The following is a 72,089-nucleotide window of genomic DNA, read 5'->3' on the forward strand; positions in this document are numbered from 1 at the left end:
AACCAGGACTTTTATGGGATCCCATGGAGAATAAAGCCTGTTTTATCTCAGTCCCAGTAATGGGAGCAGTGAGCATGACATGATCCTCAACACAAGGCCCATTAGCAATGATAGACTGGTCAATAGGTGAAGTCTGCACAGAAGACCCTAGGAGCTGCTCATAATACTGAACAAAGGCCTGCCCCGCATCCTGAGGACCACGGTGTAGGGTCCCATCTAAACTCTGAATGTCCCCAATCATGTGACATTGCTGCCTTTCCTTGATTTTGGCAAAGAAATAAGTAGAACAAGTGTCATTATGCTGGATATCATGGAGCTTAGCTCTTTGAGTCAAAATGCTATGTTCAATCTCCTTGAGTTTGAGGAAATCAGCAGAAACCTCTTTTTCTTTAGCAATAAAAGAAGCAGATAGAGGCTAACTTTGGAGATCCTCAAAACACTGAGTTAATTCTTTCCTCTTATCAAGAATCCTCTGACCAATGTTAGAATAATGGGCAGTATGCAACTTTATAAGGCCAGCCCTAACCTTCTTAAGCTTACCCATTAGTCGAAACATAGAGTTACCAGAAACAGAACCAGCCCAAGCTTCAGAAATAATGGGGGTAAAATCAGGATGGGAAGACCAGCAGTTCAGAAATCGAAACTGTTTTTGAGGCAAAAGATCATCATGAAAGGTCAAGATAACAGGACAGTGATCAGAGATCCCAGGTGGCACAAATTTAGCAGAGGTTTGAGTAAAGCACTGAATCCAGTCAGAGTTTACTAAAATCCTATCAAGTTTAGAATAAACTCTAGAAGAGACATCATGCTTATTGAACCATCTAAACTCAGCACCAGTACCAGGAAGATCATCAAGACCACAATTCAAGATGCAGGAGTTAAAGTCATTCAATTCAGAAAGGACGGGAGGGGTGTTGCTAATTTTCTCATGAAAATGCCTAACAACATTAAAATCCTCCTCACTAGACCATTGAGTCTTAGCTTTTTGGCTAAGGAAACTCACCCTAGCTTTGTCCAACTCTCGATAAGCTTCTGTAACCACCTTCTCATTTTGTTGTAACAGCACATTGGAAGGGTCCAACTGTAGCTTAGACTGAATATCATGGAGGTGGATCAGAGCCACATTGGCAGCAACGCTACCTTATGTTATTCTCTCCTCTCTATAATCTTATCAAATTTCACATGGACGTAGGTCACACAACTGAAGAATGCATAGGGCTTCGAGAACAAGTAGCATACCTGTTAAAGAAGGGCTATCTGAAAGATCTAATGTAGCTAAGAGGCAGAAATGATAATTCAAACAAGAGGGAGATCAAGAGCAAAAGCTAGAACATGTCCTTCCTCGTCCACCACCAATCTATGAAGCCAATTTCATGAACGGAGGATCAGGGATCTGTGGCCTGACAAGCTCTGAAACAAAGAAGGTGACTAGGGAAACAAAGATGAAATCACATTTAGGCCAAGAAACTTGCCCCAGATCACCTTTGATGATAGTGATGTGCAAGGAGTCCTTGATCTACACCATGATGGCCTAGTAATAACTAGACCTGGCAAAAACAACCTGACCTGATTGACCCGATCCGAAAAGGCTGGTCCGAGACCCTAAGTGACCCGAACTACATCACCCGAATGTGACCCGAAAACCGAATTGACCTAACCCGGCCCGAACATGACCCGAGCTTTCTTGACCCGAACTGGCCTGACCCGAAAATGACCCGATCCGAAACCACCAAACCCGAAAATGACCTGACAAAATATAACTCTAATTGAACCGAAAAGACTTGAAATGGCAATTTATCTATTATTCATTGACCCGAAAATGACCCGACCCGAAACAACCCGACCCGCTTGACCCGAAACTGACTCGACCAACAAACCCGAAACAGACCCGAAACCTGAAATGACCCGTCCCGACCCGGGTTAACACGAAATCAATGAGAAACCCGAACTGACCCAACCCGAATCGACCCAACCCGAACCCGACTTGTTGATCCGTTTTGCCAGGTCCAGTAACAACCATGCAGATTGGAACTGCTCGAGTATTTAGGATCCTCATTGATGGAGGAAACTCTGTGAACCTGATAATGTTAGATGTTCTGAAGCAATGAAAATCAGTGAAGACCAGATCACTAAGAAATCCAATGTCCTGGTAGGGTTTAGTGGTGAAACCAAAAACACCCTGGGAGAGATCTATCTGCCAACATATATTGAAGGTGTTGCATCTTATGAAAGATTTGGAGTCCTGGATCGACTGTCTTTCCTATAATGCAATCATGGGAAGACCATGGATCCATAACGTGAAGGCTATTCCCTCAACAAATCATCAATTTATCAAGATACCAACTGACTGGGAGATAACAACAATCAGAGGTGAGCAGAAAGCGGCCCAGGAGTGTTATTCAGAGGCATAACTCTCTAGTGATAGAGTAAGAAACTTCCTAAATTGCACCTAGGACGGTCTAAGTCAATGCACATTCTCATTTGTGACAGGCTTTTTTTTGTCACAACATGTAACTAACCCAAATTTGCCCATTTTAATGAGAAAACTAGTTTTGTACCCGCGAAAATCACGGACTTGTTCTATTTATCCCATTTATTTGCTTTTGATGACGTCCATCTTTAACTAAAATATAAAATAAAAAAGCTATAAACCAAACATTTGTAAATATTTACTTCTTTTACATTATTTTTCATGATCATAGTAATATAGATAGAAGTTTTAATTTGAATTTTATTTCCATATATTTTAATACATGTTAATATTATTCATGAATATTTTGTAGTCAACCATTTAATGTAGCTAATTTTATAACTATAAATGTTTGTTTAATTTTTTACAAATTTGTTATTTTTATGTATTTATGATGTACGTCATAAATAATTAAGCTAAAAATGGCTGCGTCGTTAGGTCGATAAACAAAGCACTCCAAGATCGCGGTTACATATCTGATAGGTTTTTTTAAGAAAGTTAAATAAATACTATTAATTTAACTTTTCCTCAAAATCTATATTTTTTATCAAAAATATACATGTAAAATAGAGAATCTCGCCGATGATGAATGGTGATGCTTTGTAAGCCAACTAAAAGAGTAAAAAATATGTTTTCGTTTTTCACATTTAGATCCAAACATGTAATCTTCAATTTTTAATAGCCTCCTCACAATCAATAATCTGCAAATTGAGATAGTTAAAGTTAAAATTAAAATTAAAATTAAATAAGCATCATCTTAATTACAAAACTAACTATACAACTTATTAAATGTTTAAAATTTTAAAATCTTAAAAGATAGAAATATGGAGTACTTTTAAGAAGACTATGAACGTTTGAATCACAAGCACATATACACCTTATTTTTCACTTTTTCGCAAGTGTGCTAATTACAATATTTAAGATGGTTTTGAAATAAATCAAAAGTAACAATATGAGAAATTGTGAAGCTTTATAATCCAAGTTATTGGATTTTTCATTTACCACATATAAGACCTTTTAGCTACTATCTTTATTACTAATGAGGAATTATATGGATAAATTTTACGATTTAAAATTTTAAATAATGAGAGTAAATTCTTAATTTGTTTTTGTAATTTAGTACATGATCTTATGGTTTCCACTAAAAAATATTATTAGTAGCTTTATAATCCAAATTATTAGACTTTTTATTTACTAAATATAAGACCTTTTAACTACTATCTCTATGGTTAATGAAGAGTTAGATGGACAAATTGTACGATTTAAATGATAAGAGTAAATTGTTATTTAATTTTTATAATTTAAATCATGATCGGTATTATGATTTCCATCAAAAAATATTAGTAAACCTTATGAAGAATTTTTATAAATAAGTCTGATGTAGCCTTAATATTAACCAATATAAAAATGGCATGTGAATTAAAATTAGATGTTTTAAGTAGCATTTTAACTATATTGTGCTTTTTTTTTTTTTTTTTTTTTTTTTTACAAAAACAGAGTTATAAAAAAACAATTTACTAAGATCCTCTAAATTCGAATTAAAAACTAAAAATGTTTTGTTTTTATATCAAGTGAGACAATTACGTACCAAATAAGTTTTAATATAATTAGAACATAGTTCAAGGACGGATATCAAGTTTTTGTTCAACTAAATCCTTCTGTTGCCTACACATTTCCCATGTAGTTTTTTTTAACACACTATGTTAATATTATGAGAAGATAAAGGAAGCATCACCTACAAAAATAGAATAAGAAACAAACATACATTTAACGATAATTCATTAATCTTGTAAGAGGGTTTACATCAAGATAGTATAAAATAAATCTACCACAAAGCGATATTAGTGGGTAAATTACAAAAAAACTGTGCATTTTACAATAAGCTTATATAAATTACACAAACAAAACTCGTAGAAAATACCTTATGTATAACGTAATTAACTGCACAATCCAACTTTGCAATAATAAGAAAATTGTACCATTCCATCTGCAAAAATAAATCAAGGTGAGAAATACAAATTGACATCAATAAAAGTTATTTCAACAATACCAAATAAAACACAAATCTTATGTATGATATAACTTTATTTTTTTCACAAATGCAAATGATTAATAAAAATTATATGCAATGGAAAGTTTCAATAACATATGAATATGCCAAAAGGTTAGAAAAAGAGGGTAAAAAATAAAAGTGCTTATTTTAAAGACTTTACTTATATTAACTTAGCATTAAATAAGGAGTTAAATTTTAGGGGGAGAAAGGAATCATCAAAAAGGAAAAGGAAGAGCTAAAGAGAAAATGAAGAGTTAGAGATGAATAAGGGGTCATAAACGAGATAATAAGTATTATATCTTAATTTTATGAATGAATATTATTAATTAGTCACATATTATCAAATGAAAGTTTCTTAGTGATTCTACGCTGTCGCATGTCTTATACATATGCTCAAGGTAGCCTTTTTATATTATTGTATAGATATGACATGTAGATTATGATAGGTAATTTAGCATGCCTTTAAGTTAGATATATAGATTTTGTATTTAGATTATAGAGTTATTGATTTTACATACATAAATATGGAGGAAGGAGAAATGTAATGTAAAAGGTTTGCATGAGAGTGGTTTATAAATTATCTTATGAAATTAAAATAAGACATATAGTTGATGGTTGATAGTTTAGCTTACTTTTTATTTATATTTATAGATTATTATTAGGGTTTTTTTGTCAGAAACTACCTTTTATTTAGGGTCATTTATGAACAACTACCTTTCATTTTATTTTTGGCTTTCAACTACCTTTCATTTCTTCATTTTGCGAAAAACTACCAAAAATCCACTTCCGGCAAAAAAAAGTCAACTTTGGCATTGACTTACCATTTCATGTTGAATCTAACTCTTTACTTCATAACCCTAATAATCGATAATAAAGATTGATTAAACCCAACATTAATCACCTCAATTTGTCTATCTCTTATCCTAAGCAAAGTCCTAATCACTGAAACAAAATCATCATTGATATTAATCTTAACATTGTAAATAATTCTTCAACAATAATGATCTATTATGACCTTGTTGGCAAAATTAACTCCTAGTGTTAACTATTCGGAAAAAAAAACATTGATTCATTCTTAGGATCACTTGTGTGCTACTATCTCATTAGTTTTTTTAAAGGCATCTTGGGATATGTCCTTGAATTGCTTCTTGTGTGCGTGCAAAGACTCGCCAACTATGTTTAAGGTGATGCGTTCTAAGGCTCGCCAGCCATGTTGATGGTCAAATGATCGACTGTGGGAAATAGCCTGAAATATCGGGCTTATTTCGAGATATTTTCTGGTAATGACTTCCAACCAGGTTGACGTTGATAGGTTCGGCTAGGGAGCAACCAACTCCAACTTGATGGGGTCCTAAATGAACTCCGTGGGGATAAATCATTTGAGTAAGGCTCTCTGGAAAACCATTTAGGGAGAGCGCTGCATCGGGATCATGAACGACGTTGTAAGGATCTTTGAAAGACATGCGTGACTTCTATTTGAAAATCGGCACTCGCTGGGGAGTTAGAAACTTCTCAGGACTTGCCGGAGATATGAGTTGCCGCTCATCGGGAGGTAGCGTATGCAATGTAATTGATGCGGTTGAAGCCCTTGGACTTGACGGGTCGCCGTTTCTTGGGAAGAACCCAATACTTAGCTGGAGTGTGTTTGTCTTTTCAAGATTACCTGCATGGTTAGTGACCACACAAATCCGTAATCGCATAGACAAGCACGTAGCACATAAGCATATAAGCACGTAAGCACATAAACATGTAAGTAATTAGCACGTAATATCTCGTGTAAGGGGAGATAAGAGTTTCGGAAGTTGTGAAGCTTAAAAGCTGTTAAGAGTTGGAATTTGTTTATCATAGATTTGTGATTTGATATATTGGAGACACGTGACCATTACGACATTGACGCACACGGACGCATACTGACAAACTGACAAATAGGCGGTCGTGGATGCGACACAACCTCAGTAGCGACACGACACGGGGGTCACTTTGACAGACTTTGCCAATGTAAGTGCAACTCCTTAGCTAAAAGAGGGGGACAACACGCATCAGATTCTTGGGGTAGAAGGTCCGCTCGGCTGGGGAACGCGAATTGATTATCTTCTACAGACATCTTTGCCACCGTTTGCTTGTTTGAGATCCTTCTCTGAGGCATGATGATTCGGAGAGCGGAACCAAGACTTTGTCCTCGTCCGAACCGAGCACTAGACTATGGGCAGTTTATTTGGACTGTAGTTGAGACTCAAAAGATGTGGGATGAGTAGCTTCTCGGAAGAGAAGCCCCCAGAGTGAGAAGGTGGGATTTTGACAAAGTAAGGAATGGGCGACGTTTTAAGGAAGAAGCCCCCAGTAAAGAGGTATAAGATTAATTTTTACAGTTGGGTAGGCTACTTTTGAGGATCGATGTTGATGGTTTAGATTTAAATGGGTGTGCGGTTGTGTCCTTGTTGGGGGACTGCCTACGTATTCGCGTGTGTGCGAAAGCAAACAAGATTGTAGTTCTGAGCTGGTTATTGAGGATTTAAAATTGGAAATGTTGTGAAAGGAGTATGCGGTTGTGCCCTTGTAATAGGACTGCCTACGTATTCGCGTGTGTGCGGAATCAAACCAGATCGTAGTTCTGAGCAGTGTGTGCAATGGGTTGCAAATTGAAAGTTTGAAAGTTGAATGTGTGTGGGGGTGTTGTTGTGCCCTCGTAATAGGACTGCCTACGTATTCGCGTGTTTACGAAATCAAACCAGATCGTAGTTCTGCGTGTGTGTTGATAATTGATTTTGAGGTGTATGGTTGTGTCCATGAAGGACTGCCTACGTATTCATTGGTGTGTAATCAAACCAGATCGTAGTTCTGAACGTGTGCCTAAGCGAGATGTTAGGACCTTAAAGTGTGAGGGTCACGGCGGTAAATTCCATTTAGTGACTCGTCTGAATGTGTGCCTAAGCGAGTTGTTAGGACCTTAAAGTGTGAGGGTCACGACGGTAAACTCCGTCTGGTGACTCGAGAAATTGACTTGAGATAATTCCTCATTGATCAAGAATCGAAGAGGTGTAATATGTGAAAAAGTTCCCTATCATGTGAGCACACTAAAAAGTGGACCCTAAGGGTACACTAGGTATGTCCCGTTCCCGGTAGCAAAGCATTCGAGGACTCCGTATCTGGGTCAGGGTGAAAAAGAGCTTCGACATTATGGAATGTGGAGCTTGGTAATATAGGTTTTTTTTTACAGATAAATATATGGAGTTGAGGGTCACGACGGTGAATTCCGTTTGGTGACTCGAAGGTTGATTGGAGAGAAATCCCTCTTGGTGATGAATCGAAGAGGCATAGTTTGAAAAGAGTTTCTTGTTAAATGAGCACACTAAAAAGTGGTCTCTAAGAATGAAATGTGCATGTCCCGTTCCAGGGAGCAATGTTTTTTGAAGACTCTGTATCTGAGTCACGGTGAAAATGGCTTCGGCATTTTGGAATGTGATGTTAGTTATTTAGACCAAATTAATACTCATCTTATGATATTAAAATTACAAATTAATTTAAAGTGGTCTAAATCTACATGCATGCAAATAAAAGTATAAAAGATGATATTAAACCATCTTAAGACAAAAGTTACTTACATTGTATAAGGCAAGTAAGGGCGCTACAAAAGTCTCCTACCTTTGTAGTTCTTGAGCTATATGAATGTGGATGATCCTCCAAATACACCAAAATTACCAAAATAGGTAATCTCCTAAGGTGGCACCCAAGATAAGTCCAAAATACTACTAAAATTAATAACTAGTTAATAGTAGTAGTAACTTTGTAATATGTATATTTGATGTACTAATTAATATTATTACCTTGATAATATTATTAGTTTACTTTTATATGTGTTTATTGTAAAAGGATGAACAAAATAAGAAGAAAAATATAGTCTTTTGATGGTGTATATGAACCATCCACAACAAGCACACAAAGACCAATTTGTCTTCAAATTTCCAACCTAAGAAATGATGGAATGACTTAGGTATATATAGGCATGCAAATGTATACAATTCACATACAAATGCTAGTGGGAAATGCCTATCTTTTCTACTCACAATGAGTGTATTAGTAGTGTATAAAAATCTGTCCAAATGGTTCCCTTCGGGTCCATTTTGATTTTCGACATTTGCCCCACAAATGCTTATAAGTCTTATATTTAATTATCTGACATAATTAAATATTAATTTGATTATTTAACACTTAAATAATATAAATTAACTACCAATGACTACTTAACTATTAAGTAATCATAAGACCATTTTATCAACATACAATGTGTCAATATTAACCCATTTAGCTAATTTTACAACCTCTTGTAAAATTTAATAGCTAATTAATTCCACCCCAAAACATATACACATATCAAATAAAATTAATTAATTAACAATTAATTAATAAATTCTAATAAATTTATTATTTAAATATCACATAATTAAATAACAAATCTCCTTGTCCCGAGTTCGTAACCCGTCATCAAATAATACATTTACGTGACTAATTAAAAGTCAAATAATACAAGGAATTAATTATCTCGTATCTCATACAAACAATTAATTTATTCTATTTAGGCGTCATCCTATAGGTGTGACCGAAAGGGATCAGCTGATCACCGCCGTCACACGACAGTAATGTCAAACTCTAGTCAGCCAATCATTACCGATTAACGATGAACAGCCGACAAATAAATAAATAAATCCCTGATATTCCTTTTATGAGATTTATTATGTAAACGCACTTATTGTGGAGGACACTACTCCAACATGTGAAGCTTGGTAAAAAAACATTTGTTTGACAAATAAAAATCTGGAGTTGGTATATCGTGGTGTTTAGGCCGATGGGTTACGGCTTGTAATGTGGTACGGAATGGGGTCTCCGGCTCGATGTGGCCTGACCACGAAATGGTTGGTAAACAAATATGGGATCAGAATCCCATGTCTGGACCTTAAAGGTTAGGGTGTGATATTTTGAGCTTGAGGGGAATCCTCAGAAGCCTAGATAGGTCTCCTTGTAATAGTCTCTAGAAGGACTTAGGGGTGAAGCAGTGTTGGTTGAGGCTTTGGTGTTTGGTGTTTTGGACTTATTGGCCTTGGGCTTTGGACTTGTTGGTCCTGGACTTGATGTTTTGGACTCATGGGTCCTGGGCTTTGGACTTTTTGTTCCTGGACTTGGTGCTTTGGACTCATGGGTCCCGGGCTTTTTTGGACTCATGGGTCTTGGGCTTTGGACTTGTTGGTCCTGGACTTGGTGTTTTGGACTCATGGGCCCTAGGCTTTGGACTTATTGGTCCTGGACTTGGTGTTTTGGTGTTGGACTTGTTGGTCCGAAGTTTGAAAAGTGACGGTTTTTAAATCCGCCATTTGAGTCTTTGTGAAGATAACGAATTTGAATTCTGTTATTTCATTTTCTTGAGAAGTGAGGGTTTTGAATTTTGTCATTTGAAATTGTGGGAAAATAGCGAATTTGAATTTCACTATTTCGTTTTTTGAGAAGTGACGGTTTTCAATTACGTCATTTGAAATTGTGGGAAAATAGCGAATTTGAATTTCACTATTTCGTTTTTTGATTTGAAAATGACAGTTTTAATTTCCGTTGTTTGAAATTTGTGAAAATAGTGAACTTGAATTTCACTATCTTGTTTTTTATTTGAAAATGACGGCTTTAATTTCCGTCGTTTGAAATTTCTGAAAATAGTGAATTTAAATTTCTCTATCCTGTTTTTGATTTGAAAATGACGGCTTTAATTTCCGTCGTTTGAAATTTGTGAAAATAGTGAATTTGAATCTCACTATCTTGTTTTTGATTTGAAAATGACGGTTTTAATTTCCGTAGTTTGAAGTTGGCGAAAATAGTGAATTTGGATTCCACTATTTTTTTTGTCTTTAGCCTTGGCTTTCGCTTTGGCTTGGGTTTTGCTTTGACTTTGACATTGGCTTTGGCCTTGAGTGAATTGTTTTTGGATTTGGCTTTTGCTTTGGCCTTGAGCTTTGGCTTTGGGTGAATGGATGTTGGCTAGGGCCTTTGATTTTGGCCTATTGCTTTGACTTTGGTTTTCGATTTATTGGTTCTTTGCCGCCCTTCGTTCGAGGAAGGTAAAGGTGCAGACAAGGATGTACCCAGTGATGAGAGGTCGATTCTCGGTGATGAGATGTTTTTGTGGGGAATGGGTTTGCCTTCCGGCATTGATCATGAATAAGGAGATGTTATGGTTTGTTATCTAGGTTCGTCGTAGAATCCCTTTGATAAAAGCTCGTTTTATATTGGGTTCTAATGAAAGGTTTCTATTGCCAGACATGGAATAGGTAAAGAAAATGGACACGGAGTTTCGAGTCCTTTGCTTACTCGATACGAAATATTACTCGAGTGTACTCATATTGAAATGGAACATGTTGTTTGTTTTAAATCAATTCTCAAATCAATTCTCGTTGACAACGAGAAATGGTAAAGTGGAGAATATATGATAGTTGGAAATTGTGCTTTTATTTAGATAAATAAGATGTTAGCACAGCCTCGATGAGTACATCTAAATCATGGGGATAGCCCCCAGTTTGTCACTTAGGAATAAAAGGACAAACATTAGGATAGATATGAGAAAGCCTAAGACTCGGACTCGGACTCAGACTCAATCGTAGATACGGACTCCTAATCATCACTTTCCTCCTCGAGGGTCTCCTTTGCAGCATCTAGCGGCATGAATGTCTGATATTGAGCATCGACCCACTTGAGCACTTCACTCTCGTTGTTGGGGATGATATGAGGACAATAGTCGATGAGGCTTTTATCTCCTTGCAGAAAGAGATGTTCATTAGGGTTGTCTTCATCACTTGGTTGGCTTAAGGATGACACTATCAGTCCATGGTTGTCGATCATATTTTGAATAACATGTTTCAGTTTGAAGCATGTTTCAGTGTCATGACCTTTTCCTTGATGATATTGGCAATAGGCATTGCCGTCCCAGAAACGGGTTTTCCTGCATTCAAGCGGGTCCGAAGTGAGCCCGATTGGTTGTAGGTTCCCTTCGGTCACAAGCTTTTGAAGAGTTGCGGCATAGGTTGTGTTGACTCTAGTGAATGTCCTTTGAGAACGTTCAACCTTGCTGTTTGACTTGAGACATCCGAGAAGATTGTCTTGACTGAGAGGTGCAATTATGATTTTGCCAGCTTCAATCATATCTTGAATGGCATGCTTGAGTTTGAAGCAGGCTTCGGTATCATGGCCCTTGCCTTGATGGTATTGGCAATAAGCATCTCCGTTCCATGAACGACTTCTTTTCTGTTCAGGTTTGTCCGGAGTCGGACCAATAGGTTGCAGTATTCCTTCTGAAGCAAGTATCCCCATAGAAGTGCCATATGCTATTCCCAGATCTGTGAAAACCCTTTGATGTTTTCCCATGATTCCAACATTGGCGTTTTTTTGGAGGTTTTTGTGAGTTTTGTTTTTGTTTTTGTTTTTGTCAATCCTAGGCGGAAGCAGGATTTGGTCATTGTCAATGGGAAGTTTTTGGGATGTTGCTTGATATTTTGAATGGGATTTTGGTGATGTGATTTCTTTGTTGGTAGGGTCGTGGACGTGGGAACCATCGGATGACTCCTCATTTTCAACAGCTGTTGGTTGGTGAACGGAAGGTTGGTTTTCTCCTTGGTGGTCAAGTTCATTTTCTGTAGTACCAAACCCCTTCTCCAAATTAGCTACCCGGGTGTTTCAATCATCGATAGCCACTTGCAGCTTTGAGAATATGTTGTTGATGGAGACGGAGAGCATCATTATACCGCTTTGTATGTCATCCTCATCAATTGCATGAATTTTCTCATCATCAGGGGAGATGAGGTGAGAGCAATCCAGGGAAGATTCCTCACTGTGTCCAATAGAGTTTTCAAGAGGGTTGTTGTTTGGTGAGGGAGGCAATGGTAACTCGCCCTTTTCAATCATATAAAGGATGACGCCTTTTAGAGGGAGACACATCTCGGTGTCATGTCCGCGGCCTTGGTGATATTGACAAAACAGTTTTCCGTCCTATCTATGTCCTCGCTTGTTTGGTAGGGGGTCTGGAGTTGGACCAATCGGTTTAAGCTTTCCTTTGGAGATCAGCCTTTCCAAGGCTGTGGCATAAGGCATACCTAAATCAGGGATGGACCTAAGAGGTCGTCTGGTTTTGGTTGGTGGAGCACCTAAGGAATTGGCTTCAGTGATTTTGGTTGCTTTCCAACTATGGTTGATTTGGTCATTGGCAAGTAGTCGGCTTTCAAGGAGCTTAACCCTTTGCTCAATATCAGAAGAGGGAAAATTCCCAGTTATCATTTTGTCCTCAAATTGGGAGAGACGAGTGCTCAAGTTTTCCACGGTAGCCAGGAGTCGAAGGACCATGTTGTTGGTTTCAGCAGAAGTCATGGCGGATGAAGGTTGATCAGCTTCTTGAGTTTCCGGTTGGCGATCGATGGCACCCAAGGGATTCCTATTTGACATAACGATAGGCATTATAACTTGTCTTGGCAGGGGATTGCACAAATAAACAAATTTAACCGTTTTCAGATTTCAAATCAAAACTCAATCTTTGAAAACTAATTTAACCGCTTTCAAATTTTGAACCCAATTTTAAATTCTTTGAAAACGAATTTAACCGTTTTCATGGCCATTGTGATGACGATTCCAAATTATTCGATTCTCGATTTTCAAATCCGTGATTCGGAATTTCAAAAATCGTCTTCGAAAACAACACATTGTTTTCAGAGCCGCCACAATCATAACTTAAACCGTCTTTTGAAAACAAACCTAAGACAACCCTTTCAAATGGCCGACCTTCTGAAGATCCCTACTCTTCGGAAGCCGTCTATAAAACGACAAATGTATCTTTTTGAAATTTTCTATTTTCAAAAATTTCAGTCCACCTTTCCGATTCAGCCTTGAGTCGATTAGAGTCCAGTCGATTTCAAGTCAAGTCGTCTCGATAACGTCGAGTCTTCGCTAAAGTTAGTCCTACCTTGTATTCTAGGTCGTGTTGCCTAATTGTCGAGACATCTTCAATGGCATTAGCAGTGTCAAAACCTCTCGGGTATTAAATCCGTCTTTCCCCTACATTACGGGTCAAAGGTCAAGTTTGTGTACATGTCTTGTCCAACGGCGTCACGCCAGCAACACACTTCCAAATCTCGTCAGAAGTCTTCTGTCTAGGCATCACTATGCCGAAGTCGACACTCGAGTCTAAGTTCGAAGTCATGCACCAAGAGTTCAAACACAAGAGGTCATTCACGATCTTTAATGAACTCATAACCTAGTCACACCGTCGGGTCTCCACGACATAACTGCCTTTTATACATATGTGTCGCACTTGCCTTTGAAAATTGAAAATGGATAGATTTGTATTCAAAGATTTGAAATTGGATTTGAAATTTGAAAACGGTTAAACTTGTTTTCAGAGATTTGATTTTGAATTTGAAATTTGAAAACGGTTAAATTTGTTTTCAAATGGTTTGATTTTGAATTTAAAATTTGAAAACGGTTAAATTTGTTTTCAAAGATTTGAATTTGAATTGAAATTTGAAAACGGTTAAATTTGTTTTCAAATGATTTGAATTTTGAATTGAAATTTGAAAACGGTTAAATTTGTTTTCAAAGATTTGAATTTGAATTGAAATTTGAAAACGGTCAGATTTGTTTTCAATTGATTTGAAATTGGAAATTGTGAGGATTGAATTCGGCATTATGATGGGTTAGAAAACCGTTTTAACCTTTGAAAGACGGTATACAAATCGAAAATTGTGAGAATTGAAATCGTCATTACGATGTCCTAGAAAAGCCAAATTTGATTTCGAAAACGAGATTTGAAATTTGGAAAGTTGCATGGGTTGAAATCGTCATTACGACGGTTTGAAAAACTTTTTTGTTTGAAAACTGATTTCGAATTTTGAAAGTGATTTCGAATTTTGAAAATTCGATGGTAGAATTCGTCATTATGATGGCGTAAAAAGTGATTTGGAACGGTTGTGAAAAACCAAGATTTGAAATCGTCATTATGACGGCATAAAAAGGGTGCATAACGGTCGGCGAAAGACCGAGGTTTGAAATGGCCATTATGACGGCGTGAAAAGGTGATTTTGAAATGGTTTGTGAAAACCAAGATTTGAAATCGTCATTACAACGGCATGAAAAGGTGCATTTGAAATGTTTATAAAAACCGGGTTTTGAAATGACCATAATAACGGCATAAAAAGGTGTATTTTGAAATGGTTATAGAAAACCGGGTTTGAAAATCGTCATTACGGCGGCCTAGAAAGGCGTGTTAAAATGGTTGTAGAAAACCGGGTTTGAAAATCGTCATTACGACGGCCTAGAAAGGCGAGTTGAAATGGTTGTAGAAAACCGGGTTTAAAAATCGTCATTACGACGGCCTAAAAAGGTTTGCAACGGTCGGCGAAAGACCGAGGTTTGAAACAGCCATTATAACGGCGCAAAAGGGTGTTTTTGAAAATGACACGGAAGGACTTATGATCACATAACACATAAGCACTCACAGTTCATTATATTATGCATAATGCTGACACGGGTTTTGGCTTAAAAGGGTGGGTTACACACCAAGCAATCAAACCCCGATTTGCGAGAGGGATACCGATCCAAACAAAACGTGTAAGGAGGGTGCCCTAGCCTCGTGCTCGAAGGTGATGAAAGCTCTTTGACGAAACAAAAATGTGTAACGTCAATGGCATGCTTGACTCAATCGGGATTCGAAACGCGGGGATGAGAAAACTCACGCCGACGGGACGAGCCAATTGGTCGATAAAGGTTAGGTTGTGGGCCCGGACAAGGAATCCGGCTTATGACCGTAATATCAATTAATGCACTTTAACCACGACCTCGTTCGAGTTTCACCTCTAAGGATCACAAAGTCACAAGTGTCCTAGTCATCCCCAGCGGAGTCGCCAATCTGTGGACATGGGCCACAGGACGGTCTGTGGATTTGGGCCACCTACCGTTCTGCGGTCACGGGCCACTTACATGCTAAGCCAATCTGTGGACATGCAGCGGTCTTTTGAAAGCCACGCTCGGTGGCGTAAAAATGCTTTCGACCGGATCGCTTTAGATCGGTCGATTTTGTCTCGGTAAAGGTCTTGAAACTATGCAGAGATTTTCGGAGTCGCCACCAAGCATTTGTGGGATGCTTGGAACCCGTTCAAATCCACTTTATACCTAGGTCAATCAAGGCAAAAAGCGGTGCTTGACATAGGTACTAAAGATAAGGACTCGTCCCCCTTTTAGCATTCTATGCCTAAAATGACTCTCGTACGCCCTAGATAAGGCCATCCACTATCCAAAGGTTCTGATTAAGGGGTGAGGGTACGTATTGGGAAGCCCTTTAATCGGACACCCAATCCCGCCCGCGTTAGCGGCCTCTACTGATCGATCGTGGTTGTTTAAGTGCAAGAGTTGTTAAAACGGTTTAAAATGCATGAATGCGCATCCAAAAGTCTTAACCTAACATGTGAAGATTTGCTAAGTCGGTTTGTTTATCCACATAGCATGAAATTGATGTCGAAGTTGGATTTAGATTGATTTGCATGTGAAAACGGAAATTAAACGTCCATTTACCAAGTTCGGGTTATGATGCTTAACACGATCCATTTATTTGGAAAAGAAGTATGTTTAAATGACAAAGTGTAAAAATGTAAATTTGTCAATCTGATCCGTCATGTATTCGGATTAACCGTAATCGGGATCGTCCTAGACAAGTGCTAAAAATGAGGCAGAACAGTGCCAGGCAGCCCTATTGGGGCGCGAGCCTATTGGCGAGAGAAGGGGGTCTGCCCAGGTTTTTAGACAAGAAAGCAGATGGCCTCTTGGAGCGCGAGCAATGAATCAAGTTAATCATCGTACCCGGATTAAACCGACATGGTATAAACAACCAAGGATGATTATGAATTATGACTAATATATTTACAAATGTAAACAAATGAGAAAAATGGTAAATAAAATAAAAGAGTGTTAAAATACCCTTTAAAATGTATTTAACCAAATAAAATCACCGGGTCACAGATTAAACCGTCATGGTATACGGAACCAAGGGTGATTATAATTTATGGCTAAAAAGTTTATCATAAAAATGATTTGAAACATTGAAATGGTAAAAACCGATTACAAATAAGAAATGAAATAAAGAGGAAAGACGAGAGCAAACACGTTTGAGTCTGACCCAAGACCCACAAGAGGCGCGATCCACTTTGCATAACAAAGGGCTTCTGTCTCGGGCCAAAACTCGGTTTTGGCTCGTCTAACCTATATTTGAATCGTGTTATGCATTGTTCATGCATATAAACTCATGAAAACAGTAAAGACATGAAATAAATGAGATATTTACACCCTCAAACTTATGTGTATTGATGTTTGCGAAGTAGCCGACTTTAGAGACGGTTTTCTCATTGTGACTAATCGCGATCAAAGAAGTTTAAAAGAGTGCCTTAAAAAAGGATTTGGTTTTGAAAATATGTTGAAAATATGTTAATTAAAACATGTTGATTAATGTTGAGTTGGTCGAATGGGTCGGTCGAATGCACAGCGACGGTACCAAACAAAATGTGTAAGGCTTGTGTTTACGATCGGTAGGTCGTAAACACGTGTCGATTTTGTGACTTAGGAAGTTGGGTCTAGAAGTTTAAGGGAGAAGGAGGGGGCGGACTCTCGCGTGAATATTATGGGGTGTGAAGGTTGGTATTTATAGAGAAATTTGGGATGGTAGGTCGGTTGATTTTGCTTAGAGGCTAAGCAGATGGCCTAAAGAGGCGCGAGCCACCTCGTGAAGGAAAGTGGTGTATTGTCCCTTTCAATTTGGACGTGGCCAATTCTCCATCCATTGTTGATATGTGACATTCATATAAGATATCGTGTAACAATATGGGCATCTAATAAGATGATTTTGGTGTTACTTGAGGTAGGTGTTTTGTGTGCTTGACTCGGGTTTGACCCGTGTGAGTCGGGATTTGAATTTCGAGTCGGTTTTTGGCTCGGTCTCGGTTTTGACTCTAATTAGGGTCATTTTAATGGAAATGACATGATAAAAACATTCATGGCATTATTTTTGACATTCGGGATATGGGTTGACTTGAGTTGCGGGTTTCTGAGTCGGCTTTGGGTCCGAAGACGGTTTTGACTCTAATTAGGGTCATTTTAATGGAAATGACATGATAAAGGCATTCATGGCATTATTTTTGACATTTGGGTTGACTTGGGTTAACTCAGGTTGACTCGAATTGCGGGTTTCTGAGCCGGTTTTGGGTTCGAAGACGGTTTTAACTCTAAATAGTGTTATTTTAATGCAAATGAAGTTAGAAAACTTTTGAAATCATTTTTCATATTCGAGTAGTGCATTAAACCGTCTCATATATAGCCAATCCACACACGCATATCAAAAACACGTTATAGTTCGATCATCATCGGGTGGTTTTTGGGAGGTGCAGATACTGGGTATCTACAGCTGGCTTAAGCACGATGGGGCCGTGTTTTTGAAATGAGGGCGCCTACTCACCCAAAATCTAGCGTCGACTGGGGCTCCTAACGCACATACACCAGGTTCATTTTAATTTTGACACCCAATATTCATTTGGTTCATTGGTTCAGGTTCCAAAATCGTCGGCTTTGATACCACTTTGTAACGCCCCCGCACACCAGAACGCCTTACCAAGGACCATCCCAGTGTATGAGGATGTTACCATCTCGGTCACCCGAGGTAGTAGATCAAATAGACAATAAAAGAACATTTATAATTAATTACTTTATCACTTTACAACCACGGTACAAAACTGAATACAAGTGATAACTATGACTGCTAAAGAACTCATGCGTCTGAACACCTATGCCGGTAGCGTGGTGACTCGATTCCCTCCCTGCCCTAACAGCAACAACCAACTGTACCTGCTAAGCCAACTGCTCACCATCCCCGAATGGATCACCACAGTTTTTGGAAACATAACACGGGGTCAATTACTGAATAATTAAAATAAGACAAGTACGATAAGTAACCAGTTGATCATCCTCCAACCCCGGTCTCCCGATCTCACACAATAACCGACTACACACCGAGGTGTGTAGCCCTGCCAGACTACCCATCGCAACAAGTAGCCTACGCCGCCAGTGGGGGACCGCAACCAATCCCCACCAAAATCACGGTCATCAACGAGCGATAACCCTGTCCCTTAATGTGCACATCCCCTCCCGTGACGGGTTCCACGGAGGGCGAACTAGGGCGTGAAGCCACTCCCGCAATTGACTCCACCACAACCATCATAACATTGTCACAACCACCACCACCACCAACACTCCGATGATTAGCAGAGAACAGTAAAACACAATACAATCACATTCTTAAATCAATTAACAGTAACTGAGTAGGGAAACCCTACCTTGTCGCCAACCATGAGAATGTATCCACATACAGCCAAGCAAGACTCTAAGACGTATCCTACAACGATGACCATATCCTATTATACAACTACTTCCAACAATCTACTGAAAGATACCACAAAACAGCGACTTACCTAATAACGTGGACCGACGGAGACACGAACGACGACCACGCACATATCCTTCCTACGCAAGCCCCGTCCTTCTTATGGTTGAGGTGTAGACTACATATATGAGAGTGTATGGCAGTAGGGGTGATAGGTTAGAGAGGTAGGCTAGGGTTAGAGGAAGAGGAACTGTCGAAAAATGAGAAATGAAATGAATCTTGCGAACTTGCGTTTTTATATCGACGTGTCAACAGCAGCCATACTCGGTCGAGTACTACCATACTCGGCCAAGTAGGCTCTACTCGGTCGAGTACACACAATACTCGGCCAAGTAGTCCCTGCTAGGTCGAGCAAACACTCTCGTAAAGCACATATCCTAACCTAGTCCCTCACCTATCTCTTCTTAAGGACTTTCCTGGTCAAAGGTTCGGTCAAAAGAGTCCTTAAACATCATGGGTATTACAGTCTTCCCCCCTTAAAAGGAACTTCGTCCCCGAAGTTCAGCCCACACATCTCAACAACGAGGTTAACCACCTCAACCACCGCAAGACAATACAATGTATACCACCATAAGACACTCACTTCCAACTACCACGATTACGAAACTCACGATCCTATTAGGCACACATATATGTATATATCATTCAATTCTAATTTTCTTGTCAATTATCACCAATTTTTTTTAACTCATTACACAACGTTGGAAATAGGATTCAACATGTCAAACAAGGAGGAAGTTGGAGAGATGGGGTTTGCAATTTGTTCCTCTGTCTGTTAGTATGGATGATTTAGTATGGATGCTGGGTTACTATTTTAATTTAATTTTTTCCAAATTAATGGGGGTGAGGGTTCACCCCCATCACCCCCTGTAAATATCCGCCCCTGGGATTTGGTTTGATGCATAAATTTTGTCACTTGATTTTTTGGTTTTAAAAATCAGCTCTACAAGGCTATACCTACGTTTCTTGAATGCCCCATCTAATACAGGATTGACTCCATTACATGGGATGGGACATCCATCAAATGAGGGGTTGATGTGGAGTTTGTCTACCACTCTTTGAGTTAGCTTTTGGGGTCGGTTCTCCTTTGTCCTATATCACCATCACGCCTTGGTTTGTTTAATGATAACAACGCCTACGGGCTTGTTTGGATGAAGGATTTGGAGGAAAAAGAAAGGGAGGGAAAGTAAGGGATTTTAAATCCCTTGTTTGGATAGCAAAAGGTAGGAGGGAAATTACAGGGGAGGGATTTGGAGGGATCCATTTTCCCTCCTCCAAGATAAATTAAAATCTCTCCACAATAGGAAAGATTTGGAGGGAAATTGTATCCAAACACCCATTCCCCCTTCCCTTCTCTTCCCTTCTCTCCCTTTCCCTTCCCTCCTTCCCCCTCCTATTTTGGTATCAAAATAAGGCCTTAGTGCTCTTTCATGATAACTATAGAAATGATTGGTTTGTTTACATTATTCTTGGAAGTATTAGTTTTTCTAGTTTCGACGTCTTTTGATGCTGATCTCGCGTCAATTTTTTACCTTTTAATAGTACCTTGAAGATAACTTCACTTATTCTTGGAACAGGGAGACTTGAAGCTTCAAAGGGACATCCATTAAAGCATTCTTACAGGGCACCACACAGTGGGAAGGTCTCATTTTTGTTGAACCAGAAACAACAACTAAAGAGGCTTGACAAGCTCTCATTATCGTTAACTTATAAACCACTGTTGAATCACATTACTCGTGCACGTTCTGCATCATTTGTTTGCTTATCTGCTTTGGTGAGCTTTTCTTCTTTCAATTTAAGAATATTTTTTTCGTTCAACTATGACAATCTTTTCAATTACTTTTTAAGTTGGATTAGCTCTAGAGTTGATCTAAGTGTGGGTTGGCCCGTTTGGCCCAGACCGTTCGGTCCGCTTAAATAGCGAGCTTGGACAAGAAAAATGAAATATTAAACGCGTAACGGATAAGAAAACTAGGCCCGTTATAATAAATGAACAGGCTTGGACTAAACAAAATTACCCATGGCACAAAATTGCCCATGGGTCGCTCGCTAGGCCCGCTATTAAAAGTAACCTCATAAAAGTCCTCAAACCCTTAATCCTCAGTCGTTCTCTCCTCATTTCATTTACAATTTGTACACTCTGTACCAATCAGGTGCATAAATAAATACTTATGCCTTACGTATAAGTAGGAGATTGTCGGTATTTGTAGGAAATATTGGTATACTTCCTTTAAAATTATTAGGATTATAACGAAATTATGATTATGAAAACTAGTCATAAATGAAATTCCATAAACAAAATAATAGAGATTAAGAATCAACCTTCGGTCCTAGCAATATGGCCTAAGAACAATATCGAAATCGATATTCGCCTAATCGTTGCACCCAAGATGATATGAGAAATGCCCTTGTTCTTGCTAGAATAGACCCCCAAAATGTAAATTAATTTTTAGGGTTTTTTTGTGTGAATGATGAGAGAATTAGGTCAAGTGAATTAGGTTAGAAAAATGAGTCCCCTACTCCCCTTAAAACCGTGTAAGGGAGAGTGTTAGGTGAGATTTTTCTTTCCTTTTTTTCGGTTTTAGCAACAACCAAAATAAGGATAAAATCCTATTATTTTCGGTTATTATCTAATTATATATAATGTGTATATTTATCTATTGTCAATTATGTTAACATGTATTTAATAAGTCCACAATCAACAGTTTGTAGTCGATTTATTAATACCGGTCTGTCAACATTTTATTATGACAATTCCGCATAATATACACATTAACTATAAATATAACATATTTATAATTCGCTAATTAAATATAACTGGTTACATTTAATCACGAATTAACATCTTAATTCGTTTAAGCTAACATTATATACATTAATTAAATATAACAGCTTATATTCAATTTACGAATTGATGATTAATTGTCTCAGCTAATATTATTTAATTGTATTAAATAATCGTCTCATCATCACATTGACTAACTGTTTAGTCAAATACATGGACTAACCTTTTAGTCATATAAGGCGTCAATGTGATTACATTTCCATAATCACAAATCTCAAACACATCCTTTAGGTGTGACTTTTAGGGACCAGTTGATCACCGTCATCAGTATGATAATAACGTCAAACTTTCTAGCAAGCCAACCGTTATTAGGTAATCGTTAATCAACTGATAAAATACTAAGTATACCCTTGTGAACCTATAAGAGATTTATGAATGTTATCACACTAATTGTGGAGGACACAAGCTCCAACAATCTCCCACTTGTCCTCACAAGTGTATGTCCGATAACCGATTCTCATATCCTAAAATTTCTCCCACTCAATGTAAAACAATTTGCAAAATCCGTATTCACAAAGGTCGTATTTTACAAGTAATCAATATCAAGAGTGGTTTCCCCGATTAGAGAGTAACTTAACTGATAAACGAATCATCATTCGAGCAAGGCCATGCATTTCAGTTACAACTCCTCGAGTGGCCCTGAGAAATAACTAAACCTGATAAAGGTTGGATATTTTCTTCAACTCGAATCCTGTAGATATAAGCACAGTATGAAATGACCCAGAAAAAATCTGCTTAGCCTCCTGTTACAGCAGACCATGAGAAAGAAACCAAAGTCACCCAAAAACTGCCTTAATCTCAAGAGACAGTCGATAGTCAAAAGAATCGACTCCAGGAACACAATGGACGTCCAATCCATGACCTGGCACCGAATGTTTATAAACATTTAGGAGTCCATTACGTTGTCACAATCTTTGTCCTACGAGATATCGTTATAACTCGTATATGTGATCGATCAGCCAACTGTTTGACTTATGGCTCGTTGAACCCACCATCAATCGACTGCACAATATAATAGCCAGAGTTATCAGCTCATGTAGGCGATTACGGACCAAAACAAATATAATGTAATTCAGTTCACTTTGAGGCGTTCAATGTTGTCATACAATCCACATGAAAAACAAAATATTATAATAAAACGATGAAGTTATAAATAGTATATGAAAAAAATAATGTATCGAATCCATAATCAACTACTACAACTTAGGAACACGTTTAATTCCCATGGAAATAACGTGCCCTACATGCTTATCATAATTCAACGGTTTAGTGAGAGGATCCGCGATGTTATCATCCGAAGCTATCTTGTCAATCACTATCTCCTCTTGCTCCACGTAATCACGGATCAGGTGAGCTTTCCGATGTACATGTCTAGACTTGTTGCTAGACTTTGGCTCCTTAGCCTGGAAGATGGCACCTCTATTGTCACAATAGATGGTGATCGGGTCATTCGAACTAGGAACTATGGTTAGTCCTTGTAAGAATTGACGCATCTATATAGCTTCCTTTGCTGCTTCCGAAGCGGTATAGTACTCGGATTCAGTGGTAGAATCTGCTACAACATCCTGTTTGGAACTCTTCCAGCTGACCGCGGCACCATTAAGAGTAAAGACGAATCCAGACTGAGATTTTGATTCATCTCGGTCTGTTTGGAAGCTAGCATCTGCGAAACCGATTGCACATAGCTTAGTATCACCTCCATAAGTCAATACCCAATCCTTAGTCCTCCGAAGGTACTTAAGGATGTTTTTAACAGCTATCCAGTGTGTTTCACCTGCATTCTTTTGGTACCGACTCGTCATACTCAATGCATATGCCACGTCAGGACGTGTCTATATCATGTCATACATGATTGATCCTATGGCTGATGCATAACGAACACGACTCATGCGTTCAAACCCTTCAGGTGTCGTGGGTGACTGAGACTTGCTTAAATGCATCCCAGAAGTCATTGGAAGGTTCCCCTTCTTGGAGTTGGTCATGCTAAACCTTTCAAGAATCTTTTCCAAATAAGACTCCTGACTCAATGATAACGTCCGTCGTTATCTATCTCGATAGATATGGATTCCCAATATGCGTTGTGCCTCACCCAGATCTTTCATCTGGAAATGGTTCTTCAACCATCCTTTAACCGAAGATAAGAGAGGAATGTCATTCCCAATCAAGAGTATGCCATCGACATACAATATTAAGAAAACAATCTTGCTCCCACTCGACTTGATATATAGGCATGGTTCCTCGACCGATCGAGTGAAACCATACTCTTTTATCACCTGGTCGAAACGATGATTCCAACTCCGAGAAGCTTGCTTAAGTCCATAAATGGAACGCTTAAGCTTGCACACTTTCTTAGGATTTTCAGGATCTATAAAACCTTCGGGTTACACCATGTACAACTCCTCCTCCAAATAACCGTTTAAGAAGGTGGTTTTCACATCCATTTGCCAAATTTCATAGTCATGAAAAGTGGCAATCGCTAAGATTATCCGAATGGAACGCAGCATAACTACGGGTGCAAAAATTTCATCATAATGCAATCCGTGCACTTGAGTAAAACCTTTTGCCACTAGTCGTGCCTTATAGGTATCTGGTTGCCCGTCTACAGAATGCTTTATTTTGTAAAGCGATTTGCACTGTAGAGGTTTTACCTTATTAGGTAAATCAACAAGATCTCATACGTCATTCTCATACATGGAGTCCATCTCGGATTGCATGGCTTTAAGCCATAGCTTTGAGTCGGAACAGGTCATTTCACCTTTATAGGTAGCGGATTCATTACTCTCTAGGAGCAAAACGTCACTCTCCTCGACCATACCAATGTATCTGTCTGGAGGATTAGAGACTCTACCCGACCTCCTAGGTTCCTGAGGAATGTTAACCGTATCATCAGTTGAGGGAACAACTTCCTCCATCTGTTCCTCGGTTGTTGGTTCTTGAATCTCCGACAGCTCGAAGGTTCTATTACTTGACTTGTTCTCGAGAAATTCTTTCTCTAAGAACGTCGCACTAGCCGCAACAAAAACTCGATGTTCGGTAGGCGAATAGAAGTAATGACCAAACATTCCTTTTGGATAACCAATAAAGTATGTCTTAACCGATCGCGGGCCGAGCTTATCCTCGTGTCTCCACTTGACATAAGCCTCGCAGCCCCAAACCCGAATAAAGGACAAGTTAGGTACCGTTCCCTTCCACATTTCATATGGAGTCTTGTCGACAGCTTTAGTCGGACTTCGGTTAAGTATAAGAGCAGCTGACAAAAAAGCAAAACCCCATAATGAATCAGGTACTACCGTGTGACTCATCATGGATCGAACCATATCAAGTAATGTCCGATTTTTCCGTTCGGACACACCATTTAATTGAGGTGTTCCAGGTGGAGTTAACTGTAAAACGATTCCACAGTCTTTAAGGTGTTGATCAAACTCATTTGAAAGATATTCGCCACCCCGATCTGAACGGAGTGCTTTAACCTTTCTTCCCAGTTGGTTCTCAACCTTATTCTGGTATTCCTTGAATTTTTCAAAGGACTCACTTTTATGCTTCATTAAGTAGGCATATCCGTATCTACTCAAATCGTCCGTGAAAGTGATAAAATATCTATAGCCATCTCTAGCGGTAATTGACATAGGTCCACATACATCAGTATGTATGAGTCCTAATAGGTCACTAGCGCGCATTCCAACACCTTTGAAGGAAATTCGAGTCATTTAGCCGATGAGACATGATTCACACGTGCCAAATGTAGAAAAATCGAATGCGGGAATAGTCCCATTCTCGACGAGTTTCTTTACACGTTTTTCATTTATGTGTCCCATTCGACAATGCCATAGATAAGTTTGATCTTTGTCACCAACCTTTAATTTCTTATTATTCATGTGTAATATATCCGTGGTTTGATCTAAGATGTAAATTCCATTCATGGAAATCGCTTTTGCCATAAACCATTTCATTAAAAGAGAAAATACAGCTATTATCCTTTATTGAAAATGAAAAACCGTCTTTATCAAGTACGGAAACAGAAATAATGTTCTTAGATAAACTAGGTACATAGTAACAGTTATATAAATATAACTCAAAACCACTTGGGAGTTGGATTACGTATGTTCCCTTTGAGACTGCAACAACTCTAGCTCCATTCCCGACTCACAGGTCCACATCACCCTTTCCGAGAGGTGTGATGTTTTTTAGGCCCTGCAAATGATTACACAGATGAGAACCACAACCAGTATCAAGTACCCAAGTTCCGAAACTTGCATGGTTAATCTCTATCATATGAATATAAGATGACATACCAACAGGAGTGACGCGGTCTGCTTTTATGTCCTCACGGTACACGGGACAGTTCCTCCTCCAATGTCCAGTCTTGTGACAATGGTGGCACTCAATGTCACCGCCCTTGCTCTTTACCTTGCCTTGTGAGCCACTAGTCTCACCAGGCCCACTCTTACTGTTTCCTGGCTTCTTAAACTTTGGCTTTCCTACAGTTAGGTCGCCGGGAGCTTTGCCCTTACCCTTATTCTTTTTGGAAATCATGAGAACATCTTGCTTCATGCTCCCACTCAATTTCATATCCTTCTCGGTCTGTACGAGAAGTGAGTGTAGCTCATGAGGACTTTTCTTCATGTCATTCATGTAGTAATTTGCCCTGAAGAGAGCAAAACCATCATGAAGTGAATGAAGCATACGGTCAATGAGTATGCTCTCACTGATTTTACAATCAAGTGCCTCCAATTTCTCGACATTCTCAATCATGTTAAGAATGTGTGGGCTAACCGATTGGCCCTTCTGGAGTTTTGCATCAAAGAAGCGACAGGTATGCTCATAAGTAACGATTCTCGGTGCTTTTGAGAACTCATTAGTGAGCGTGGTGAAAATCTTGTTTGCACCTTGGGCAATGAAACGTCTTTGCAAATTGGTTTCCATTGCAAAAATGAGTACGTTCTTTATCGCACCCGCTTCCATGACGAAGTCACTATAAGCAAGTGACTCGTTAACTCCTGCATTGGGGCCTGGGTTTACCGGTATTGGCTCAGTTAAGTACTTGAGCTTACCGTCGCAAATGGCAAAGATTCCGTAATGATGCCTCCCAGTCCGCAAAGTTGGACCCGTCATTTTTCAGACGTGTGAACTGATTCATGTGGTCCATGAAAGCTTTTAGCCAGGACTCGCGTCCAAGTGTGGCACTTGGCATTGAGATTTCGTTATTTCCAGCCATTTCTTGTAACAGTATTATCAAAATAAAACGTATTCTACACTGCGAAAAGAAGAAAAATATAATAAGCATTCTCATCGTTATGATTTAAGTCTAATGCACATCTTTTGTTATAACGCGAAGACTCAAGCATTTATACAATTGACCTCCCTCAAGAATTATATAAATGATCCCAAGACTCAATTATCTATAAATTGATAAGCCAACCTTTTGGCTAATTCTACTTTTAGAATTCTTGGTCGATAAATTTCTGTAAATTCTATCTGTAGTGCATCATAATCACGAGAAACTCTTCGGATTATAATGTTGAGGTAAACTAATTCAACACAAACTACTTACCCAACGTAGAAGGGGTCATATGGAGAGTAAGGTCCTATATGCCTACCGACGAAGAAGGGATTCATAGTTGTTTGCCCTTATAAAGACTAGTCTCAATTTCAGTTTTAGAGGAAGATCCCATCAACTTTATTTTAATTCATTTGAAGTGAACGAATATCTAGCATGCGTGAATGAATAAACTAAGATGATGGCTTAAAATGTGTGTGACATCTGTATGTCTATCAAAACTAACATTCAACCTATATGAGTCAGTTTTCATGCATTTTAGTAGGTGGTTTGGTTTAGGCGGAATATGATGCACTAACTATCATGTGAGTGAAAAGCAATAAGAATGGTAAAACGTAAAACAAAAATAAAGTCCTAGTGTGGCCTATCTGCCAAAATGAACATAAATACAACTTTGGAATCCATCCTTGGACCCGAGAAGCTTGTCTTGATGTTCCATCTTGGTCCATGTAGCGGGAGTGAGCAATCCAATCTCCATCTTTAGTCTTTTCAAAAATTACAATTTAAAAATTACATAATAAACCTATTTACATTCTAATTTCAAAACCATAATATAAAAGAAAACCAAAAGGAGATTCGAGATCTCAAAATTACATTAAAAATTATGTTTCCATCATTACGAAAATATAATTTAACTAACGCCACACTAGGTATTATAAATTACAACCGATTGCAAAAATACGTAAATAAACCATTCAACTAAATAAAAATGCATCAACTATAAAATTAAACATTCAAGACATAATTCCTTAATTATGTAGAGTAATTTAATCAAACAACCTATTTAAATGATCAAATGATGTGACAATTCCTCAATTACTCACAATAATTTTAATCTTAAACAGAAATTTTTTTTTTCAATTTGTCTCGGCATTTTGCCCTAGTTTAAAAAAAATAGTTTTTTTTTCTTTCTCTCGGCTGAATTAAAAAAAACGAAACAGCCCCCCCTTTTTTTTAATTATCAAAACAAAAAACATTAAGATGAACAAATTCGTTTATAATTGCTATTAGAACAAGATTGGCATAATCATCTTTTTAATTTAAACATATATTCAAACTTGATGATTCAATTTAACTTATTAAAAAGAACATCTAAATCATGATTAAACCGATCATCACAATTGATTTGAATGTTAAATTAACTTGTTTGCCAAAAACCATATAGCAAAAACAATTGAACATCATTAATCAAAACAATTTCCATTTACATTTCAATTTAATTTCCATTAAATCAAAACATCTACAAATTATCATATTATCATCTTAACTTATTAAAACAACAATGTGAAAAATCAAAATGGAAACAAAAGATCAAAAAAAAAAAAAAAAAAAAAAAAAACAGAAATTAACTCGGCAAAAAAAAATTTCATACGGCAAAAAAAAATTTTCTTCTCGGCCGAATTTTTTTTTTTTTCGATTCTTCAATTTTGTTTCAATCATTTATGAAAATCATTCAAAATAATTTCGTGGCCTATGCTCTGATACCACTTGTAGGAAATATCGGTATACTTCCTTTAAAATTATTAGGATTATAACGAAATTATGATTATGAAAACTAGTCATAAATGAAATTGCATAAACAAAATAGTAGAGATTAAGAATCAACCTTCGGTCCTAGCAATATGGCCTAAGAACAATATCGAAATCGATATTCGCCTAATCGTTGCACCCAAGATGCTATGAGAAATGCCCTTGTTCTTGCTAGAATTGATCCCCAAAATGTAAATTAATTTTTAGGGTTTTTTTGTGTGAATGATGAGAGAATTAGGTCAAGTGAATTAGGTTAGAAAAATGAGTCCCCTACTCCCCTTAAAACCATGTGAGGGAGAGTGTTAGGTGAGATTTTTCTTTCCTTTTTTTCGGTTTTAGCAACAACCAAAATAAGGATAAAATCCTATTATTTTCGGTTATTATCTAATTATATATAATGTGTATATTTATCTACTGTCAATTATGTTAACATGTATTTAATAAGTCCACAATCAACAGTTTGTAGTCGATTTATTAATACCGGTCTGTCAACATTTTATTATGACAATTCCGCATAATATATACATTAACTATAAATATAACATATTTATAATTCGCTAATTAAATATAACTGGTTACATTTAATCACGAATTAACATCTTAATTCGTTTAAGCTAACATTATATACATTAATTAAATATAACAGCTTATATTCAATTTACGAATTGACAGTTAATTCGTCTCAGCTAATATTATTTAATTGTATTAAATAATCGTCTCATCATCACATTGACTAACTGTTTAGTCAAATATATGGACTAACCTTTTAGTCATATAAGGCATCAATGTGATTACATTTCCATAATCACATCTCTCAAACACATCCTTTAGGTGTGACTTTTAGGGACCAGTTGATCACCGCCATCAGTATGATAATAACGTCAAACTTTCTAACAAGCCAACCGTTATTAGGTAATCGTTAATCAACTAATAAAATACTAAGTATACCCTTGTGAACCTATAAGAGATTTATGAATGTTATCACGCTAATTGTGGAGGACACAAGCTCCAACAGTATTTACACTTGTCGTATAAAGATTCGCCGAGAATGAACATGTTAACGGTATTGTCGTATAAGGATAGTACCTTTAAAATATTTACACGGGAGTGTATGTAACCGCTAACAATGCCGCACAAAGACGAAGGTAAAAATGAACTTTTGATGTTTAAAGTAGAACATTATCAAATTTGTATTTTTTTCCAAAATCTAGTAAACTTATCTTTTGAAAATTAGTATACTTTATTAAGGGTAGGCTTTTGTTAAGTTTTAGTGGGATAAAAAACTCGTGTTTTAATAGAAACACTAATTTCTGTATTTGATTTTAGCCAGGCCCGCGGTTCGACCCGCTCTCTTTAAGGGGCGGGTACGGACAGTGAAAATTGGCCCGCTTAGCGAGCTCGGGATATAAAATTAGGCCCGCCGGACACTTTTTTAACAGTTGGGCCCGGCCCGTGTCTGGCCCAAGCCCGCTTTTGATCAGCTCTAGTTAGCTCTTTGAATCGATGGACGAGTTTGGGAATTTTGTTATTTTATTTAGGATTGGTAAAAATTTAACCAAATTACTTGATGTTGGTTTTGAGATGGTTGGATATTGTCTGAAGTGATATTTTATTGGGATAGTGGTTTGCAGTAAAGTTAGGCAGGGAGATTTTGTCATGTCTCCTGCAATGTTAGTGGCTCCTTCACCTTTATGGGGGAACTTTGTCTTCCAAAATCATTTCAATGTGCTTGTTGTCGGCTTTCTAGTTTAAATTTGATGATATTGCAATTTTGGCAATCATCTAATAGGCAGTGATGTAGCATAATACGCTGTAGCCGGGAAACAAAGATGAACTTATAATCTGATATCGCTTCAGAGTTTTGGTAGGTCGTAGCCTCGTAGGCTTGATTGGGGGTTAAACATTGTATCCGCCACGGAGGTTACTGGGGTGGAACCGGGAGGTAGATTTTGCATCGTTCTTGTGTTTCATACCCTACATTGTATTTAGTATCATTATACTTTAGGTGGGCAACCGTATGGGAAGATTTCAAAAGATGATTCATGTCTGTCGACCCAAATAATTTTGGGATTACGGCTTTTAATGTCGTTTTGAAAAACAAATATGATAACTAATTGTATGTTTATTGTAATTGTAATCGTTTTTATGTAAAATAGCAGTGGATAAAGTGATAAAATAGATGGGTAGCAGGTACATTAAGGTTGGTGGGGTTTTAATATTTCACCCGTTAGATTGGTTGTGTTTTGAAAACTTGTACCCACAGTGGGTAATTAGGTAGGTATCGATAAATACTTTGCTGGGTATGAGCCTACATCCAACCATGCCCAGTGACATCCGCACTGTTACTATCAAGGGATAAATCAATCAGGAATGTGAAGATGGTAGTCTTGCAGAAAGCTTTGGAAAGAAGTCTTGAGAAAAACAGGAATGCTAAATAATCTAGTCATTGAGAGGACCTTATAGGATTGTTATTTCGTGGGTGTATATGTGTCTTAGTCAGTCATGTATGATTTACGTCGCTTCTTTGCATACAACCAAGCTGTACAACGTTTTATTACTTAGTTAATTAATAAGATCAGTTGTTTGGTTATATGCGCACAAACGTCTCACACTAGACTTACTGTTGTACAATAGTTTTTAGCCTATGTCATGGCGTTTATGAAAACATTTCTCCGTTCCAGAATGCCAGATGTGGAGCAGAGGGCCGGACTCATACCATGGAGAAGTCGACTTCTGTAATTCATAATGCGCCTGGTAAGCTCTAGCTGTCTTTTATGTTTGTAACACTATTTTCAATCCGAATGATCTTTTTGAGGAATGAAATTACTTCTGAAGTATTCCACACTTTGTATCTTACGAGGATGCCTATCAACACCAGCCTAGAACCATGACTTTAGCTTTTTGCTGGCCCTTGATATTTTTTTATTCATTTGCAGGCAGAGAAAAATCGCCACAAATTGATGATGGTCGAACTGGACTACCACCTCGTGATGACGACGGTGGTGGTGGTGGCGGAGGTGGTGGAGGTGGCAATTTCAACGGTGGGTTTTTCTTTTTCGGTTTTCTTGCATTCCTTGGATTCTTGAAAGACAAAGAAAGCGAAGGGGACTATCGAGATTCTAGAAGGTGATAACTGATGTTCCGTAATTGGCTAAAATTTTGTCCTCGAGTCAAAGGTTTTGTGGATTAGGCCACAAGTTCAAATCTCCTTCCCTCCCCGAATTTGATCCTTGTTTCTCCTCGTACCCAAACAAAAAAGAAAAGAGAAATAGAAAGTCATATAGAATATAATTTATAGTAGTTACTCTTAGCTTATCCCTTGGCCTGCGAAATGTAGTTCACAATATGATTATGTAAAATTGATTACCCTAAATGAATGTTACTTGCAAAAATTCATGGAAATAATGTTTTGATTAGATGGAGTAGTTGGTGGTTTAAAGACTAGCGAGGAAGGTTATAATCTGTAGTTTACAGAATTCGTATGCTCATTTGCATCGTCGTTGTCGCACTTTTGTTGTAAATGTATAGAGATCTGAATGGAATTGGGGATGACTTCGTTTTCAGATCTCCCACAGTTTCATCTTTTGCATAATTGTTGTTACACTGGTGTCACGAATGTATCGAGAGCCGAAAGAAATTGGGGATGACTTCGGTTTTCAGATTGTAGAGTGTCCCACACAAAGCAATCAGGATAAAGTCCCCTCATTCCATATTTTTATTGTTGTACTTTCTAATTTGGAAAGAATTTTAGCACAAAATCTCATTATAGACGGGCCAAATAAAATACCAAATTCCTAATAGGACAAGCAACAAGTGGGGTGGTGAGGGTTAAAAATATCACTACTTTCAAGCTATTTGACCCGTCTTTAGCTATAAACGAGTATACCCGTCTATAGCAAGACTAGATAGAATTTTAGAAATAGGGTCAAATGACCATCCTTGAAGCTTTATATTGACGCGGCCTCTTCTAGAACTTGTGGTAGTGCTTTTGGGTTTTTAGGGTAAGGGTAAAATTATTGGTAATCTCGAGATAAGACTTTGTTAAATTTTGAGGTAAGACTCACTCAAAATCTACTTTAGTCTTGACAAAGTTTTAAGTTGAGTCTTGAAAATCCAAAACTCAACCTCAACTTAAGGCTTTGGGTGAGTCTTGCCTCACATTAAAGGAAAATTATCTAATGAGTGGATCCCATGTGTTATTTTTTTTTTATAAAAAAAAAAGGTGAAGTGAGAAAGTAGAGTTTGAGGTGAGTCTAACAGGTAATGTATAAAATTTGAGGTAAGTCTGAACAATAAGGAAATAATAAAAGTTAGTAGAAAGCTGATGTGATAGAGTTTTAAGATTTGAAAGAGTCTTACTGATAACCATACCTTTGATAGCTTTGAAACAAGACTTACCAAAGTCTTGAGAGAAGACTTACTCAAGACTATTAATAATCTACCAAAGTTTTGACAAAGTCTTAAGATAAGTCTTAGAATTCCAAAACTCAACTTAAGACTCTTGTGTAGTCTTGACACAATTTACGGCATTTCGTCCAATTAATAATTGACATGTGTACCTCTTTTGTTTCTCATTTTTTTCTTTATAAGCTGAAAAAAATAAGTAGGGTAAAAAGTAGAGTCTGAGGTGGGTCTGGTTGATAATGTATAAAGTTTGAGATAAGTTGAGGAATATAAAAATGATAAAAGTTAGTAGAAGCTGATGTGGCAAAGTCTTAAGACCCTAAAGAGTCTAACTGATATTCTTACCCTTATTTCGTAGAGCGGATGGGAAAGTGTCAAGAGCAGGCCAACTACTGAACCAGTGATGAAGAAGTAACTTTGGAAGCTGATTGTTTGTAACTTGCTAATATGATGAACAAAATAATTTACACCGCAAATTACATTAGGTTGATATGTAGAGAAATTTGAGCAATCGTTAAGAGTTTTGATAAATTACGGTTGATTTCAGTAGAAGGGTAGATCGAGTGACGCATAAAATGGCTCATCTTTTACCGCTAGATTATTGTACGAGTGTTTGGGTGGGTAACAGACCTGAAAAAGTCCCTCATCTTGTTTTTTTTGGATTTCACTTACGCTTTTAAAAAATAATAAAAAATCTACCTCGGCTTCAATTTGTAGGGAAACCCATATAAAAATATCATAACTCATTTAAGATGGACATATTCATCTTAAGTTTAAGACGAGTCAAGTATCACACATAAGCAAATAAAAGACTGTAGAGATTAGCAAAAAAATTGTCCCATCTACGCAATTAGGATGTTACTAGTTTTAAACCCGTAAAATTCCAGGATTATAATTTAATTTGTTTATAAAGAACATGTTCAAACAAATTTTAAAAATGAGCAACTATAATTTGTAATCATTAGAAAAGTAATAGCAGCAAATTAGAGTTGGATATGTGGGATATATATAATACTTATTATTTAAATTTAATGAATAGTTATAAGTTTAAGACAATACTTTGTATTAAATATTATACTATTATAATCCATATAATTTATTTAAAATATAATACTTGCCATGAATGGGATGTGGGAGTGTTTATTGTATTATATTCATTTAGATCTCTCAAAGCTTGACCCGACTCGACCCGGTCTTTAAGGGTCAGTGACCCGTAAATCTTGACACGAATTCAAAATAACACGTTATTTTATTTGAAATAATAAATAATGATTTTAATATTTTAAAATAAAAACCAATTCTATATAACCTTTGTATAATTTCATAAACAATTCATTAAAATTTATTAAAAATAAATTTATATTTATAATCTTTTAATATAAGTACGTCATGTAATTAATACTCCCTCTATTCAACTCCACTTTACATGTTTGTTTTATCACATTTGCCAACGTGACTTTTACGCGTTAAATATCTTTAGCTACGTATTTGCAAAAGTTATAAAAGTTAGATATTTTTAATGTACTCTTAAAGACGGATCAAATAAGATCCCACATGAATATATTTTAACTTATATATCGAGAGAAAATTGAAGTTGAATGTCCGCTTGTGAATAGTGTGCAAAAGAGAAACATGCAAAGTGGAGTTGAATGGAGGGAGTATAAATTATATTATTAATATTAAATATGATTTAGTTTTAAAAAAGTATGCCTTACGACTGAAAAATGGTAAAATAAAAGTTGTCATAAACTTTTGCTCAACCCGTACGCTGACCCTAACCCGACTCAAGACGCACCACATATTTGACTTGACCCATATTCTGATTCGACTCGGGACACGCCCCGCCCGGCCCTTTTGAAGTTTATCATTCCATTTCTTATTCACTTTGTCTGTTTAATTTTTTTCATCATTTTATATAAAGTTATTACATATTTGATTATTATAATTTGATAGATTAAACTATTCTAGACATATAAAAGACCTTTGGAAAAATTTAGAAGTTCAAACGATCTATTATTTTAATTTAACTTCATACGTAAGTATATTACTTTTGAACTACAGTTGAATTGCTAATGAAATATTATTAGTTTTACGTAAATTTTTCCACAAAAATAAATAAAATGATCATGTTAATTTTGGTTATTATTATTTTGACCTTTTTGAATTTGAACTTAATGTTAAAAAGTGCATTAATTGATTATGGAAACAAAAATTTGGTAATATAATATGATATTAGTGTAGTTCTCGTGCATTTATGTACGGTTTTGTTGGATGATAATATTAGAGATAAGAACGATTAATTTACTAATTTCTTTTGTAATTTAATGATAAAATATATGATTATTAGAATCAAATTACTACTATTTAACAATTTAGTTTGAAATTTAATATATATGATCATTTATTAGTAAAAATAGAACTTTAAGGAAATGAGTGTTTTTTTTTAAATTGATGGTATGTAAATAAAAAGAGGATGAGATTGAGTTCAATTATTGAGAGTGGAGGCCACTTATTAGAAGGTGAATACATATGCGGGAAACTTGAGCGGGAAAGTATAGAGTTGTGTTATTTTTTTGGCAAATTTAACGAAAATAACCCAACATTTGTTCAGTCTTCTAAAAATAACCCAACCTTTTGTTATTAATACTAATAACCCAACCTTTATACAAGTCTTACAAAAATAACCAATAGTTCGCCGGCGTGAGAATCTCCGGTGAAAATGAATCTTTTCCCCATATAGAACATTCCATAAACAAAAAAAAATTGAGAAATTCATTGTAAATATAATGTGGGATCCAGCCTCATCCACGTGAAAGCCGAAGACATGAAAAAAGGTCTACTGCATACATGTGTGTGGTATTCAATATCTATCCCTCCCCAACATTCACTTCATCTTCTACAGCTACCCAATAGGCTACCGGCTACCTAGTAGGCCGCATGATGTATCATCTCTCTCACATCATCATTCATCATCCCTTTGTACCCTCCACAATCCACAGTCTAAACTCATTTCGGGTAAAAGAAATTATAACCCTTCAATTGTTTCATAATTTCCACATTTTTTTGCTAAATCAAACAACCAAAATGTACACAACTCATCGGGATCATCATAGTGTTCTTTTTATTGGCCACCTATGTACAACAAGTTGAGATTTCTCTTAAATTGACCCCATGGAAATAAATTAACTTCACCATAACCATATTTTGCCTATGAATTTTTTGTCCGAAAACATTGACGAGTTAGTTACAAAACCCAAAATTGCATTAAGCATAAAAATTCACTTATTTCATCGGAGCTACAATGATAATATTCGACAACTTAAATCATTTACAAACAAGAAAAAGTTACCTCCAGAAGCTTGCTTTTCTGCTTTCCTGATCTACTGATGTTTTTTTTTTCCAGAAGGTAGAAAAGAATTGACATAATGAAAAGGAAGGCTGAAGGTTACGACTTATAACGTTGGATTACATAAGCATATTTAGGAGATTTTATATATCTTGTTTTTATAGAAATAGATAGATTTTTAATTAGTATAATAAGATTCCTTTTCACCGAAGATTCTCACGCCGACGAACTATTGGTTATTTTTGTAAGACATATATAAAGGTTGGGTTATTAGTATTAATAACAAAAGGTTGGGTTATTTTTAGAAGAGTGAACAAAAGTTGGGTTATTTTCGTTAAATTTTCCTATTTTTTTTAGTATATAGGGGATTATTGTTGGCTAATTAAAAGCATCTACTCTAATACATTATTGATTGACATGTCATCTATGCAGCTGTGCTTGTATTGTGATTTGACAGGTCAGCGGTTGTTTTGAGGATAAACATATCCGTCTTAAATAAGATTTATTGAAAAAAAAAATTAAATTTGTTATTTCGGGAGTAAAGAAAACAACAATATTTAATATTTAATCACTTTTGTGTGCTCATATTTTTTTTTTATGAAATGTAAGAATTGCATAGAAGTTGTATAAAACCGTCACCATTACAAGAAGGAAACCTGAATCAAACGAACGGGTCTCTCCTCACAAGCACAGGCGAAGCCCAATACATTCCCAAACGAACCAACAAAAACATGATAAACAAAACAAGATAGGACCAACAACAACATGATAGGATAAACCCTATCTTCTAGCAACAGTTGCCTCCTCATTTTCCAGATCTAGCATCTCTCTCTTCCCTTTTCTTCACACTCTTACTTTCACTCCCAAATTCATCGCATGGTTACCATCTCAATCCATCCTCTATCAGCATCACCATTTTTATTGATATTAATTCCCGAGATTCGAACTCGAAGATCCTCGATGATGAAGGATGCAAGTCTGGTCGATCTAAGAAGCTTAAGTTCACACTTACCGGAGTTTCTTTGTCGCCAAATATTACACATGTAGGCATTAATGTTAGCATTGATAATGCCCATCTTAGTTTTCGAGCCATCTCTGTTTAGCCTCCATAGCAACAGATTATGAGTAGATAGATCGATTTGAAGCCAGGCCCCAACAACTTCTATCACCTTTCTACAGTAAATATTGTAATCACAATCGAAGAAAAGGTGATCATTGTTCTCAACATCATTACCACAGATACATCATGCATCATCCTCAATTATCCCCAATTTGGACAATTTTTCTTTCGTGTTCAAGCTATTATGATGGTATAACAAGGTGAACTGTATACAAAGAGTCTAAAACTCTGATATTTCCTATGGTTGCAGTCTGAGAAATTGAATTGAATAAAATGCTAAATGAGCTGCTAAAATCTGGATTTTTGTTTGATAATTTAGTTCAACATCTTAGGGAATTATGTCAGACCATACGTAAAATAATTCACGAGGAGATCAACCATATAGAAACAGCGTATCCAACCAAACACAAGATAAACCATATAAGTCACAAAATAAGGGGATCTACCCAATAATCGGTCGAGAATTTGGGTGACACATAAAATGGCTCATCTTTTGCCGCTAGATTATTTTATGAGTGTTTGGGTGGACAGTGGACCTGAAAAAGTCCCTCATCTTGCTTTGTTGGATATTTCGCTTCTGCTTTTAAAAAATAATAAAAAAATCTACCTTAGCTTCAATTGTATGGAAATCCATATAAAAATATCATAAATTCTCATTCACAATGGATATATTCGTCTTAAGCATAAGACGAATCAAGTGTCACACATAAGACAAAAGCAGATTGTAGAGATTAACAAAATGTTTGTCCTATTTATACAATTGAAGTATTATTTAACCTGTTTTATTCTTAGGACAAATATATCCACCGAGCTGATCTCGAGTAGCTCGCGAGTTGTCTCGTCTCATTAATAGCCCTAGGTAGCGCTGTGATTGGGCGCCACCCGCAAACTCATTTCATTTTCCTAAATAAATGTTGTTAAAAAGAAGACATTCACAAAAGCTACTTCCTCTTTTAATGTCAGTCTGCCACCTCTGTCTCAAAACCCTTGTTCGAGTGTTTTCACAACTCCTAATCCTACTTTTACATTCATTAATCTCGATAAATTAAGCAATTTTCTTCCAACATTACATATGCTTAACTTAATAAACACACTTAAGAGCTGCAAAAACACATACATACATACTCAATAAACAAGCAACAACAAGAAGATGAGAAATTCTCAAGAAAATGATCAAGTTGCTATTAGCATGAACATGGGTTTAGAAAACAATAAAATTGAGAGAAAACCACAAATAATACTTCATGTCAATCTCCTGAAATTTCCAAGTTTAGCCTATTAGGAGAAGGACATTTAAGTCCAACACAAGATTTGGTGAGCCAGAACTTCCACTTGATGAACAAACTTTGCAAATGTTTCAACATTCTTCTTGTTTTTTCACAAAATACTCCTAAATCTGTTGCTGTTGAAAAAGGAATGAGGATTCTCTCCATTAGCTTAAAAGTAATGGATGGTCCATTACTCCTAATACATCATTATAAAATTATTATACTCTCTTCAGCTCATCAAAACACCTAACCGTTGGATCGTTCCGGAATAAAATCCGGACCGTTGAAAGGTAATGGAAGGTAATGGAGAGAATCCGGACCGTTGAAAAAGATGTTCGCCCTATGATAGATAAATTACTAGGTGTCATTATATACTAGAATTAACTACCAAATTAACAATTTATAAACCTTAGCTTGACTCTACTAACTCCTAACTACAACAATAGTAAAGTGGAAGTAAGGGTCGAACCCAAGGGAAGGAAGTTAAGCTAAAGACTTGAATTATAAACTATTAACTAACAATTAATTAAAGTACTAATGACAATTAAGACTCAATAATTAAAGCTAATCACAAACATGGATATTAACAAGGGTCAAGATGTAGGAAACATAAAGGAAGAAACTTTGGTTTAGAACTAACACGAGGAATGATTAAAAGATGTCAACTTTGCTAAAGGGACATTTCAACAAACACTTAGGGTGCACGAAATCAATATGAGAAGAGACTTGGTGTAATCTCTCTTTAGTAACCAACAATGGGTAAGTTAAACTCTTTTTACTCTTCCTATATTATCAACCTACTACCACCATATCAAGATTGTAACACACATAAATGAACCCATTCATAAAAATCCATCAAATTTACCCAACAACTCAATTCCATGAGAGGCGACCAAACATGAGCATGAAGATTTGTACCAAGATATGTAGGCTAGGATCAATTCTCATAAGATGAACCCATACAAATAAGAAAAGACATAAACTTTCCTACTTATTGTATGTATCCTTTAACAAAATTTAACACACAACAAGTTTGCTTCAACAATCCTAAATAAATGAACCCACTTCTCTAAGATTTGCACTAATTAAGTAAACAACATGCGTAATTGATAACAAAGAAAGGATTAAAGAGTCTTACAAACACTAAAATTGGAAACTTTGGAGGAATTACACCAAGAAATAAGAACTTAGCCAACCATAGTCATCTTACAACCCAAGTTTTGTGGAAAGATTATAATGAATATGGAAAGATTAAGATCTAATTATTATAAGCTTACTAACAAAGCATAAGATAAATTGTTCTTCAAAAGCTTGAGGTATTTATAGTGTTGCACACGAATCTAGGTTAAACATCTCACAAAGCCCAATTGCGGAAAATTAGGCTCGTGTCTCATTAAAATTGCGCAGGTTCTGGAGAAAGGCGCAGGCTCTGTCCACCTCGGGAGTCCTTGTAACACCCCCATACACCAAGGTGCCTTACCAAGACCATCTAATGTATGATAATGCTACCATCTCGGTTGCCCGAGGCAAAGTATATCAAATAAACCATCAAAGAACATACTTTAAATAAATAAGTTTAAAGTGATTACATGCAATCCAAAACTGAAAGATACAAATCAACTGTTCCAAACCAAAATCCAACTAAATAATAAAAATGTCTCGACACAACAGCGGAAGACTACTAGGTGACTCGTGGTGACTCATCCCCAGCTAACTCTCGCGCATCCAAGTCATACATGCTCAATACCTGCTCACCATCCCCGAATAGATCACCACAGTTTTTAAAACAATTAAATGGGGTCAGTTACTGCATTCACAATATAAGATAATACAACAAGTACACAGTCACAATCCTCCAACACCGTCACATCACCAATCATCTGGCTAGCCTGAAGGTCTAGCCCTGCCAGATTACCAGTCGCGACTAGTAATCCACACCGTCAGTGGGGGACCACAGCCTTTTCCACCTAAGCCCGCTCATCTCCATCGAGCGAACAACCCATGTTCCTTAATGTGCACACCCCCTTGTGACGGGAACCACAAGGGGCGAATCAAGGGCGTGAAGCCACTCCCGAAAATGACTCCACTCTGCCGAGGGCGCTGTAACACCCCCTCATACCAAGGTACCTTACCAAGGACTACCCTAGCATGAAAGGCTGTTACCATCTCGGTTTCCCGAGGTTAGTATATCAAAGTTACAATTTCCAAACAACATTTATATAAAGTATAAAGAGTTAGCGAATACATTATCTCAAACCAACTCAAACTAAAAGGGTAAGTACTTCAATACAACTGAAATCATTGCCGGCTAAACTCGTAACGGCGGAAACTAGACTCGAAGTGATGTCTCCTCTTGTCTGTCCCATAACTAAACATCTGCATTACCTGTCATATCTGCTCACCATCCCCAAATGGATCACCGCAGGTTTTACAAAACAACAACACGGGGTCGATTCGCATAATTCAAATAAGACAAACAAATAGCGTAACCGGCTGATCATCCTCCATCCCGGTCTCCGATTTCACACATTAATCGACTATACACCGAAGTATGTAGCCCCGCCGATTACCCATCACAACAGGTAATCCTCGCCGCCGATGGGTGACCGCACCCATCCCCACCTAGTCCACTCATCAACAAGCGACTAACAATCCCCGTCCCTTAATGTGCACATCCCCTCCCGTGACGGGTTCCACGGAGGGCGAACTAGGGTGTGAAGCCACTCCCGCAAGTGACTCCACCACAATCACACATACCACAAAGAACACACGGTTTGTCACAATACCACCACCGTCACAACACAACCACATCACCACCGTCACCACAACACCAACAATCCGATGATCAACAGACAACAATCATACACAATACAACAAATATCTCAAATCAATTACACAAGAACTGAGTAGGGAAACCCTACCTTTTCGCAATCCGCTACGCTGTAATCAATCATACAAATGCACAACTAGTAACACATCATCACCTACAACAACGATAATCAACAATCAACAACATATGATGACCAGAACCCTAGACTCCCAAATTAACCAAATTAGGGTTTGTTAACTTATAAGAATGACAATAGATGAACAAGGATAAGACACTTACTACGGCGATTGACACGGAATGAGATGCTAGAACCCACAATCGACGACCATTGACTTGGAATTGATAAAGATGATTAGAGGAGAATGAACGTAGTTTATGTTTTTGGGGAGAAATGACTTTTGAAACTGACGAACGATATAACCTCTAATAATTTAAATCAAACCCGCGGAAATAATACCCGTCAGGCCGGATACTCGGTCGAGTATAGGGTATACTCGGCCGAGTATCCTCTACTCGGTCGAGTATTACCCATACTCGGCCGAGTATTCCTGGGCAGAAGCCAAACAGAATACCCAACACACTTTACTCGACCGAGTAGGCCATACTCGGTCGAGTACTAGCCTATAAAATCCGTAGTGTTACAATCTTCCCCCCTTAAAAAGAACTTCGTCCCCGAAGTTCCAACCCAACCTATAAAACATGAACACCTAACACTAACTCCGCCAACCACGCTTACTAGATAACCTATCCTCTCGATATAGACTCCATAATATTATCGAATAACCATAAAATAATGTTGCCAACCTTATCTCACTTCCATAACACTCACTAGCAACTCAATACCAAGATAATCCACAAAATAAGATCAACCATCAAAACAGAATGTTACATTCTACCATCCTTAAAACGAACTTCGTCCTCGAAGTTTACTCACACATATAAACATCCTCACAAAATCCGTTACTCTCACTCATAGACATCATACTACTACGAGCACTGCCATTACCTGTAATAAAATCGGCAATCACACAAATCCATTCTTATTTCGTACCAACACCCACACTTGCAATCGCAACCCGTATGACCATCAAACTCTCTTGTCGCATTCTACTCCTCTTAAGATAAATGTTACGCCCTCGTAACTTGCTAATACTAGGTCCTTTGCTATGCCTCCCATAAACCTCATTACCACCGCATGTCAATGATCATCCACTATAACCCCAACACCTACAACCATTCCTATGACCAGGACTCTCTTTCTTTAACAGTTCTCGTGCCTCAATTATTCGGTACTCCCATAACATATATCATAAAATCCTCAGTATAACCACTACTCCATCTCTTCTACATTACCACCAAACGACATACTTCTATATACTTATACGCTCATCTTCACGATCTAAACTCACAAGCCACAATTGTTACACACTCACATCAGCTTTTCAAGTTCATCACTTCTATTACCACAAAACTCACCCTTGACTTAACATGATACTAAGTCCTAAAACTCCGTACTCCCTCTCCCAAGGAAAGGTGCTAAACCACTTGTAGTTCCAGTTCAACACCACACATGCTCCACAAACTCTTGCTACAACTATGCCCACCAATGCCTCATCTAAAACAAGATCACAAGCACTCCAACAACCTCTCACTACTGAGTCCCATCAACAGGATATCACTATACCATGACAACAACGAAAACATATACAACTCTCTTTCATATCATACTCTACCCTCATTCCCAAACCGAAACTGTAAGAAACAACAACAAACAAAACAAATCTACATGTTCAACCAAAACTCACAAGGAACAAAGATCAAACAAAACAACAATCTATGTTTAACTAGTATGCACTTTCGAAAACTCGTATCATAATCATCTCGCCTACTCCACCACAACCGATGACGGCATCGCAACACCGCCACCAACAGTAGACCGCAGATGCGAAAATACCCACATCACAACACTAAGTACCGTGCCCGGATCACCACCCGAGGCACCACAACTACACCGATAGACATCACAACATACACAATCCCATAAACACTGACTCAATATAACATCTCGGACAAGAAAAACTTACTCAAGACTGCTTTACTAGATCACAACACCATATATCATACGGAATAAATAAACAAGAATCTCATGCATACCATCCATACTTTTTCATGGAATAAACATATATCATGAATACTCATGCAAGTATAACCAGTCATGTCAGACCACCCAAACTATCACTTTTGATCATCATTCCATTAAATTACCGGATCCAACATATATTATAGAACATTCAGATAACAACATTTAACTATCACACCATACCGCTTCTCGTGAGCTCACAACCTCACACAAACATTTATATACCCATAATCACATCCAACTAGTCAATCCTGATCACGTAAGTTACCACTTGACAATGAATACCTCTCATCCGGATTTAACCCAGGTGCCTTTCATAACATATCCTCTCATACCCACAATTATCACCCCTCCGACAATTGTAGCCATAACATCAGTACCCAACTTCGAGCGAATACCTCACATATCCACATCTTATACTCCCTCACAACCAAACATACTAATCACCTCCACAAAATCAACCTCATTAAAACAACTAACTTCCCTAAAGTAACATCATCCTCAACCACTAGTGACAATACTATGGCACCAACATCCTTCATGTGACCACTCTCTTACTATCACTTCGTAATATCACAATCAGTTTTCTCTCTTTGGTTATCATCCTAAATAACGAACATCCAATCCATCAACAAGATTTACCTCAACATTATTCCCAATTCTATCCTTTATCATATCGTTACCTAACTCTCCACCAAAATCTCAGATCGTGCAAACACTCTACAAGCTCCTTATTCCCTTAATATCTCGAAACTCACGGCTAACACGTCGTCCTGCTCTCCTATATAACCATTAACTCACACCCTCTAGTGGGGATATCGTACATATCGTACATTTCCTACCTTCATGCTCCTTAACTCCGGTCAACGTTCTCTCAACTTATTTCCATCCCTCTTTCCCTCCTTTTACTCAATAATGCCAATTAATAAGTCATCTCCTTTCTCTTTCTACCTAACTCTTTAGTCATTTGTTTATTTTCCATAGCTCCACAACTCTAATTCCATTAATTCATCTCAATATCTTATCATTCTTCTTATCGTTTATCATCTCTCATCTTGCTTCACACTCACCCTTGTCACCATCAAGTCCGCACACTAACAATTACTCTTCAATTAGTCGTATCTCCCTTTCGCATATCTAGAAACCAAAATTCACTTCATACCGTTTGTCCAAAGAATTACACACTAGGCTCACTCCTTTGATATTCCAACTTCCCAAACTTAGCCACTATCTACAAATCCACATCGCGACATAACTTCCTTTAAGTTCACTATATACCTCTCTTTCCTATCTTCTTACAACAACCTTCCATTACATATATCCTTAAGCAACTCTATCCTAGCTGTCTTCCTCCATAAATCCATACACATCCAAATATGCCACTATTCGTGTCCCTTATCTCAATCTTTCATTCTCATGCTTCTTTACACTTACATCACCCTTGCCCATATACACTTACTTTTATACTACTCAACACACGACTATATCACTCATCATATCTCACAAAACATGTTCTTTGCCTCAATTAGCTCACATTCTTCCTTTTTCTTTTTCCATTATCTCTCACATGTCTTCCTTATCCAACACATGTCCCTCATAAGCCGACATTCTCCCTATCATAGTATTTGGTAACTTACGTATCAAGACCGTCTCACATATAAAAGAATGTGTTAAGACTCAAAACATACATGTGTATATACCCTACGACTCAAAACAATGTAAAAACATAGCCACCGGCTCAAAACAAAAGTAAGAACATAGCCACCGACTCAAAACAAAAGTAAGAACATAGCCACCGACTCAAAGTGGCCATCCAATGAGGTACTCGGTCGAGTACATAACATACTAGGTCGAGTACAAGGTACTCGGTCGAGTAACTATATTACTCGGTCGAGTTTTCGACTCCAGAAGCAAACTCAATTGTCGCAGAAGGATTATTCGGTCGAGTATTGGGAATACTCGGTCGAGTAGACCTTACTCGGTCGAGTATGAGACTACTCGGCCGAGTTCACGACTCCAGACGCTAAACAGTATTATCACAGAGAGATTACTCGGCCGAATATGGAATACTCGGTCAAATATAAAAGATACTCGGCCGAGTAGGGACTACTCGGTCGAGTATCGGCGCAGTTCTCAGCACCGACCAGTTTTCGTAAAACAGTCATATCTCCCTCGTTACTAGGTCGTTTTGGGCGTGTGACCTATCGTTAGAATCTTAAGAAGACAAGCTATCACCTCAACTTGGAATCACAGCAATATCATTTCTAGAACTATACTTATGACGGTTTTAAAACAACCCTTCCGTAATCGTTCTTTCTACAAATTAAGTTTCCTAAGCCAAAACAACTTGAACATACATAAGGCAACAATAACAATTCAATACTTCAAGAAACCAGTACATAGAGGCACTTTTATCATACTCACATTAAAATTAAACACGACATTCACATATATAGACGCATGATCTTAATCACATGCTTCTACCAACAATCAAGCATTAAAATCATCATGTTCACATGCACATGTACCACTACCATACTTCATGTTCAACATTGTATTAAACAGGTAACATGATCACATTCTTCATGCTCAATATCAACCAGATACAATTTCACAATTCACCTTTCATATTTTACCATGTTCCAACACTTAACATGCCAACATATTCATTCTCAAAGTTTGACATCAACAATCCTCGATGCATCTTTCAACAACTATCTCATTCCACTTCTTTCATCATTTCATCCAACCAGGCACAAGATTCAAACTATAGATATCAAACTCACATGACTCAAACATACAACAGTTTTCCCCCATGTGACCGGCTTGAGATCGTAAGGGCCTTAATGCGACTTCGGGACGTCTCCCAAGTCTTTGCGGCAGCTCCAAACAACTCTCCCCGGGTTCATTTTATTTGGACTCCCTAAGTTCATTGGGTTCATTTGTTTTAGGTGCCGGAATCGTCGGCTCTGATACCACTTTGTAACACCCCCTCATACCAAGGTACCTTACCAAGGACTACCCTAGCATGAAAGACTGTTACCATCTCGGTTTCCCGAGGTTAGTATATCAAAGTTACAATTTTCAAACAACATTTATATAAAGTATAAAGAGTTAGCGAATACATTATCTCAAACCAACTCAAACTAAAAGGGTAAGTACTTAAATACAACTGAAATCATTGCCGGCTAAACTCGTAACGGCGGAAACTAGACTCGAAGTGATGTCTCCCCATATCTGTCCCATAACTAAACATCTGCATTACCTGTCATATCTGCTCACCATCCCCGAATGGATCACCGCAGGTTTTACAAAACAACAACACGGGGTCAGTTACCGCATAATTCAAATAAGACAAACAAATAGCGTAACCGGCTGATCATCCTCCATCCCCGGTCTCCCGATTTCACACATTAATCGGCTATAAACCGAAGTGTATAGCCCTGCCAGATTACCCATCGCAACAGGTAATCCTCGCCGCCAGTGGGTGACCGCAGCCCATCCCCACCTAGTCCAGCTCATCAACGAGCGACTAACAATCCCTGTCCCTTAATGTGCACATCCCCTCCCGTGACGGGTTCCACGGAGGGCGAACTAGGGTGTGAAGCCACTCCCGCAAGTGACTCCACCACAATCACACATACCACAAAGCAACACAAATTTGTCACAATACCACCACCGTCACAACACAACCACATCACCACCGTCACCACAACACCAACAATCCGATGATCAGCAGACAACAATCATACACAATACAACAAATATCTCAAATCAATTACACAAGAACTGAGTAGGGAAACCCTACCTTTTCGCAATCCGCTACGCTGTAATCAATCATACAAATGCACAACTAGTAACACATCATCACCTACAACAACGATAATCAACAATCAACAACATATGATGACCAGAACCCTAGACTCCCAAATTAACCAAATTAGGGTTTGTTAACTTATAAGAATGACAATAGATGAACAAGGATAAGACACTTACTACGGCGATTGACACGGAATGAGATGCTAGAACCCACAATCGACGACCATTGACTTGGAATTGATGAAGATGATTAGAGGAGAATGAACGTAGTTTATGTTTTTGGGGAGAAATGACTTTTGAAACCGATTTAACGATATAACCTCTAATCATTTAAATCAAACCCGCGGAAATAATACCGTCGGGCGGATACTCGGTCGAGTATAGGGTATACTCGGCCGAGTATCCTCTACTCGGTCGAGTATTACCCATACTCGGCCGAGTATTCCTGGGCAGAAGCCAAACAGAATACCCAACACACTTTACTCGACCGAGTAGGCCATACTCGGCCGAGTACTAGCCTATAAAATCCGTAGTGTTACAGGCGCACCTCGCGAACCACAGACAATCAATAACAACCAGTTACAATATCAACAATACCAAAATCAATTATGTTATAATCACATGCCAACAACCAACAACCATCTTAACATCATATATACAATAACTGAGTAGGGAAACCCTACCTGGAATGCAATCACCACAAATCGACACAAGCAATGGATCAAAAGCGTTCCTCTATGAAATCACCTCCTATCAACATATAATCGTACAATTACAAACCATCATCAACAATACTCCCAAACACTCCCAAATTATCCAATTAGGGTTTAACCAAAACAAACGAATTAATATAAAAACTATACTAGGATCTTACCCACAATGCGACGGTCTCAACGGTATAAAGAACTCTGCAATCCGACGACTCTAGCCCTTTGGATTTGATAGCAATGCGAGAGAGGATTCAACGTTGTTTGTTTTCTCTAGTAAATGTTTTAGAAAAAGTAAAAGTAACAGAAACTGGTGAAAAGTACTTTATATATCATTTCACGCGTTGCTATCAAACCCGGCCAAAAACCCGTAAAAACCAACTTACTCGATCGAGTAACTGAGGTACTCGATCGAGTACCGCCTACTCGATCGAGTTGCCCTTACTCGATCGGGTATCCATTAGGCAGAACACTGTCTAGAACGCAAAACTAACTTACTCGATAGAGTACCCAACAACTTATAAATCTGAGGTATTACAGTCTTCCCTCCTTAAAAATGAACTTCGTCCCCTAAATTCAAACCCATACTCAAAAACACACTTACTAACTCAACTACTACACAACAACACAATGAAAAATCAAAACCCAAACCCAAACACAACTTATACCGACTAAAAACAACCACTAACTGTACCAAAACCGACATAAAACCATACCAAAACCTTATGCGATCATCTCCTACCTCCCTAAAATAAACATGGTTACGTCCCCGTAACGACACATACCTGATCAAAAAGAGACGGATACCGCTTCTTCATAACCTCTTCCGCCTCCCACGTTGCTTCCTCAACATTTTGATTGGACCATAAAACCTTGAGCAACACTGTTTCCCGAGATCTAGTTTTGCGAAACTTGGGATCAAGGATCTCTTTTGGCACCTCTAGATAAGACAAGGATTCATCCAACTCGATGTTCTCCACCTCTAACACATGGGAGGGGTCACTCACATACTTCCGTAACTGAGACACGTGAAACACATTATGTACACGATCTAAAGATAGCGGTAGAGCTAACCGATAAGCAACCTCTCCTACACGATCCAAAATCTCTTACGGACCAATGAACGTTTGGCTTAACTTCCCTTTCTTACCGAACCGCATTATCCCACGCATAGGTGACACTTTCAAAAGAACCTTATCCCCATCCTGAAACTCGATGTCCCGACGAAGTAAGTCCGCATAACTCTTTTATCGATCCTGAGCCGCTTTCATCTTTTGGCGAATCACTTTCACTTGTTCTATCATCTTCTGTACCATCTGTGGTCCTAAAACCACTGCCTCAGCACTATCATCCCAGCAAATCGGACTCCTATACCTCCTTCCATACAAAGCCTCAAACAGAACCATCCAATACTCGTATGGTAGCTGTTGTTGTAAGAAAATTCAATCAAATCCAACCTATCTTCCCAACTATCACCAAACTCCATCACACAAGCCCTTAACATATATTCCAAAGTCTTGATTGTTCTCTCTGTCTGTCCATCTGTCGCAGGATGAAACGCAGTTCTCATCTTCAAGGTAGTTCCCATCAACTCCTACATCTCTTGGCAAAATCGATAAATGAACCTCGCATCCCAATCTGACACAACGTCCTTTGGCACCCCATGTAACCTCACTACATTCTTCATGTAGCCATTTGCCAACTGCACCTTACTCCACGTATCTTTCAGAGGAATAAAATGCGCTGACTTAGTCAAATGGTCAACGATAACCCATATCATGTTATTACCTTGCTGGCTCCTCGATAAACCCACTATGAAATCCATGGAGATATATTACCATTTCCACTCAGGTATCTCGAGAGACTGAATCTTACCTTGTGGTATTCGCTACTCCCCTTTGTCTCTCTGACATGTCAAACACCTAGCCACAAACTCAGCTGTCTCCCTTTTCATCCCAGGCCACCAAAAAGTCTTCTTAAGATCCCTATAAAGCTTGTCACCACCCGGATGCACTGAATACGGAGTGCAATGAGCCTCTATCATGATTGTCTTTCTCAACTCTTCATCCTTAGGCACACACCATCTCCCATCAAACCGAACACTCCCATCAAAATGAATAGAGAACCGAGGCACTGTCCCTTTCTCTAATGCAGCCCTCCACTCCTGAATCTTAGAATCAAGGACCTGCTTCCTGCAAATATCATCATAAAGATCCGGTTCCACTATCAAGTCTCCCCTACTATCCCCCTTTCGAACCACATGTATCCCCATCTTACCTACCTCATCTCCAAACCTCATTAAACACATAACTGTGCATAGAGATTGCACACTCTTCGTACTTAATGTTGGAGCTTCTGTCCTCCACAGTTAGTGTGATAACATATATAAATCTCTTATAGGTTCACAAGGGTATACTTAGTATTTTATCAGTTGGTTAACGATTACTTAATAACGGTTGGCTTGCTAGAAGTTTGACGTTATTATCATACTGATGGCGGTGATCAACTGGTCCCTAAAAGTCACACCTAAAGGATGTGTTTGAGAGATGTGATTATATGAAAATATAATCACATTGATGCCTTATATGACTAAAAGGTTAGTCCATGTATTTGACTAAACAGTTAGTCAATGTGATGATGAGACGATTATTTAATACAATTAAATAATATTAGCTGAGACGAATTAACTGTTAATTCGTAAATTGCATATAAACAGTTATATTTAATTAATGTATATAATGTTAGCTTGAACGAATTAAGATGTTAATTCGTAATTAAACGTAATCGGTTATATTTAATTAGCAAATTATAAATATGCGATATTTTTAGTTAAAGTATATATTATACGAGATTGTCATAATTATTACAGACCGGTATTAATAAATCGACTACAAGCTGTTGTGTGTGGACTTATTAATTACGTGACGAAATAAATGACAATTGATAAAATATACGCATTTTATGCAATGTAAAACCAACCAAAAATAAGGAGATTTCTCTCCTTATTTGGGGTTTCACTTGGTCAAACAAGAAAAAAAGGAAGAAAAAATATCTCCCCTTTTTCTTCTCCTATTTCGGTTATAATAGGTAGAAGGGAGATCATTTTACTCACTAAATTTTTGACCTAATTCTCATCATCACACAAAACCCTAAAATTCACAAAAAAATTGGGGATCTCATTCTAGCAAATTGAGGGGCATTTCTCAAAGCATTTTGGGTGCAACGATTAGGAGAATATCGATTTCGATATTGTTCTTAGGCCAAATTGCTAGGACTAAAGGTTGATTCTTAATCTCTTCTATTTTGTTTATGCAATTTCATTTATGACTCGTTTTTCATAACTATAATTTCGTTATAATCCGAATTTTTCTAGAGGAAGTATACCGATATTTCCCACAAGTGGTATCAGAGCATAGGCCACGAAATTATTTTATATGATTTTCATAAATGAATTTAAGCAAAAAATTTAAAGAGAAAAAAATTCTATTCGGCCGAATAATTTTTTTTTTTGCCGAATGAAATTTTTTTTTTACCGAGCCAATTTTTGTTTTAGTGTTTTGTTTCCATTTAGATTTATTCATATTATTGTTTTAATAGGTTAAGATGATAATATGATAAATTTGTAGATGTTTTAATTTAATTAGAATTAAATTAAAATGTAAATGGAAATTGTTTTGATATATGATGTTCATTTGTTTTTGCTATATAGTTTTGGCATACATGAGATTAAATTGTTGTTTAAGAATCATGATTCATTAATTTAAATGTTGATGATTATGCCAATCTCGTTCTAGTAGCAACTTTAAACAAATTTGTTCATATAAAAAAAACCTTTGTTTTTCTTTTTAGGGCATGAATGCCGAGAGAAAAAAAAACACAGTTTTTGGGAATTTTGCAATATGCCGAAAGCACCAGAAAAAAAAAGCTGTTTTTTTTTTTTGCTGAAAGCCGTGAGCAAGAAAAAAAACAGGGCTGTTTTTTTTGCAAATGCCGAGAACAAAAGATTTTTTTTTTTTTTTTCGTTTTTAGGTATATTGCCGTGGGCATTTAAAAAAAATTCTGTTTTTTTGTTTTGGCCAATGATTTTTATACATTATTCTTAATAATGTATAATTATTTGTTGTGAAAAAGTTCACAAAATTTAAGATACCTAATTACTTTAAAGAGGTTTAAAATAATGTTGGATTAATTCATATTACAAGATTAATATATATTAAGATTGGAATTATTGTGAGTAATTGAGGAATTGTCACATAATTTGATCATTTAAATAGGTGGTTTGGATAAATTACTCTACATAATTAAGGAATTATGTCTTGACTGTTTAATTTATAGTTGATGCATTTTTATTTAGTTGAATGTTTTGTTGAATGGTTTAATTTACGTATTTTTGTAATCGGTTGTAATTTGTAATACCTAGTGTGGCCTTAGTTAATTATGTTTTCGTAATGATGGAAACATAATTTTAATGTAAATTTGAGATCTCGAATCTCCTTTTGGTTTTCTTTTATATTATGGTTTTGAAATTAGAATGTAAATAGGTTTATTATATAATTTTTAATTGTAATTTTGAGAAGACTAAAGATGGAGATTGGATTGCTCACTCCCGCTACATGGACCAAGATGGAACATTAAGACAAGCTTCTCGGGTCCTAGGAAGGATTCCAAAGTTGTATTTATGTTCATTTTGGTAGATAGGCCACACTAGGACTTTATTTTTGTTTTACGTTTTTCCATTCTTATTGCTTTTCTTCACATGATAGTTAGTGCATCATATTCCGCCTAAACCAAACCACCTACTAAAATGCATGAAAATTGACTCATATAGTTTGGATGTTAGTTTTCATAGACATACAGATGTCACACAATTTTAAGCCATCATCTTAGTTTATTCATTCTCGCATGCTAGATATTAGTTCACTTAAAATGAATCAAAATAACGTTGATGGGATCTTCCTCTAAAACTGAAATTGAGACTAGTCTTTATAGGCCAAACAGCTATGAATCCCTTCTTCGTCTGTAGGCATATAGGACATTACTCTCCATATGACCCCTTCTACGTTGGGTAAGTAGTTTGTGTTGACTTAGTTTACCTCAACATTATAATCCGAAGAGTTTCTCGAGATTATGATGGACTAAAGATAAAATTTACAGAAATTTATCGACCAAGAATTCTAAAATTAGAATTAGCCAAAAGGTTGGCTTATCAATTTACAGATAATTGAGTCTTGGGATCATTTATATAATTCTTGAGGGAGGTCAATTGTATAAATGCTTGAGTCCTCGCGTTATAACAGTATTGCATTAGACTTAAAATCATAACGATGAGTATGCTTATTATATTTTTCTTCTTTTCGCAGTGTAGAATACGTTTTATTTTGATAATACTGCTTACAAGAAATGGATGGAAATAACGAAATCCCTATGCCAAGTGCCACACTTGGACGCGAGTCCTGGCTAAAAACTTTCATGGACCACATGAATCAGTTCACACGACTGAAGAATGACGGGTCCAACTTTGCGGACTGGGAGGAATCATTATGGAATGCTGCCATTGCTGACGGTAAGCTCAAGTACTTAACTGAGCCAATACCGCCAAACCCAGGACCCAATGCAAGAGCTAACGAGTCAATTGCTTATAGTGACTTCGTTATGAAAGCGGATGCGATAAAGAGCGTACTCATTTTTGCAATGGAAACAAATTTGCAAAGACGCTTCATTGCCCAAGGTGCAAACAAGATTTTCACCACGCTCACTAATGAGTTCTCAAAAGCACCGAGAATCGTTACTTATGAGCATACCTGTCACTTCTTTTATGTGAAACTCCATAAGAGCCAACCGGTTAGCCCACACATTCTTAACATGATTGAGAATGTCGAGAAATTGGAGGCACTTGATTGCAAAATCAGTGAGAGCATAGTCATTGACCGTATGCTTCATTCACTTCATGATGGTTTTGCCCTCTTTAGGGCAAATTACTACATCAATGACATGAAGAAAAGTCCTCATGAGCTACACTCACTTCTCGTACAGACCGAGAAGGATATGAAATTGAGTGGGAGCATGAAGCAAGATGTTCTCATGATTTCCAACAAGAATAAGGGTAAGGGCAAGGCTCACGGCGACCTAACTGTAGGAAAGCCAAAGTTTAAGAAGTCAGGAAACGGTAAGAGTGGGCCTGGTGAGACTAGTGGCTCACTAGGCAAGGCAAAGAGCAAGGACGGTAACGTTGAATGGCACCATTGTCACAAGACTGGACATTGGAGGAGGAACTGTCCCGTGTACCGTGAGGACATAAAAGCAGGCCGCGTCACTCCTGTTGGTATGTCATCTTATATTCATATGATTGAGATTAACCATGCAAGTTTCGGAACTTGGGTACTTGACACTGGTTGTGGTTCTCATCTGTGTAATCATTTGCAGGGCCTAAAAAACATCACACCTCTCGCAAAGGGTGATGTGGACCTGCGAGTCGGGAATGGAGCTATAGTTGCTGCAGTCTCAAAGGGAACATACGTAATCCAACTCCCAAGTGGTTTTGAGTTATATTTATATAACTGTTACTATGTACCCAGTTTATCTAAGAACATTATTTCTGTTTCCATACTTGATAAAGACAGTTTTTCATTTTCAATAAAGGATAATAGCTGTATTTTCTCTTTTAATGAAATGGTTTATGGCAAAGCAGTTTCCATGAATGGAATTTATATCTTAGATCAAACCACAGAGATATTACATGTGAATAATAAGAAATTAAAGGTTGGTGACAAAAATCAAACTTATCTATGGCATTGTCGAATGGGACACATAAATGAAAAACGTGTAAAGAAACTCATCGAGAACGGGACTATTCCCGCACTCGATTTTTCTATATTTGGCACGTGTGAATCATATCTTATCGGCAAAATGACTCGCATTTCCTTCAAAGGTGTTGGAATGCGCGCTAGGGACCTATTAGGACTCATACATACTGATGTATGTGGACCTATGTCAATTACCGCAAGAGACGGCTATAGATATTTTATCACTTTCACGGATGATTTGAGTAGATACGGATATGTCTACTTAATGAAGCATAAAAGTTAGTCTTTTGAAAAATTCAAGGAATACCAGAATAAGGTTGAGAACCAACTGGGAACAAAGGTTAAAGCACTCCGTTAAGATCGGGGTGGCGAATATCTTTCAAACGAGTTTGATCAACACCTTAAAGACTGTGGAATAGTTTTGCAGTTAACTCCACCTGGAACACCTCAATTAAATGGTGTGTCCGAACGGAGAAATCGAACCCTACTTGATATGGTTCAATCCATGATGACTCACACGGTAGTACCTGATTCATTATGGAGTTTTGCTCTTTTTTCAGCTGCTCTTATACTTAACCGAAGTCCGTCTAAAGCTGTCGACAAGACTCCATATGAAATGTGGAAGGGAACGGTCCCTAACTTGTCCTTTATTCGGGTTTGGGGCTGCGAGACTTATGTCAAGTGGAGACACGAGGATATGTTCGGCCCGCGATCGGTCAAGACATACTTTATTGGTTATCCAAAAGGAATGTTTGATCATTACTTCTATTCGCCTACCGAACATCGAGTTTTTGTTGCGGCTAGTGCAAAGTTCTTAGAGAAAGAATTTCTCGAGAACAAGTCAAGTAATAGAACCTTCGAGCTGTCGGAGATTCAAGAACCAACAACTGAGGAACAGATGGAGGAAGTTGTTCCTTCAACTGATGATACGGTTAATATTCCTCAAGAACCTAGGAGGTCGGGTAGAGTCTCTAATCCTCCAGACAGATACTGTTAGGTTTATATAGCTATTATTAGACTCCTCTAATAATGAACTAATTAACTTGTTAATTATTTGTTCTTTAGATCTAGTGCATGCATAACAAAATGAAAGATTTATAAGAAGAACAATGTTCCTTACATTGTTGATGGTTCGAAAATATGGGCACAAGTAAAGTCACCTTCCTTCACTTGTTCTTGAGCTAAATATGATGGATGATCCTCCTAAGACTCCAAGTATAGAAGCCACTCCAATAAATTGCGCTCAAGATTAATCCCAAAAATTCCTACTAATATTAACTAGATATGTAGTAGAAATATAACCTTAATAATACTAATGTTCTTGTATTACTACCTCTAGTAATAGATGATGAGTATTAGTATTGTAGAGAGTTTTTATCATTTGCATGTGAGGATAAAACAAGAGAGAAAACAAGCAAACGCATCAAAGGAAAAATGAGAAACCAATGCTCATTATAAGGGCCAAAAACCGGTGGCCATAAGCATGTAAGGAATCTTGTTGCTTTTGTTTTACTCTCTTGTATAGAATATGTAGAGTGTAGGGAGCAAGTGTGTAAGATGTAGCATGATAAAAGCTTCATATGACAAGTCACTATCATGCTTTAATCAAAGCAAACAAAGACAAAAGAGCATCTTGTGCTCTCTTGTTTTGGCCGAAATATAGGCCCTATTTTGGTCCATATTTGCCTTTTGTCATTTGTCCCACAAATGCTTATAAGTCATATGTTTAACTATCTTACATAATTAATTATTAATGTAATCATTTAACACTTAAATATTACAATTAATAATATAATATACACTCCACTTTGAGTAGTATACTACCATTATATCAACATATAATAGGTCCCATAATTACTAGTTAGTTAAAATTACAACTTCTTGTAACCTTAAATAACTAATTACCTCTACCTCAAAACTTATATTAAAACCTCAACTAATTTAGTAATTTAACACTTAATTACTAGATTAAATATTATTTAATCACATTACAATAAGACGCAAAATTGCACTCCCATAATTAAGGAATTAATTAATTCGTATCGCATACAATTAATTAAATATCTATTTGGGCCTCATCCTATAGGTGTGACCTAAAGGGATCAACTGACCACCACCGTCACACGACAGTAATATCAAACTCTAGTTAGCCAATCATTACCGATTAATGACGGTCAGTCGACTGTTTAAAGAATCATCCCTCATGTATTCTTAGTATGAGATTTAATTATGATATTTAAATCATGTGATCGCACTATTGTTGAGGACACATTTCCCAACAATCTCCCACTTGTCCTCGACAAGTGTGCGTCACCAATTCTCTTGTCCTATTACAATCTCCCACTCAATGCAAGGTGTCTTGCAGGTCGTACTTACATTTGATCATATCTTGAGTGGTTTTCTCGATCCGGAGATTAAGCGTCGACCGGAATTATCTATCACAGATACCTTCCGAGCGTGGCCACGCATTTCCAGTTAACTACTCCTCGAGTGGCCTTGAGATTTCAAACAACCCTGACAAGGGGTGGACAATTTCTATCGCCCTATTCCCTTTGTTCAGCCACAGTCCATCATAACCCAAAATATACCCAGTTTGACCTCATTTACGAAATCGTAGATTATAAATCAAAGCTAATCAGAAGTTGTGCCAACTTGGGCCAATAGTCTCTAGTCAAAAGAATTGACTCATAAGAATATTATAGTAGCTCTTGCCACGACCAGGCTTTATGAATTACCAGAACTCTATAAGCGGTCACTGCCCGACAGATTGTCCCATACAGTCTGCCTATGTGATCGACTAGTCATCCCATATGACTCTATGGCACTTGAACTTGCCATCAATCGCATCACACTCTAGTCACTTGGAGACGTCACCTCATATAAGTAACTAGGAGCGAATACCATGTCAATCCAGTTCACTTTAATGAGGTTCAATTTGTCTCTACAACCCATTCGGATACGACAATGTAACGGGTGAGTTTAATAAAACTCAAACGATAAATGTGATTATCACATATGAGTAGTCAATACACTATTACTACTTCATATTCTATAATCTTTAGTGTATTATAAACACTAGTTAAAATGCAATACAAGCTTGGTAAGTGGATATACCCGATATCCATATATTCCAACTTTATTAATTGCTATTTCCTTCCATTCAATGTCATCTCTAATGACATGAATTTTATCCAAGTAAATGTCTAGACATCTTACTAGACTTGGGCTCTTTAACTTGAAAGACGCTCCCACTGTTATCGCATAACTTGTGATAAAGTCATTTGTAGAGGGATTCACCCTTAATCTCTACGTTGACCATTTTATCGCAACTTACTTAGAATCCTTTTGTAGAATTTGCAATGCGCGAAACTAAAACACCTTTCTTAATCTCTTACTCCTTTGTCAATAAGACATCCTAGGATTATAACAAATCCCTATAAGTTTGGAAACTAAAGTTTGTGCAACCCTTCAACACGTAACTTAGTTTGTCATCCAAACATGTGAACGAATCCTTAATTCTTCTCAAGAATCTCAAGGATGTTCTTTAAGGCTTTCACAAGCCATAATGTGGGAATTATCCCTTTTATTGACTTGTTATGCTCTCAGCATATATCACCCCATGGCATGTGCGTCTGTTGGCATACATGATCATTCTAATGGCGGAAATATTAGCAATCGATTTCATGCGATCAACAACTTAATAGGTTCAGTGAACGACTATGATTCCATCATAGTAATTCCACTTTCATCATCATGAATAAGCCATTCAACCTTGTTGATGTTACAACAGATACGAAAGATCTTATCCTCATAAGACTCTCAACACTATGCCAATATACTCTCACATAGATTCGGTAATCTAAAGTATATTGCACCTTTTCCTAGTCTCCCAATCACTCTTGCCAGAAGAGAGCATTGGTATATTATTCTCAATAAGTAATATATTTTCAATATATAAGACATGGAAAAAAAATTATTCTGGCTCCCACTTAGCTTCATGTATAATCATGATACTTCAATCATGTGAATGAAACCATTCACTATTATCACATGAACGAAAAGTATAATCCTTTAATGCTAGCTTAAGACCATGTTGTGATCACTTAAGATAGCTATGTACGCATAATATGTTAGGATTCTTAGATCTTCATCTAAGGTTTTTTTTTTTCAAACATATCCTTCTCTAAATTCCCATTTTAGAAAAGCGAATTTTTAATTTTATTTGCCATTCTTCATTAAAATGAAATGCGGCAATTCCTAACATAATTAATCTTGATCAACATCTTCATGTAAATCTTTATGCATTTGAGTACTCTGAAGCTCTTATTTACTTTTGAGGAGACCCTCGCCTTAAAGCAAATCTATTCTTGAGTAACAATATTCGGATTATAATGCTTCGGCTTGTATGTAACAAGGTCATGATACTATCACTTTCACAAAGTAATATTTTTAAACAATAAGACATGTGCGATAAACTCCCACTGAACTATGCTCTCAAACTATCTTCATAGATAATAGTTCAATACTAACTCCCACTCTATAATTCAATTACTTTCACAAAGTAACATTTCAACTATAAGAGATGTTTGTGACGATTCAATCTACTCCCACTCTATCTCTCAGAAATACATCTATATTCATGAGAGATAGCTTAGCGAGTCACAAACATATATTTTTAATGGAGTATTAGGAGTTTATCTAGACTGTGAATTAGCTTTCAAAAGGCCATCCTAACATGGCAGCTTGATAATATATGAGTCTTATCCATGTCATCTGTTTAATAGACTCTCTATTCTAGGTATCTCATGGTTGACCATCCGTTTAGAATTACTTGTCCGTTTTGGATTGCAAATTTCCAAAATTGAGTTCAACAACTCAAACCTACTCATATTAGTTCAATCTTATGGGTAGTGACGCTAGGTCATAATCCATCTTTAATAAATCAAATTTATTACTTAGATCTTTGCCACTACGATTGGGTCGTAATGCTTAGAACTTTATTCAATTGGTTCTCTACGTCATTTTAGAAATTTCTCAAATATCTCAAATGCTTAACTTTATATTTGATTAAGTAAATATACCCTTATCTACTTAAATCATTGGTAAAAGTGACGAAGTAGTCATAAATATCCTTTGCAATGATGCATATTTAGAACACATACATCTGCATGTATTAGTCCCAACAAATCACTTGCTCGTGTTCCTTTACCACTAAAGGAAGTACAAATTATATTGCAAAGGAGACAAGATTCGCATATTCCATATGATTGAAAATCAAATGGTCCAATAATTCTAGTCGACACTAGCGTTTAATGCGTTTCTCATTTACGTAACCTAATTGAAAAATCAAATGTACAAATCATTTGGATTACTAGTTATGAGTCTTTTTGATCGTATTATGTAGATATCATTGCTTGAGTTGGAAGTGTCTAAAACTTCAATATCATCAAGATAAGTGACATAGCTCACATCCATGTGTATTTTCAACAAAATACAACAATTGTCTTTGATGGCAAAATATAAATCCTTTCATGTCTCACATAGAAATGGAAATAATGATTTAGACTAAGTGGATACATAATAACAATTATGTAAATTATAACTCAAAGCTATTAGCAAAAACAAGTACATAAATTTCTCTTGAAGTGGCGGCTACCCGAGCTCCATTTCATTGTCGGCGATCCACATCACCCTTGTTTAGCTTTTCCACATTTCCAAGTCCCACTTGGAGTAATAAGTCCAACTTTAATATCTTCCAAATACTTGGGGCAATTTCGCTTCCAATGGCCCATGACATTACAATAATGACATTCCTCATAGGATTTGGCACCCTTCTTGGTCTTGGTCTTGGTAGTCCCACTATCCATTTCCAATTTATAATCAGGTTTGGGTTTCTCGCCCATTTTTGCCTTCCCTTTATTAATACCAACACTCCTTTCATTTGCAAGGACACTCTTGCTAGAACTCCCACTCAATTTGATATTTCTCATTTGTTTCTTCAAACAAGGATGCCTTGGGTTTAGTAAGATTTTCTTCACAAGATGGTGGCCAATAATATTGGAGTGGGTGGAGTGGAGGTGGTAAAGAAGCAAAACATTTCCATCCTGACCAATGCCAATGCGTAATTCTCTAATCGTATCATTGTCATACTCGGAGCATTTTTCATCAAATGATTAGAGCCATGTATCAACGGTGATTGGTGTAGGAGTATTAGATGAATTTATTGCGTATTATTTAACTACAAAAACGGAAATGAAGGAAATAATTAACATCTATCGTTTTAATAACACTCGTAAATTTAACTACAAGTATTGCATTTATATAGTGACCTCCACCCAACTACATAAATGATTCCGAGATCCAAATTCATATCAACTCGGGCACGGTGAGCTGATTCATCCCTTATTAATATAACTCGGTGGATTAACTCTTTAATCGATTCTACTTTTAGAACTCTCGGTAAATAAAAATTACTCTTATTCTCATCTTTAGCCCGGAACACATGCGACTACGGTCAACAATACTTCCGTTGAGCTCAATCCAAATTTCGATGTAATAACATTTTACTACCCCACTTCGCCAACTTAACAAGGTTTGTATTACGGTGAAGCCGGATTAACTCCCTTATGAAATTGGTACTTCATGGGTTTCTACTATTTGGTAAGGTTATATCTCAATTATTATATGTGAGAGGTCTTGTCAATTTATTATCTATCACATTTTAAGTGAACTAAAGCGGTGAACTATGATAATTATAATTGACACGGTCGATGACTCGATATGATATGCATGTGTTGTTATGGCGATTTGGCAATGCATGCAACATATTAAAAGAAATGCAAAGCAATAAATAAAATTCCTAGTATGGCCTTCCTAAAATAGAAAATCAAATAATCTATTACATATTCGGAAACCAACTCCTTTGGTCCCTTGAATCTTCAAGTGGTACGCCTCCCAAGACACCGTCTTTGTCGGATCACCTTTCCGAATGGCACCGTCTTTGAAGATGCTCCATAATTACAAATAATAATAAAAAAAATACAAAACTATTCCTATTATACATTTATAAAATGGAAAAACTAATAAAAATAAAAGTGATACGAGATCACATTAAATTACAACCGAATCAATATTCCCTTTCATTACGAGAAATATCGATTAAAACTAAGGCCATACTAAGATAAAATTACATAATTCAAAATTATATAAATAAAAGACATTCAACAATTGAAATATGCAGCATTATAATATGTACCTATCATGCAAAATCATGTGCCAAATCGCCCTATTTAACTTATGTCGTACATATAACCCGGTTTTATGGAAATGCGTGATAATAACCTTTTAAAATAACTAATTAACACTTAAATCACATCTAAGCTCAAGTTAATTATCCTAACACATTTTAGGACTAAAAAATTAGTCATCACTCAATTTTTGACAATAATTCAACTTGATTTCATTTTATGCTCATTTTTGACCTTAAAAACATAATATTTATGAAATAAATTCAAATCGAATTATAAAAATTTCAAAATTTGAATTTTAAATTTTTGAACATTATGGAATAATTCCATGACACTCATAATGTCAAAAAATATGGTTAAAATTTTCGAATTAATTTTGAGAAAATATAGTTGCATTTTATCGGTTTTATCTCATAAAATACATAAAGTATCCGAAAATTAATCCAATAATTTTTACAACTTTATATCTGATTAGTGGGATATTAATGCAACTTAAAATAATTTTCTCAAACCATGCAATACGTTTTAGCTAATTGTTGCTAAAATAGTCACTATTTATGCCATTTTTACTCAAAAATCCATAAATCATGCTAAAGAAGATCTTTTAATCTATAAATTTACATACACTCTGTAAATCTTGCATGTGACATCATATTAAAATATCATGGCTTAATTCGAAATGTAACTATTTGTAACCATTTTACCTCTTTTAATCCATTTTTATCTCATAAAAATCATAAATCATGCAATATTAATCAAATTAACTCGACGTTTTACACACAACTTGTAAAATATGCATATGAGGTCATATAAAATTTCCAAGGTCAGAAACTTAGTTTAACTATTTTTAGCATTTTAATTCCCATTTTAGTCATAAAATGTAATAAAATGACCAAAAATCATTAAAATGAGCAATAAATTTTCATAAATCATAAAAATGACCTAAAACAATTTTAGGACCAGAATATATAACATGCATGGTGATTTCGCGGCTTATACTAATAAATCACAAATTTTTAGTTTTATATGTTAACCTTTTAACTCGGAAAAACAATAACCGATTATGCATGCAACATCCTTATGCTCTGATACCACTTGTTAGGTTCATATACCTATTATTAGACTCCTCTAATAATGAACTAATTAACTTGTTAATTATTTGTTCTTTAGATCTAGTGCATGCATAACAAAATGAAAGATTTATAAGAAGAACAATGTTCCTTACATTACTGATGGTTCGAAAATATGGGCACAAGTAAGGTCACCTTCCTTCACTTGTTCTTGAGCTAAATATGATGGATGATCCTCCTAAGACTCCGAGTATAGAAGCCACTCCAATAAATTGCACTCAAGATTAATCCCAAAAATTCCTACTAATATTAACTAGATATGTAGTAGAAATATAACCTTAATAATACTAATGTTCTTGTATTACTACCTCTAGTAATAGATGATGAGTATTAGTATTGTAGAGAGTTTTTATCATTTGCATGTGAGGAGAAAACAAGAGAGAAAACAAGCAAAAGCATCAAAGGAAAAATGAGCAACCAATGCTCATTATAAGGGCCAAAAACCGGTGACCATAAGCATGTAAGTAATCTTGTTTTTTTTGTTTTACTCTCTTGTATAGAATATGTAGAGTGTAGGGAGCAAGTGTGTAAGATGTAGCATGATAAAAGCTTCATATGACAAGTCACTATCATGCTTTAATCAAAACAAACAAAGACAAAAGAGCATCTTGTGCTCTCTTATTTTGGCCGAAATATAGGCCCTATTTTGGTCCATATTTGCCTTTTGTCATTTGTCCCACAAATGCTTATAAGTCATATGTTTAACTATCTTACATAATTAATTATTAATGTAATCATTTAACACTTAAATATAAAAATTAATAATATAATATACACTCCACTTTGAGTAGTATACTACCATTATATCAACATATAATGGGTCCCATAATTACTAGTTAGTTAAAATTACAACTTCTTGTAACCTTAAATAACGAATTATCTCTACCTCAAAACTTATATTAAAACCTCAACTAATTTAGTAATTTAACACTTAATTACTAAATTAAATATTATTTAATCACATTACAATAAGACGCAAAATTGCACTCCCATAATTAAGGAATTAATTAATTCGTATCGCATACAATTAATTAAATATCTATTTGGGCCTCATCCTATAGGTGTGACCTAAAGGGATCAACTGACCACCACCGTCACACGACAGTAATATCAAACTCTAGTTAGCCAATCATTACCGATTAATGACTGTCAGTCGACTGTTTAAAGAATCATCCCTCATGTATTCTTAGTATGAGATTTAATTATGATATTTAAATCATGTGATCGCACTATTGTTGAGGACATATTTCCCAACAGATACATTGGTATGATCGAGGAAAATGACATTTTACTCCTAGAGAGTAATGAACCCGCTACCTATAAAGGTGCCATGGCCTGTTCCGACTCTAAGCTATGGCTTGAAGCCATGCAATCCGAGATGGACTCCATGTATGAGAATAACGTATGGGATCTTGTTGATTTACCTAACAAGGTACGACCTCTACAGTGCAAATGGCTTTACAAAATAAAGCATTCTGTAGACGGGCAACCAGATACCTATAAGGCACGACTAGTGGCAAAAGGTTTCACTTAAGTGCACGGATTGCATTATGATGAAATTTTTGCACCCGTAGTTATGCTGCGTTCTATTCGGATAATCTTAGCGATTGCCGCTTTTCATGACTATGAAATTTGGCAGATGGATGTGAAAACCACCTTCTTAAACGGTTATTTGGAGGAGGAGTTGTACACGGTATAACCCGAAGGTTTCATAGATCCTGAAAATCCTAAGAAAGTGTGCAAGCTTAAGCGTTCCATTTATGGACTTAAGCAAGCTTCTCGGAGTTGGAATCATCGTTTCGACCAGGTGATAAAAGAGTATGGTTTCACTCGATCGGTCGAGGAACCATGCTTATATATCAAGTCGAGTGGGAGCAAGATTGTTTTCTTGATATTGTATGTTTATGACATACTCTTGATTGGGAATGACATTCCTCTCTTATCTTCGGTAAAAGGATGGTTGAAGAAACATTTCCAGATGAAAGATCTGGGTGCGGCACAACGCATATTGGGAATCCGTATCTATCGAGAGAGATCACGACGGATATTATCACTAAGTCAGGAGTCTTATTTAGATAAGATTCTTGAAAGGTTCAGCATGACCAAATCCAAGAAGGGGAACCTTCCAATGACTTCTGGGATGCATTTGAGCAAGTTTCAGTCACCCACGACGCCTGAAGTGGTTGAACGCATGAGTCGTGTTCCTTATGCATCAGCCATAGGATCAATCATGTATGCCATGATATCCACACGTCCAGACGTGGCATATGCATTGAGTATGACGAGTCGGTACCAAAAGAATCCAGGTGAAACACACTGGATAGCTGTTAAAAACATCCTTAAGTACCTACGGAGGACTAAGGATTGGGTATTGACTCATGGAGGAGATACTAAGCTATGTGCAATCGGTTACGCAGAAACTAGCTTCCAAACGGATCGAGATGATTCAAAATCTCAGTCCAGGTTCGTCTTTACTCTTAATGGTGCTGCGGTCAGCTGGAAAAGTTCCAAACAGTAAGTTGTAGCAGATTCTACTACTGAATCCAAGTACTATGCTGCTTCGGAAGCAGCAAAGGAAGCTATATGGATGCGTCAATTCTTACAAGGACTAACCATAATTCCTAGTTCGAATGACCCGATCACCATCTATTGTGAAAATAGAGGTGCCATCTTCCAGGCTAAGGAGCCAAAGTCTAGCAACAAGTCTAGACATGTACATCGGAAAGCTCACCTGATCCGTGATTACGTGGAGCAAGAGGAGATAGTGATTGACAAGATAGCTTCGGATGACAACATCACGAATTAACATCTTAATTCGTTTAAGCTAACAATATATATATTAATTAAATATAACATATTATATTCAATTTACGAATTGACAGTTAATTCGTCTCAACTAATATTATTTAATTGTATTAAATAATCGTCTCATCATCACATTGACTAACTGTTTAGTCAAATACATGGACTAACCTTTTAGTCATATAAGGTATCAATATGATTACATATCCGTAATCACATCTCTCAAACACATCCTTTAGGTGTGACTTTTAGGGACCAGTTGATCACCGCCATCTGTATGATAATAACGTCAACCTTTCTAGCAAGCCAACCGTTATTAGGTAATCGTTAATCAACTGATAAAATACAAAGTATACCCTTGTGAACCTATAAGAGATTTATATACGTTATCACACTAACTGTGGAGGACACAAGCTCCAACAATCTCCCACTTGTCCTCACAAGTGTATGTGCGATAACCGATTCTCATATCCTAAAATTTCTCCCACTCAATGTAAAACAATTTGCAAAATCCGTATTCACAAAGGTCGTATTTTACAAGTGATCAATATCAAGAGTGGTTTTCCCGACTAGAGAGTAACTTAACTGATAAACGAATCATCATTCGAGCATGGCCATGCATTTCAGTTACAACTTCTCGAGTGACCCTGAGAAATAACTAAACCTGATAAAGGTTGGATATTTTCTTCAACTCGAATCCTGCATATTTAAGCACAGTATAAATGACCCAGAAAAAATCTGCTTAGCCTCCTGTTACGGCAGACCATGAGAAAGAAACCAAAGTCACCCAAAAACTGCCTTAATCTCAAGAGACAGTCGATAGTCAAAAGAATCGACTCTAGGAAGACAATGGACGTCCAATCCACGACCTGGCACCGAATGTTTTAAACATTTAGGACTCCATTACGTTGTCACAAAAATTGTCCTACAAGGTATCGTTATAACTCGTATCTGTGATTGATCAGCCAACCGTTTGACTTATGGCTCGTTGAACCCACCATCAATCGACTGCACAATATAATAGCCAGAGTTATCAGCTCATGTAGACGATTACGGACCAAAATAAATATAATGTAATTCAGTTCACTTTGTGGCGTTCAATGTTGTCAGTACAATCCACATGAAAAACAAAATATTATAATAAAACGATAAAGTTAAATAGTATATGAAAAAAATAATGTATCGAATCCATAATCAACTACTACAACTCAGGAACACGTTTAATTCCCATGGAAATAACGTGCCCTACATGCTTATCATAATTCAACGGTTTAGTGAGAGGATCCGCAATGTTATCATCCGAAGTTATCTTGTCAATCAGTATCTCCTATTGTTCCACGTAATCACGGATCAGGTGAGCTTTCCGATATACATGTCTAGACTTGTTGCTAGACTTAGGCTCCTTAGCCTGGAAGATGGCACCTCTATTGTTACAATAGATGGTGATCCGGTCATTCGAACTAGGAACTATCGTAAGTCCTTGTAAGAATTGACGCATCCATATAGCTTCCTTTGCTGCTTCTGAAGCGGCATAGTACTCGGATTCAGTAGTAGAATCTGCTACAACATCCTGTTTGGAACTTTTCCAGCTGACCGCAACACCATTAAGAGTAAAGACGAACCCGGACTGAGATTTCGAATCATCTCGATCCGTTTGGAAGCTAGCATCTGCGTAACCGATTGTGCATAGCTTAGTATCTCCTCCATAAGTCAATACCCTATCCTTAGTCATCCGTAGGTACTTAAGGATGTTTTTAACATCTATCCAGTGTGTTTCACCTGGATTCTTTTGGTACTGACTCGTCATACTCAATGCATATGCCACGTCTGGACGTGTGCATATCATGGCATACATGATTGATCCTATTGCATATGCATAAGTAACACGACTCTTGCGCTCAATCCCTTCAGGCGTCGTGGGTGACTGAGACTTGCTCAAATGCATCCCAGAAGTCATTGGAAGGTTCCCCTTCTTGGAGTTGGTCATGCTGAACCTTTCAAGAATCTTATCCAAATAAGACTTCTGACTCAGTGATAACGTCTGTCGTGATCTATCTCGATAGATACGGATTCCCAATATGCGTTGTGCCTCACCCATATCTTTCATCTGGAAATGGTTCTACAACCATCCTTTAACTGAAGATAAGAGAGGAATGTCATTCCCAATCAAGAGTATGTCATCGACATACAATATTAAGAAAAAAATCTTACTCCCACTCGACTTGATATATAGGCATGGTTCCTCGACCAATCGAGTGAAACCATACTCTTTTATCACCTGGTCGAAACGATGATTCCAACTCTGAGAAGCTTGCTTAAGTCCATAAATGGAACGCTTAAGCTTGCACACTTTCTTAGGATTTTCAGGATCTATAAAACCTTCGGGTTGCACCATGTACAACTCCTCCTCCAAATAACCGTTTAAGAAGGCGGTTTTCACATCCATTTGCCAAATTTCATAGTCATGAAAAGCTGCAATCGCTAAGATTATCCGAATGGAACGTAGCATAACTACGGGTGCAAAAATTTCATCATAATGCAATCCGTGCACTTGAGTGAAACCTTTTGCCACTAGTCGTGCCTTATAGGTATCTGGTTGCCCGTCTACAGAATGCTTTATTTTGTAAAGCCATTTGCACTGTAGAGGTTTTACCTTATTAGGTAAATCAACAAGATCCCATACGTCATTCTCATACATGGAGTTCATCTCGGATTGCATGGCTTTAAGCCATAGCTTTGAGTCGGAATAGGTCATTGCACCTTTATAGGTAGCGGGTTCATTACTCTCTAGGAGCAAAACGTCACTCTCCTCGACCATACCAATGTATCTGTCTGGAGGATTAGAGACTCTACCCGACCTCCTAGGTTCCTGAGGAATGTCAACCGTATCATCAATTGAAGGAACAACTTCCTACATCTGTTCCTCGGTTGTTGGTTCTTGAATCTCCGACAACTCGAAGGTTCTATTACTTGACTTGTTCTCGAGAAATTCTTTCTCTAAAAACGTCGCACTAGCCACAACAAAAACTCGATGTTCGGTAGGCGAATAGAAGTAATGACCAAACATTCCTTTTGGATAACCAATAAAGTATGTCTTTACCGATCGCGGGCCGAGCTTATCCTCGTGTCTTCACTTGACATAAGCCTCGCATCCCCAAACCCGAATAAAGGACAAGTTAGGTACCGTTCCCTTCCACATTTCATATGGAGTCTTGTCGACAACTTTAGTCGGACTTCGGTTAAGTATAAGAGCAGCTGACAAAAGAGCAAAACCCCATAATGAATCAGGTACTACCGTGTGACTCATCATGGATCGAACCATATCAAGTAATGTCTGATTTATCCGTTCGGACACACCATTTAATTGTGGTGTTCCAGGTGGAGTTAACTGTAAAACGATTCCACAGTCTTTAAGGTGTTGATCAAACTCATTTGAAAGATATTCGCCACCCCGATCTGAACGGAGTGCTTTAACCTTTCTTCCCAGTTGGTTCTCAACCTTATTCTGGTATTCCTTGAATTTTTCAAAGGACCCACTTTTATGCTTCATTAAGTAGACATATCCGTATCTACTCAAATCGTCCGTGAAAGTGATAAAATATCTATAGCCATCTCTAGCGGTAATTGACATAGGTCCACATACATCAGTATGTATGAGTCCTAATAGGTCACTAGCGCGCATTCCAACACCTTTGAAGGAAATTCGAGTCATTTTGCCGATAAGACATGATTCACACGTGCCAAATGTAGTAAAATCGAATGCGGGAATAGTCCCATTCTCGACGAGTTTCTTTACACGTTTTTCATTTATGTGTCCCATTCGACAATGCCATAGATAAGTTTGATCTTTGTTACCAACTTTTAATTTCTTATTATTCACATGTAATATATCCGTGGTTTGATCTAAGATGTAAATTCCATTCATGAAAACTGCTTTGCCATAAACCATTTCATTAAAAGAGAAAATGTAGCTATTATCCTTTATTGATAATGAAAAACCGTCTTTATCAAGTACGGAAACAGAAATAATGTTCTTAGACAAACTGGGTACATAGTAACAGTTATATAAATATAACTCAAAACCACTAGGGAGTTGGATTACGTATATTCCCTTTGAGACTGCAGCAACTCTAGCTCCATTTTAGATTCGCAGGTCCACATCACCCTTTCCGAGAGGTGTGATGTTTTTTAGGCCCTGCAAATGATTACACAGATGAGAACCACAACCAGTATGAAGTACCCAAGTTCTGAAACTTGCATGGTTAATCTCAATCATATGAATATAAGATGACATACCAACAGGAGTGACGCGGCCTGCTTTTATGTCCTCACGGTACACGGGACAGTTCCTCCTCAAATGTCCAGTCTTGTGACAATGGTGGCACTCAATGTCACCGCCCTTACTCTTTGTCTTGTCTTGTGAGCCACTAGTCTCACCAGGCCCACTCTTACCGTTTTCTGGCTTCTTAAACTTTGGCTTTCCTACAGTTAGGTCGCCGGAAGCTTTGACCTTACCCTTATTCTTGTTGGAAATCAGGAGAACATCTTGCTTCATGCTCCCACTCAATTTCATATCCTTCTCGGTCTGTACGAGAAGTGAGTGTAGCTCATGAGGACTTTTCTTCATGTCATTCATGTAGTTATTTACCCTGAAGAGGGAAAAACCATCATGAAGTGAGTGAAGCATACGGTCAATGAATATGCTCTCACTGATTTTGCAATCAAGTGCCTCCAATTTCTCCACATTCTCAATCATGTTAAGAATGTGTGGGCTAACCAGTTGGCCCTTCTGGAGTTTCGCATCTAAGATGCGACAGGTATGCTCATAAGTAACGATTCTCGGTACTTTTGATAACTCGTTAGTGAGCGTGGTGAAAATCTTGTTTGCACCTTGGGCAATGAAGCGTCTTTGCAAATTGGTTTCCATTGCAAAAATGAGTACGTTCTTTATCGCAACCGCCTCCATGACGAAGTCACTATAAGCAAGTGACTCGTTAACTCCTGCATTGGGGCCTGGGTTTACCGGTATTGGCTCAGTTAAGTACTTGAGCTTACCATCAGCAATGGCAGCATTCCGCAATGATGCCTCCCAGTCCGCAAAGTTGGACCCGTCATTTTTCAGACGTGTGAACTGATTCATGTGGTCCATGAAAGCTTTTAGCCAAGACTCGCGTCCAAGTGTGGAACTTGGCATTGGGATTTCGTTATTTCCAGCCATTTGTTGTAACAGTATTTTCAAAATAAAACGTATTCTACACTGCGAAAAGAAGAAAAATATAATAAGCATTCTCATCGTTATGATTTAAGTCTAATGCAATACTGTTATAACGCGAAGACTCAAGCATTTATACAATTGACCTCCCTCAAGAATTATATAAATGATCCCAAGACTCAATTATCTGTAAATTGATAAGCCAACCTTTTGGCTAATTCTACTGTTAGAATTCTTGGTCGATAAATTTCTATAAATTCTATCTTTAGTCCATCATAATCACGAGAAACTCTTCGGATTATAATGTTG

Source organism: Silene latifolia, chromosome 11, assembly GCF_048544455.1.
Source record: "Silene latifolia isolate original U9 population chromosome 11, ASM4854445v1, whole genome shotgun sequence".
NCBI lineage: Eukaryota > Viridiplantae > Streptophyta > Magnoliopsida > Caryophyllales > Caryophyllaceae > Silene > Silene latifolia.